Source organism: Taudactylus pleione, unplaced genomic scaffold, assembly GCF_031769625.1.
Source record: "Taudactylus pleione unplaced genomic scaffold, aTauple2 ptg000628l, whole genome shotgun sequence".
Lineage (NCBI taxonomy): Eukaryota > Metazoa > Chordata > Amphibia > Anura > Myobatrachidae > Taudactylus > Taudactylus pleione.
Genome location: NW_028285030.1, coordinates 648,448 through 720,536, shown reverse-complemented (window position 1 = coordinate 720,536; position 72,089 = coordinate 648,448). Strand labels below are relative to the sequence as shown.

At 43.8% G+C, this 72,089-nt stretch overlaps 2 protein-coding genes across 5 annotated transcripts; one reads left to right on the top strand and one right to left on the bottom strand.

Moving 5' to 3' along the window:
• The first annotated feature begins 12,509 nt into the window (after positions 1-12,509).
• UCP1 (uncoupling protein 1) lies at positions 12,510-20,694 on the top strand. 2 transcript variants are annotated; one of them, XM_088454711.1, is made up of 6 exons: positions 12,510-12,635; positions 16,107-16,314; positions 16,405-16,602; positions 17,411-17,512; positions 18,849-19,029; positions 20,583-20,694. In XM_088454711.1, the coding sequence occupies exons 1-6, from the start codon at positions 12,510-12,512 to the stop codon at positions 20,692-20,694; spliced, it is 927 nt and encodes a 308-aa protein (XP_088310837.1). The 2 variants fall into 2 exon arrangements, with proteins under 2 accessions (XP_088310837.1, XP_088310838.1); XM_088454712.1 differs by lacking the exon at positions 20,583-20,694 and having other exon boundaries at positions 16,107-16,320; positions 16,408-16,602; positions 18,849-19,033.
• A 2,267-nt stretch (positions 20,695-22,961) lies between these two features.
• On the bottom strand, positions 22,962-38,712 carry ELMOD2 (ELMO domain containing 2). 3 transcript variants are annotated; one of them, XM_088454720.1, is made up of 9 exons: positions 38,637-38,712; positions 37,822-37,958; positions 37,608-37,636; positions 36,346-36,443; positions 33,716-33,845; positions 32,336-32,469; positions 27,230-27,298; positions 24,764-24,897; positions 22,962-24,655 (listed from the first exon to the last, which is right to left on the bottom strand). In XM_088454720.1, exons 1-9 carry the CDS (start codon positions 38,702-38,704, stop codon positions 24,516-24,518), a joined length of 939 nt encoding a protein of 312 aa, XP_088310846.1. In that variant the 5' UTR covers positions 38,705-38,712; the 3' UTR covers positions 22,962-24,515. The 3 variants fall into 3 exon arrangements, with proteins under 3 accessions (XP_088310846.1, XP_088310847.1, XP_088310845.1); XM_088454721.1 differs by having other exon boundaries at positions 38,509-38,693; XM_088454719.1 differs by having other exon boundaries at positions 38,587-38,686.
• Between the last annotated feature and the right edge of the window lie 33,377 nt (positions 38,713-72,089).

The following is a 72,089-nucleotide window of genomic DNA, read 5'->3' as shown; positions in this document are numbered from 1 at the left end:
CATTTTTGTTGTGAGCAATGAACCTAGCAGTATATTTTTGAAGTGTTGGAGGAAACCGGGGTACCCGGAGGAAACCCACACAAGCACAGGGAGAGTATACAAACTCCACACAGTTAGGGCCGTAGTGGGAATCAAAACCACAACCTCTTTGCTGTGAGGCAGTAATGCTAATAATAATAATAATAGCAAAGATTATAATAATAATAATAATAATAATAATAATATTCATAATAATAATAATAATAATAATAATGATAATAAATAGGTGATAAACAAGTGGTAATTAGACCAAATATTGGTTCAGAAGCAGTCAAACAATATATATCTAAAATAGAACATTAAATTAATGGCTACCTCAATAAGCTTGATCTAAAAAGATAAGTATATTTTATGTAGCTGGTTAATACGCCAATTTGTGGTGGACTATAAGCAGCCTGTTTAACTACTATCAGGATCCCAACACAATTACTCTTAGCAACATATTCTCAATTAACCCAGCAAGAAATATATGCTCAGGGCTGAATTCACAGAAGGTCATATTGCATTTGGTAGTTATTGCATAGACATCACATTTATCATGTATATTGTGCTGAGTGAGAAAAAGAGAAATATCACACTGAATAGTTGCAAACAAGAAATTGAGTATTGCAGGCAGCAGTGTTAGTATTAATACTTGCAAATTTTACCAAAATATATTGTTACTAATGTTATATAGAAATAACTTGCAACAAGCATTTAAGCATAGGTATGCCCATAGGTGGAGCTAGTCACGCCCTTTGGGTGGAGCATGACATGCCCTCTCAATGGCACCCGCATTCTACTACCAGCTATATTCTCACTCAACTATTTTTCAAAAGTATGCGAGTATGAGCTGGGTGCAGATGCAGGCATTCATAATCGATCGTCTTAGCACCTTTATATGAGTCTGGTGACCAATACTGTAACTTGTTCTTGTCACCTGTCTATAGTGAAGGCAGCCAGTTTGTGTATTACAGCAATATTCAGCGTAACAGTCTTATGCTTAAGTGTTACTATGGTTCCTTGTGCATTGATTGGCTCAAATTTCCTTTTTGTTGGACCACAAGCAGTCTACGTCTGTTGTGTAGTTGACGAGGGATACTATTTAATGTTGAATGTGTAACTTTTACTTTTTTATTACCAATATCTCAACATGAATTTTTGTGATCTGATTTTATGTTATATACAAATTAATATTTGCCAGTGCAATGTAAATATGTGGTCATTAAGCTACAGCTCATATTGCAGTATTTCAAACAGAATATTAACAGTACTGTACATTACAACTGATACATATTTATTGTTACACCTTCTTGTTACAATTACTATATACGTTTAGGTCATTCATTACAATTTTGTTAGCACAATCTTGGGTAGATGTACTAAGCCTTGGAGAGAGAAAGTGGAAAGAGATATAGGGGTCTTTTACTAAGCCTTGGATGGAAATAAAGTGAACAGAGATAAAGTACTAGCCAATCAGCTCCTAAAGCTGGGTATACACTGAGCGATGTGTACCCAACAGGCAGACATATCGGGTCCTGGGTACACATCAGAACGAGTTAATGAATGGTAGAACGATCCCTCGTTACGTCTTTCATTACCTGCAACAGGGCCACATGCGATATTGTCCGGTTGGACATGCAGCACAGTCAACCGGGCGATGCCACATGGGGCCGTGAGAGTGCACATATTGGGCGTACACACTGACCGGATCAGCCGATATGTTGTTCCAATTTGTCCAGAATCAACATATCGTGCCGACAGCGTCATAGCGTGTGCTTTACTGCCATGTCACAGGCTGTGTTTGAATAATGGTCAGTTAGTACGTTATCTCCGTTCACTTTGAAGGATTTGCTAAGCTCTGGAAAGTGGTAAATTGGAGAGTGATAAACTACCAATCATTCAGCTCCTGTCATTTGTCAAACAGGCTGTGTTTGAAAAATGACAGCTATGAGCTGATTGGTTGGTAGCTTATCACTCCAAGTTATCACTTTCCAGAGCTTAGTACATCTGCCCCAAAGTGTCTCCATCCAAGGCTTAGTAAATAGACCCCATTAGACATACCAACCAATCAGCTCATACCTGCCAGTATATAGGCTCTGTTTGAAAAATGAGTTAGGAGCTGTTTGGTTGGTACTTTATCTCTCTCTACTTTACCTAAGGCTTAGTTAATCTACCCCTCTTAACAAACACCAATGCAGTGATTGGGAAGTAATATGTTTTCCTTTTATCTATTCAATACATAACAATCTGTGCAATATCAAACAAGTCTTGCAGTCTCTGTTTCACTACCGTGGGGGAGGGGGTTGTCTACATCTGTTTACAGACCCCTTCACCCATTTTTTGCAATTCATGTAGTACTACTCAAGAGGTCAAGGTTTATTTTTCTTACATCCTCTATGCAAAACTTCTTTAATCTTTTGTTGCCTGAAGATCATTCTTTGTCCCAGTGTGCTAAAGAGCTAAAGTTGCTTTGGATCTGAAACTGTCAGCCTCCTAGCATCTAACTGAGTAATCATAGGCAAAGGTTTTTTGCCTGGTTCTGGAGGTACAGATGAACAATTTTCTCTATAGAATATAAGGAGAATTGTGTGTCGGAATGACATTTCCAGTGAACATAGCTTAATCTCAGAAATTAAATGCAGGGTGTGACCTGACCTCTAAACGTTTGCGACATGCTCGCGTTCTTTGCTGCCACTCCCCATTACCTCCCCCAAATTCTCCCTATCTGTCAATCACACTGCGAGTAAAAAGTCACTGCAAGCGACTATAGTAATGCAGCATCATCACAAGGGGGGTGCGCGGGCCGCACCCGTGTGTCACCCGCCGAGGGGTGACACCAAGGTGCAGACTCCCCCTCAGTGACAGGAGGCGGGTGCTGCACTGTAGCATAAAGTACAGCATTCTGCTCCTGGCACAGTGAGGGAGCCAACACGGCACACAGGGTCCGCATCTCCGGCACCCCCCTTCCTCAGTAATGACGGGGGTTCGGGCCTTGAGGCCATGCCACTTCCTGCTAGGCCACACCCCCTTTTCATTGGCACATGCACAGCATCCCTCCCCACAGCGGTGACACCGCAGGGAGGAACACCACTGTGGTAATGTACCTTGACGCATGCGCAGACCACTGATAATCACTCAACTGCGACAACCTCGGTATAGCGTAAAACTGAATCAGGCCCTTAGTCCCTTATGGTGACTGATTTCTACTTGCACCATCATAGGTTATAAGCATGGATTGGCTACAGAAACATGTCATGCAGAGTCATCAATAGCCATTTAAGTGATACGCCCAGGTACCTGAATTTCCTCTCTTATACTGGGTACACACCTGAACAATATATCGTTCGTTTGAGTGATGAACGATATATTGATGGTGCATCGGCAGCTGTGTGCACCCGATATATTTGTGAACGACATCGTTCACAGACATATCCGATCGGCCCTGCAGCACAGCCGATGATGATATATTGTTTCATCTAGCTGTCTGTACGGCTGACCTGCCGACCGTGCGATATGTCAGCCGCAGCAGCCATTGAATATGACGATGGGCAGGCATATTAAATGGCTCTACTGACCCGTTGGCCAAGTGCGTACCCAGCTTTAGTCTCACATTTAACAACTTGGTAACTATTTTTCAAAAGTTAACATACATACACCCATTATATAGTGAGACAAAAAAAAGGGGAAGGGAAAAGAGAGGATAAGGGATATATCTCACCGCACTGGTATATCTACTACTGAAAAATATGTATACAGATAAAATTATTGAAAAAACTATGGGCCTGATTCAGATTTTAAAAAATCTGCCTACAGGCCGCTCGCATTATGCGAGCGGCTTGGCGATGGTCGCGATTATCGTGACCATCGTGACCATCGGGCTTGCGACGAGACCCTTGTGGTAGGTTCTCGGTTCTAATAGAGCAGGAAGTTCACTACTGACATCACGAATGATGTCAGTAGGGCTGCCCACAAACGGCAGGCGTTCCTTCGGGAACTCCTCCGTTTGTCCAACCACCTCCCCTTCCCGCCTACAACATGGGGCGAGCTGTCGATCAACATCGACAGCCGCCCCGTTTTGTAGCGAGCCCCGGAGCGAGTGAAGTTCTCACTTGCTCCGGGGCTCGCGCACACGCATTGCGCGCGCCGCCCGTGAGCACTGGCCGACCATCGACCCACTTGAGAGCACTATGCGCTCGCGAGCGGGTCTGAATCAGGCCCTATGTCCACAGGTATTCCTTAATGTAGAAAGAATAAACAGGTAATGGAGTGTGTGGTGGTGCTACTCAGAGTTGGCAACAATGCAAAAAAGAAAATAAAAAAAATTGAACCACAAGACTCTATTAGGGAGCACTCTTATAGCCTATAGCTCTTTTTTATCTTCTTTTTTGCATAACCCATTATACAGTGTTCACATGTTTTTCAATAAGTAAAAATTGGGTAAATCAGGTTGCGCCGGGTGCATATTTAAACGCAAAATTGCCCTTTGGATTAAGACTGGCATTTTGCTGAAATGCAGTGTCTTCCAGCCACACTGAGACCCATCAGAATTCCAGAACTTTCAGATATCAGGTATATAGTGTCTGCTACAAAATATATACATGGGTTTGTGTTAATTGGTGACTACTGTATGATTGCAACAGAATAATGTTTGCCAGAACATTCAAGCTGTCCACACACCTAGCAATTCAATTGCTTAGTACAAATGCTGGACGTGTTTCTATATTGTCCTCATATTGTAACAGATATCGGAGTCTATGTACTAAGCAGTGATAAGAGACAGAGGGCCTGATTCAGAGCCGGATGCTCTGACCAGAGCGCTCGCTCTGAATCAGGGCCCTCCTACCTAAAAATGGAGCGGCCACCCACAGCTTATGCGAGCGGCCAAAAAGATGGTCGCGATGGTCAAGACCATCGCGACCATCGGGCTTGCGACAAGACCCTGCGGTAGGGTCTCGCTTCCGCAAGCCCCGGAGTGCTTTTGGCTCTATCAGAGCCAAAATCACTCCCACTGACATCACTAGTGATGTCAGTGGGGCCGGACCCAGACGGTAGGCGTTCCCATGGGGACGCCTCCGTCTGGCAGCCACGCCCCCGGCACGCCCACCAAAGGGGGCGTGCTGTCACTCAACATCGACAGCACGCCCCCTTTGGTGCGAGACCCAGAGCGACAGCTTGGCTGTCGCTATCTGGGTCTCACGCATGCGCACTAGGGCACCATCGACCCGCTTGCGAGCGCTCAGCACTCGCGAGCGGGTCTGAATCAGGCCCAGAGTGAAAAGTGAAAAGTCTGTGATAAGGTGCCAGCCAATCAGTTCCCAACTGTAATTTTTCAAACACAGCCTGTGAGATGACAGGTGGGAGCTGATTGGCTGGCACCTTATCACTTACTTATCACTTTTCACTCTGTCTCTTATCACTGCTTAGTACATAGACCCCTTGGTCATAAGGAGGTTGGTCAGAAGGAGCAGACTGTTATAGCCACAAGGCTACCTATCAGTCAGGGGCAGGCAATAGTTTAATCCCCACCTACATGACGAGTATGACTTTCTTTGAACTAAATTGACCAAATTGATTGCAGAAATTGCAGAATCAGTGGGCAGCTTAAAGGGGGCTAGAAAACAAATCTATAATTACAACTTATGTAGAAAGGTACATTTGGTGAAAACTGGAAAGTCAGAGAGATAGATTTATCTCTCTATAGAAACAATATGGACTGATGATATTACATATACAGTATGCTTCATATCACTTATAGTAAAAATATATGCTATGACTGTACAGGTGTCATTTACTACACATATAGATAGGTCTTGAAAATGAATGCGCTGAATGACTCTCATGCAATAAAGTGTTAGGTCTGGTCTGGCGAAAAGAACTCTCTATGAAGAATTATTATAATAATGCAAATCTGAGCTGTTGTGGTGATGTTAAGAAACTTTTGACAGAAGTACAGAAAACAAGGTGTTTTCCTTCAAGTTATCAGTGATTGCACATTCAAAGGAGTGATCTCTGTACTAGGCAGGTTACTGATTAACAAATAGTTTTTTTTGGCCTATGTGCCCATCACACACCCCTGCACTACATCCAGCAGAAAGACAGCACCATTGTCTGAAGGAGCAGGTCAGCAAATCACTGGAGAAAACACACAAGCCCCTGGTTTCATTGGCTGCAGAAGACGAGCCTCTGTTGACAGCAGCTGAGTCACTGAACATTTGTCAGAACATTGGCCTCTGTGAACTGCTTGTTAAGGGTAAACAGTGCAGGAAATGTTGCTAAGAAGATAACTATTAGAGCAGGGTGCTTATCAAAGCACACTACTTATATAATTAATAGCCCTTTCCCTATACATCATAATAGATTAGATACAGATAATTAATGTAGACACTATGAAATAAATTGAAATAAATAGAGTTGTATGAAAATAGGTCAGAAAATAGATTCAAAGCCATGTAGGAAGAAGGGCACAACATTGATGCCTACCTGCATTTCGTGCCCCTTACTTGTGTCTGAACCTGCATCTTGTGCCCATTACTTGGATCTGAACCTACATCTTGTGCTCCTTACTTGTGTCTGAACCTACAACTTGTGCCCCTTACTTGTGTCTGAACCTTCATCTTGTGCCCCATATTTATGTCTGAACCTACATTTTGTGCCCCTTACTTGTGTCTGAACCTACATTTTGTGCCCCGTACTTGGATATGAACCTATATCTTGTGCCCCTTACTTGGATCTGAACCTACATCTTGTGCTCCTTACTTGTGTCTGAACCTACATTTTGTGCCCCTTGCTTGGATCTGAACCTACATCTTGTGCCCCTTACTTGGATCGGAACCTATATCTTGTGCCCCTTGGATCTGAACCTACATTTTGTGCCCCTTGCTTGGATCTGAACCTACATCTTGTGCCCCTTACTTGGATCTGAACCTACATCTTGTGCCCCTTACTTGGATCAGAGCTACATTTTGTGCCCCTTACTTGGATCTGAACCTACATCTTGTGGCCCTTACTTGGATCTGAACCTACATCTTGTGCTCCTTACTTGTGTCTGAACCTACATCTTATGCTCCTTACTTGGATCTGAACCTACATTTTGTGCCCCTTGCTTGGATCTGAACCTACATCTTGTGGCCCTTACTTGGATCTGAACCTATATCTTGTGCTCCTTACTTGGATCTGAACCTACATCTTGTGCCCTTTACTTGGAAATGAACCTATATCTTGTGCCCCTTACTTGGATCTGAACCTACATTTTGTGCCCCTTACTTGGATCTGAACTTACATCTTGTGCTCCTTACTTGTGTCTGAATATACATTTTGTGCCCCTTACTTGTGCCTGAATATACATTTTGTACCCCTTGCTTGGATCTGAACTTACATCTTGTGCCCCTTACTTGGATCTGAACCTACATTTGTGCCCCTTACTTGGATCTGAACCTACATTTTGTGCCCCTTACTTGGATATGAACCTACATCTTGTGCCCTTTACTTGGATCTGAAACTATATCATGTGCCCCTTACTTGTGGCTGAACCTACATTTTGTACCCCTTACTTGGATCTGAACCTACATTTTGTGCCCCTTACTTGGATCTGAACCTACATTTTGTGCCCCTTACTTGGATATGAACCTACATCTTGTGCCCTTTACTTGGATCTGAAACTATATCATGTGCCCCTTACTTGTGGCTGAACCTACATTTTGTACCCTTACTTGGATCTGAACCTACATTTTGTGCCCCTTACTTGGATCTGAACCTACATCTTGTGCCCCTTACTTGGATCTGAACCTACATTTTGTGCCCCTTACTTGGATCTGAACCTACAGCTTTTGCCCCTTACTTGGATCTGAACCTACATTTTGTGCCCCTTACTTGGATCTGAACCTACATTTTGTGCCCCTTACTTGGATCTGAGCCTACATTTTGTGCCCCTTGCTTGGATCTGAGCCTACATCTTGTGCCCCTTACTTGGATCTGAACCTACATCTTGTGCCCCTTACTTGGATCTGAACCTACATTTTGTACCCCTTACTTGGATCTGAACCTACATCTTGTGCCCCTTACTTGGATCTGAACCTACATCTTGTGCCCCTTACTTGGATCTGAACCTACATCTTGTGCCCCTTACTTCGATCTGAACCTACATCCTGTGCATCTTACTTGGATCTGAACCTACATCTTGTGCCCCTTACTTGGATCTGAACCTACAACCTGTGTATCTTACTTGGATCTGAACCTACAACCTGTGTATCTTACTTGGATCTGAACCTACATCTTGTGCCCCTTACATGGATCTGAACCTACATCTTGTGCCCCTTACTTGGATCTGAACCTACATCCTGTGCATCTTACTTGGATCTGAACCTACATCTTGTGCCCCTTACTTGGATCTGAACCTACATCTTGTGCCCCTTACTTTGGGTCTCTACCTACAGCATGTACCATATTTTATTGGTTCACACAATTTGTAAGTAAAAAATATATATATTTCAGGATCAAAACATTTTAATTGTATAAACTTTTACTTAGCTCAAGATAAAGAGATAATTGCCATTAGAATCTGGATGTACTGTAAAATAGTATCATTTCTGACTCATCACAGTACTTTTTTCTGAAATACAGACCCCCCGCATAGTACAATACACTAGTGAGTATCACACATCACTGCTTCAACCCATAAAAATATCCTCTACCACTAGTCCACTGCCTGTGCAGAATAGTCAATTAATTCCAGGTAACAACAATTGCTAAGTGGTATGTGTGGGAATAGAGAATTTTGTATTGGGTGGTAGCAGTCATGTTGGAGAGTGTATCAGGTGCAGAGAGAGGAATTCATTTAAATAAATTAAAATACATTGAGAATTCAAAGTTAATCACAGCTAATCTGTGAGATCTGTGACAAAAAAAGACTTTCTTCTACAACAAACTGAACGCAAGGAATCGGTTACCTTGAGCAAGTCTGTCGTGCTTCTGTAATCCCCCAGGTGACATTCAGTGCTGATGATTTGATGCTACTCAGATACCTGAGAAACATAAAGGGGCAAAGGGCCTGATTCAGAGCCGGACGCTATTTGCGCTCGCTCGTTCAGAAAAAGGGGCCGGCTATTTAAATTGAGCGCTCGCTCTTTGCGGTCTGTTGACGCCTCTATGTCTGAGCGAGCGAACGAAACAAGCGCTCGCTATTTTGTAAAGACGCCCCCTGGCCGCTCGCATCATACGTCATCTCCGCTATTTATTAGATTAATCGAGTACATCGAAAGGCGTCTGAACTGCTCGCAGTGCTTGTGGTTGGATTTTCCTACCGCAATCATGCGAACAGTTCAGGCTAAGAAACAACCAAGTGACGTGGTCGATGACGCTGCTTTGTTAATTATGCACACCCTTAAAACGCCCATTTTGACCGTTTGGCACGCCTGCGTTCGGATCTCCACTCCCCGTTTTCAAGCACCTTCCCCTGTTACCACCCACAAACACCTCATCCTGTCACTCAAATTAGCAGGCAGTCGCTATTTTGCGAACACACGTTTTCGGACCGCACTGACTGGTTGGCGCATGCGCATTACGACCCATACGCATGCGCAGATGTGCGAACATCGCTCGGAGCGAACGAGCTGCCGCTTACGAGCGGCTCTGAATCAGGCCCAAGGTTTCTACTAAAGCGACTGTGCCACTGAGAGAACAGAAGCTATTTCAGGGGAACCAGGAACAGCTTCTGTATCCCTTGAAACAGGGCTGGGTTTTAGCAGGGTTATGCAAAGTTAATAACCCAAAAATGCCAGTGACAACACACAAAATACAAAGGAAATAACATTTTGAGGAAGCTTTTACAGCTGCTAATCAGCCCATTGCACTTTTATAAAATTGCATTTGAAATTGAAGCAATTGAATATCGTAAAGTTAAAAATTGTTACCCTTATAAAAAAAATCTTAAAAATATCAAAAATATTGTCCTTTAAAAATAGCATTCATAACGTTCTAGGGTGTGACTTGGAGTTGACACACGTGCATTTGCCGGTTGTAATTATGTGTGTCACGTAAAATTTGTCAAACTGTGCTTGTGCCAGTATTTAGTTACGTGCTTGAAGACAAGCTGAAGCCCCCTGCAACTCAAGAGATGGATCAGGGGGGTTTATATGAAAATGCAGTACTGTATATAGGGCCTGATTCAGCAATGCACACCGATAATCTTGAATCTGCGTGTGGGCAGGACCCATTCTGAGAGTGTGCTAAATGGGTCCTGCGTAGTCGCACACAGCTGGCCGGAGGCCCGTCACCGTCCACCATCGAGACTATCCACCACCGATGGGCGCGATGGTGATCCCAGCCTGCGACTTCGTTGCAGTGCTGGGATCCCAAATGCAGCAGGGGGTGTCATACATCTCCTGCTGCATTTCTATAATAGCAAGGACGTAAATGCAAAGCTGCCTGCGTGCACTACACACTACAGTATATGCCTGTGTGCAGCTTTGCAATTGCGATCCTTGCTGAATCAGGCCCATAGTAAGGGAGTAGAGCTATAATTCAAGGTTTAAGCAGTTGAGCAATTATCGGTGGTCTGCACTGCGCATGCATTGTTTCATTACAGTTGTTGTTTGCAATGAGGAATTAGTCGCACAATGACTGACAAACAGAGACCATTTGTGGGCACCAAATGGTGGGAGGACTCAAACACAGATGTGTCTCAACCATTTTGGGGTGTGTCTCTGTATGCAACTGCGAGACCGTATGTAGTTAAAATGGCTCCGGCATCTCCGTTTCGGGGGCCATTCTGCACGACCATGGGATTCCCCAGAAGTCCAATAATCAACTGATCTGCGACCGATGCTGCATCTTTGTACGCAGCTGCTAGGATGTGTGAAGCCGTTGGTGGGCGTCTCAATACAAATCCGGGCAACTGCGGCATTTGTATATTTTCGCACAGCCGCTGTGTACAAACTTGTTGCTGCGGCGATGGCATTACCGTACATCCCTGAATCAGGTCCTAAGCACGTTCCCCTGAGCTGTACACAGGACACGTAGAAAGGCCACTAAAGCACAGGGAGAATATACAAACCCCACACAGTAGGAACTGAATGCTAACCATTACACCGACTGTGCTTATATCTGTATTGAGAGCGATTGTAGCAAGAATAATGTGGTTATGTTTTTTTATGTTTTAGGAAAAAGGAGGCTTTATATTGCATTAAATGTCTCCATAATTCCTCTCCTACCTTCAGACATTAGTGCAACTGCTGAAATAAAGACATATTATATCCCAGAACATACTCATCTGCTCCCCCTGCTGATTGTCTGATACATTGCTGATATATATGCTCCCTGATGATAGATAGATAGATAGATAGATAGATAGATAGACAGATAGATAGATAGATAGATAGATAGATAGATAGATAGATAGATAGATAGATAGATAGATAGATAGATAGATAGATAGATAGGATTTATTGATTTACTTCTCCGGTAAATGCAATTTTGATACTAGTTTTGTTGTAGTTTATATCACAGGCTAAAGTTATGCAACACAGAATACAGTTTCTTTTTACAAAAAGGAGAGGTCAAACTAATCAACTGCATGTTAGATGTCCCTTACAGAATGAAATAGACTCACACTGCCTTTCCTACATGCTCTGCTGTACATAATGCATAAACTTTGTCTCAGAATATTGCTTGCAGGGCAGGGCCTGGACAAGGGGCAGGTGCACTCTGCACCTCTTACAGGTAAAACCTCCTTCTGAGCATCTCACCTAGATATGACATCATAGCTGGATAACTATATATAACAAGTCCTTGTTAATGGATAGGCACAGAGGGAATCTCTCAGCAAGAGCAGCCTTTCTCTGCAAAGTAAACTGTAAGTACCAGCATTACATTACAGCCCATACATTACTATATGCAAAGGGGAAGATGTACTAAGCTCTGGAAAGTGATAAACTACTAGCCAATCAGCTGCTAACTGTCATTTTTCAAACACCTGTAACATGACAGTTAGGAGCTGAGTGGCTGGTAGTTTATCACTTTCCAATTTATCACTTATCAGAGCTTTGTACATCTCCCCCTTTAAATGTATTATCTACATTTTCAACCATTACAAACTTGTCACCCTGTCCAGCACATAACTGATTTCTTATTCAGCCTTCAGGAGCTGCCAATGAAAATGTGTGATTTTGCTAATTGTACGGAAAGTGATAATATTGCAATTAAATGGTGGTTTAATAGAGCTTGTTATAAAGCAAACTATTAATGCATAATTGACTAATAATTAGTGTTCAGTAAATACTTCTAGTTAAATTGAAGGTAACATATATGTCTGATGGAATACATGGAGGCACTTACAGATATTATTCTTGGAAAGTTATATTTTGTTACTGCTATATTAGTATTCTGCCATGTGTGTATGACCAGGAGAGGTTTATCGCCAACCTTTATAACACTCTTAAATATTATACATCTATATTTCTGTTTCCAGAAAGTTTCAAATTACTTTTATAAAAATGGTTGGACTGAGACCCTCTGATATTCCCCCTACACCGGCTGTCAAGTTCATTGGTGCTGGTACGGCTGCATGCATAGCAGACCTCTTTACATTCCCCTTGGACACAGCAAAAGTCAGACTGCAGGTAAGAGCATCACACATTTTGTAATAGGGTCGTTGCTCGCAGGGTTGTCTTAACAGCAGTGTGTGGGCCCTGGGCAAAGCAATGCACTGGGGCTCCTACCCACCCATTCACGGGAAAAAAATTAAAATGGTCAATAAAATTAAGCCCTCTTGCATGCCCATCAGACCTCCCACAAATGCAGAGAGACTCTGTCTGAAGCCAGCGGATGAAGTGAAACTGGGACTGAGGTGAGTACTCGTCACTGGGGGGATGGGATGGGGGAGGTTAGATCAGAATACAGTGCACCGGCGGCCGGCTTAAAAAAATATCACAAATTTACCAACTGGCCGCGGCTGCAGGGGGGCTTCAGGCCCTTGGGCAACTGCCCAACAAGCCCAATGGAAGAGATGGTCGATTACTCGAACTCTCAAAAGATTCTGGGTCCAAGAGCCCATGGCTAGTATCACCACATTGTTTGTGTTGATCTACTAGGGCAGTGGTTCCCGAACTGGGTGCCGGAGGGCACTTGCAGGGGTGCCATAGGTTGGTGGTCTAGTACCAGATTAAATTACTTATGGTCAATGCGATAGGCAAAAGCAGTGCTGGTGGCTGCCAGTCACATAACTGAACCTAAAGATGACCACACAATTTACTTAATTTACTTATCATTTTTGCTGAGTTTCTCAATAAGGAACTTTTGGCCTAGGTGTGCCGGAGCAAACAATTTTCATACTCTAGGGTGCCAAGAAGTTTGGGAACTACTGTGCCAGGGTGATAATTACATCCAGCACACACAACATTGCAAGTGTATAGAATAAGATAAGTGAAACTGCCATATGTGTAGTCAGGGTGGATAAATCCCAGAAGCACCTATGAAATTACTGCTGATGCCTCATTTTATTGGGTAATTTCTGTGCATGACAATTGATGCCTATTTTCTCTGACTTCTTTACAAAATCTATTAGCTCCTAGATTTCAATGACTAGCTCCTGAAGTCTGCATTATTTTGTGGTTTACTAATCCTCCAGCTAATAAACAATTCTTAGGGCCTCATTTACAGTTAAAAGGGCCAATTCAGAATTGGTAACAAAGAAAAAAAAGGCAAGTAACGTTGCACTTGGACAAATCATGTTGCAATATAAGGGGTGCAAATACACTTATTTGATTTATATTTTGCATGCAGTTTAAACACTGGCTGCTTTTGCATACAGCTTTATTTTTAAACTACAATTTGGATTTGATATGAACACTCCCCTCTCAGATATAAATCTTCACCTGTAAAATCTGCCCCACCTGCAGTACAATATGTCTTTACCAAGGTGCATAGGGCCTGATTCAGAGCCGCTCGTAAGCGGCCGCTCGTTCGTTCCTACCGATTTTCGCACAACTGCGCATGCGTACGGATTTTAATACGGTGGTAACAGGGGAAGGTGCTTGAAAACGGGGAGTGGAGATCCGAACGCAGGCGTGCTTAAAGGTCAAAACGGGCGTTTTAAGGGTGTGCATAATTAATACAGCAGCGTCATTGACCACGTCACTGGGTTATTTTATAGCCAGAACTGCTCGCAAGATTGTGGTAGCAAAAACCAACCACAAGAATAGCGAGCAGTTCATATGCTGGTCGATGTACTCGATTAATCTAATAAATAGTGGACATGACGTAGGATGCGAGCGGCCAGGGGGCGTATTTTTTAAAAAAACTACCGCAAGTTTTGTTCGCTCGTTCAGACATAGAGGCGTGAACAGACCGCAAAGAGCGAACGGTTCATTTGAATAGCCACCCCTATTTTCTGGACGAACGACCGCAAATAACGTCCGGCTCTGAATCAGGCCCATAGTTACTTCCTTTTTTTTTTGCTTTGCTACCAACTCAAAATCAGCCCCAAAGTGTACAGATTGCACCTAGAGGTGCAAATGTCATTCTTTTTTACATGCAGGGAAAACACTGTCTGCTTTTACATGTAACTCACAAATAATATGCAGCTTTATTGTAATACTGTGATTTAGATCTGAGTTAGGTTGTGCTTAGGTTACTACAGACTTACCTATTCTCCCGGAAGGTGCAGGAGACTCCTGACTTTTCAGGTAGTCCCCTACACCCCCCAGAAGAGTGGGTGGATCTCCCGCATTCTGCCCACTTCCTAGTGAAGTGGGCAAGATGGGGAGATAATACCGGGAATTCGGGTTCCGCAGGGAGGGGGCGGAGCAAGAATGATGCAAATTGTGATATTTTATCCTCTCCCCATAGATTTACCACAATGGAAACGGGACCTAATGACGTAAAAAACTCAGCCCCACCCCCAAAGTGGTCATTTGCATCTCCTCTGCAGGCTTCTCTCAGGGAGAATTACAAAGTAGGAAAGCATGGGTTACTATGCACACATTTTTGACAAGCCCCCCTGATAGCGTCACGATTTTTTTGAGGTACAAAATAACACCTTCTAGCATATAACAAAGACGTCATCCACTAAGCCAGTTGCTTACCAATAATATTCATTGGGCAGCTTGCCAAGATATGCCATCTGCTAATCCAGGATCCTCCTAATGATGGGCATACACGGCCAGATAAAATGCCTGTCAGACCGATAGACATTTTATCTGGCAGCCTGCCAGCCGCAGATGTCGCCGGCATACACTGTGAGATTTCTCTCACAGTGTATCAGCCCGACATCCGCGCTCCGCCCCCGGGGGAGGAGACACTTCCCTGTTCCTTCCGTAGGAAGGACCACAGGAAATGTCTGTCTCTCGGCCGCGGCTGGGCATACACTGCCCGATGCGGCCGACAGTTTACCGGGTAAACTGGACAATCCGGCATGCCCGACCGAGCAATATTTAACCCTCGGTCGCCCGCACACACGCTACAATTATCGGGGCGATCCGCCGATATCAGGCAGATCGCCCCGATAATTGTAGCGTGTATGGCCAGCATAAGACATATACTATGTCAGATACCCCGCACATGGAGTACACTGTGCAAGGGGATCCCCAAATGCTGTCAGGGTCATATCTGATCCAGGTACTGACCACTTTGCCACCACTGCCTCCCACCTTATTAGAGGAGTCTGGTGATTAGTGTAGTCATCGGTCACGTGTCACTGCTGAGTGAATGCTGGCCCACAGCTGGGACTCACCCGGTAGTGACAGGCAAAATCCGTGCACCAATTACACCACTGTTTGCAAATTAGAAATTTAATCTGTTCAGGTTGCTATTGTAAATATTGATTTATTTTACACTTTATTCACAAATTATGGAGAAAACCCTGGCAATTCATTTAACTATTCTGAAACCAATCTATATATGTAACATAGCTACAGTATCAGTTATTTATGGTGTTGTGTAATACAAATCATGTAAACTCTGTACATTATGTCCCAATTTCCCTTAATATGCCTATAAATTACTACGATTACTACACACACCTTACTTTATCCCTTTAGATTTTATATCAGAGTAAAACCCATCATTTTGAGCGTGCTCTTTTTGCATTTCAGATACAAGGAGAGTCAGCAGTGACTGGGGCCGTGAATGGAATACGTTACAAGGGTGTGTTTGGTACCATAAGCACTATTATAAAGACGGAGGGACCAAAGAGCCTGTACAATGGATTAGTGGCAGGACTGCAGAGACAGATGAGTTTTGCCTCCATTAGAATTGGGCTATATGACACAGTGAAACTCTTCTACACCAATGGAAAAGAGAGTAAGTGTACCTAATTATGTACACATGTTTATGGATTACTTATATTCCGACTAGGACACTTGAAATCATTGTATATTGCTGTTTGCACAGAAGCTGGGATCGGCAGCAGAATACTTGCTGGATGTACGACAGGGGCACTGGCAGTCACAGTGGCTCAGCCCACCGATGTGGTAAAAGTCAGATTTCAAGCACAGGTCAATCTTCGTGGGGTGAAGAAAAGATACAGTGGTACATTGGCTGCTTACAAGACCATTGCCAAGGAAGAAGGGATGAAAGGACTTTGGAAAGGTATATAGAATGTACAGTACAGTAATGCACTTGTGTAAAAGATCCACGTGTACCAAGAGAGTATAGTTTATCAGAGCTAAACTAGTTCAATACATACATTATGAATTTATTGTGATATGTTGCTGAAGTACTCAGTGAGTACATATTATTATTACTGTTCATTTGTATATCACCACCACCATATTACACAGCACTTTACAGAGAATAAGGATTTACATCTGTCCATGTCTATTCAAGCTTACGGTCTAATTTTATATCCACACAAACATACAGCATACGTGCCTACTCACCCGGAATGGACAGGAGGCTCTCGAAAATTGGGTGGCGCTCTCTCGACCAGCCGCATATCCCCCAATATTCGCGCTGAATCGTGTCATCATGGCAGAGGGGGCCATGATGATGCGATCACGTGGTCACGCCCCTCAGTGTCATGTCCCCCGCCACGTCCCCCCAGCTATGCCGACCTGGCTGCCCCCTCCCAAAGGGGGAAGCCAGAATGTTACCAAATATGTCATACAATAGTGCCATCAGGCATCAGCAGCAAGTTAACCTACCAGTACGTTTTAGACTGCAGGAATAAACACTAGCACCCAGAGGAAACCCATGCAAATACAGGAAAAACATACAAACTCCACACAGATAGGGCCCTGCTAGGAAACTGACCCATAGCCCAGCGATGTGAGCAGACAAAGCTTACCATAGTGTCAGATTGCTGCAATGATAAAATACAGATATAGAGTTATCAGAAATTTGTATTTGACGGAAGCAAACACAAAGTAACACTTTGAATTCACTTTTTGGCTTACAGGAACATTTCCAAATGTGACAAGAAATGCAATTGTCAACTGTACTGAACTGGTAACCTATGACCTAATAAAGGAAGCGATACTACAGTACAGACTGCTGACAGGTAACTACAATTCTGCCCAAAAAAAGAGTATTCATGGAAAGATAGTTTTCTCTATGGTGTTTTTACATAAGTGACAGCATTGTTTATGGCTGAAATTGTACATGTCGTGTAAGCACAATGGAGGCTGACATTTTGTGTACTGAGCCAATACATAACTTATCAATACACTAATGGAGCGTACACACTAGACAATATGCTCCCTGAGCGATATCGTCTAGTACAGGGATGGGGAACCTCAGGCCCAGGGGCCATATGAGGCCCTCAGAGTCATTTGGTCTGGCCCTCGGAGCTTTTCTCTCCTAGCCTCATCTGGATAGCAGGGTGCCTATAATGGCACCCTGCGGCCAGAATCTATGCAGTAGTGCTGCCTGGAGCATCCTTAGGACGCTTCAGACTATCACACCGCTGCCCTTACAGCTCCCCGGAGCATCCTCAGGATGCTCCAGGCATTGCTGTAATCACTGGCAACTGTTGCCCCGTCCCCATGTGACATCACACGGAGGGGGTGTGGCCTGCACCAGGCCCGCAAATAATGTTATATATATCAAAACGGCCCTCGGCAGAATAAAGGTTCCCCACCCCTGGTCTAGTGTGTCCCCGGCAGGGTGTGCTCAATGTCATTCATGACATTGAGCACACCCGGTATCGTTCAGCGCCGGGCTCTCTCCCCCATTCCCCAACATGCAGCAACCTGACGACATTGTCAGGTTGGCCTGCATGTTTACCCGATGAACGATAATGACGAACGATCCGCGGGAACGTGCATCGTCGTTTTCGTCCATCGTTTTGGTCTTAAAAATGGACGATAAAGTGGACGACTGAACTATATCGTTATCGTTCAGTCGTCCACTTTAATTGCCCAGTATGTAAGCACCATAAGAATTAGTGACATGATTCAGACTTAGATCATAAGTGTAACAAATTACTGCTATTACTACTCCAGTCATTGCCATCAATCGATCTCCAAATATATTTAGAAAATACTAATTTTGACAAATTAGGGACATTCATTTATTAAAACCTTGCTAGCGCTTAGAAGGAAATTTTTTTATTTTGCTTATTTGGATATGGCTTTTTATCTTGCTGTAGGTGCATCACCTCTGCAACGTAAGGCTTGTGGTTGTTTTGAGAAACATTGAGATTGTAATTTGTCTTATTTTTTTCTGCGTCCATCATATTATTTATGTGTAAATAAACTAATTATTCCTTTATATCTCAGCACTAATATTACACTTCTAATATTTGAATACCAGTGTTTTTAGTGTTTACGCTTTTTGCAGCATTATTACTTTATAAATAACTTAATAGTTCCTTATTTCCGATCAATGCCTTGCAGATAACCTTCCATGCCATTTTGTATCTGCGTTTGGGGCTGGCTTTTGCACCACTGTTATTGCTTCGCCTGTGGATGTGGTAAAAACAAGATATATGAACTCTCCTCCTGGACAATACAAGTCAGCTATTAACTGTGCGTGGACTATGCTCACTAAGGAGGGACCAACGGCCTTTTACAAAGGGTAATTACACAGGACATATTTAAAAAACACTCATACTGTGGTTATTGGGGATGATCCATATGCAGTTTTCAGCAGAATCTTAGAGGCCCATTCATTATTAGCACTTGATGGCCCCACTCAGATTAAGGGGGGGTATCCAATTAGCCGCTGTAAATTACCACGTCTAATTACATCGCCCGGGGCTATCCAATTAGCCCAAAGTCAGCAGTTATCAAGGATTTTGTTATGCCTGCCTCTGGGAGGTGAAACCAAATCCCTGATAACAAGGTGTTTTTCTCCCGATCACAGCAGAGAAAATACATAGGTCCGTGACTTTTCGCAGATCCTATGTATTTACGGGAGAAAAACAGAAAATTTTCGAGCGTAATAAATGGGGTTTAATTGGATTACATGAAAAAACCCTGTTTTTACAGACGAAAATTCTTCGGAGCTAATTGGATATCTCCCTATGTATCCAGCTCCCTGCGAGTTGCAACAGTAAATATCAATGCACTTGAGCTATTCAGACTTAGGCCCTCATTCAGAGCCGTACGCTCTGAGCAGAGCGCACGCTCTGAATGAGGGCCGGGCTCCATTTTCATGGAGCGTCCTCCTGGACGCTCGTATAGCTGTGGGTCACCACCCACAGGCTATACGAGCGTGCTTTGTGATGGCCGCGATGGTCGAGACCATCGCGACCATCGAAATTGCGAGCCGGAGCCTCTATCAGAGCCAAAATCACTCCCACTGACATCACTAGTGATGTCAGTGGGCCGGCTTCTGATGGGAGGCGTTCCCGTGGGAACGCCCCCGTCAGGGAGGCACGCCCCCGGCACGCCCACCAAATGGGGCGTGCTGTCAATCAACATTGACAGCACGCCCCCTTTGATCGGACACAACGAGCGAAGGACTTTCCTTCGCTCGTCGCGTCTGGCGCATGCGCACGACGGAGCTCCCTCCGTCGTGCGCATGCTCAGTGCATAACATCAACCCACTTGCGAGCGGACAGCCGCTCGCGAGTGGGTCTGAATCAGGCCCTTAGTGCTAGAATAGCTGCTCTGAAAAGCAGCTACTGTCACCACTAACTAGTGTTTCCGCATGAATAATGGGCCCATTCTCCTAGATGTTTTTCTATCTAAAATGTTTACACTAAGTTGCATTCACTCCCGCATTGTGAGTGTGATGGACACTGTGTTTTTATTTTTATTGCTCCAGAGTCCAGCCAAAAATAGATTATTAATCAAAATGTTAATAAACGCAGGCAGATGACTAGCGGTTGTTTGACTCCACGGACAGGCCCGGATACTGTCCAAACTGGACATGTGGCTAGCAATGAGCAGCAGGATCAGACCGTACAGTGCCAGCTGTAATCTGTCATTGACCATACTTCCATAAGCTGGGTCGAAATAGCAAAAATATCAGCATAAATATATTTCTGGTCTGTTATTCTGGGGAAAAAAAAAACTTTGAATCAAAATTTACAATTATTTTATTAAGTCACACATTCTCATTTCAATGAAAAGAACTGTTAAAATTGTGTAAATTTGTTTTGTCTCATTTGTTTTTCTTTACAGATTTGTTCCCTCGTTCTTGCGGTTGGGATCATGGAATGTTGTAATGTTTGTTTCTTATGAACAACTGAAAAGAGCTATGATGATGTCTAAGCAGAGAGTGGAGTACGCATGATACCTCCCAGCTGGAAAATGTATTATTTATCATAGAAAACCTGGATCATAGATCACTTTCTGCGATTCACTGGGATGGGAGTCCACTCATAGACTGTGTGTCCATTGTACTCACATATATTGAAGGAATAGCATGTAACTAGTAAATCAGCTTGTTGTCCAAGAGACAAATAACCTTGCCTTTAAATGGATATGAAAGTCAGTACTCACTTATTGGGTAAATGCCTTCACAGTGCCTACTATGGGGCTGATGCAGGTACATACAAGTACTATATGTTTTGTGGATGTTCTTGTGGTTTTACACACTGTGCAAGCGCCAGAGCTGGGTGTTCGCATCTACAGGCGATTCAGAATCATAAGCAACACAGCCACGTCTCAGCTTCTGGCTGAATAGGGGGTGGTAACAGGGCGTTCACACGAAGGCTAAGTGTACTGTGCGCATGTCGTGTGTACACACACCAATTGTAAAGTGCAAGGGAATATGCTGGTGATATACGCAGGCTATGCTGATTTGTGAGTATGCAGAGATCTGTCTGAATTAAGATGCATCTCTTGCACCAAGTATAGGGCTGGTGCAAGTGCGCGCTGATAATGAGGACGGCTACTTAACCATTGGCATGGACAGGGGCGGTGCAGTCACATAGGTGTACATGTCTGCATACAGGCTAAGATCCGCATTTAGTTCAGTGCATACAATGCAGATGTAACTCTGAATCGTCCCTATGTTAGCTACTCTGTGCTCTACAAAATCTTGTGATGTTAGAATACTAATCCAGGGACTGGACGTAGAAGAGTCTGAGCATTATTATTTATTCCATATATATTAATTAGCTAAGTATTATTTATTTTTTTTAGTCTTAGGTAGTTCATCATTTCAGAAATGATGAGATTAAATCATTACAGATTTTATATATATATATATATATATATATATATATATATATATATATATACACACACACATATATATATATATACACATACACATATATATATATATATATATATATATATACACACACACAAACACACACATCTCTGTGACACACATAGTATGAAAAAGAGAGAGAGTGTCTGTCTGTTTTTGTATGTTTGTTATTAGTTTACAGATTATTAGTTACAGGACTATCCAATAGGCAAACTGCAGTCTATACAAAATTCTCACTTTACAGACCGATTGCAGCTTGCTGAATTATCATGCCTACTGTACATCTTCCAGGTTGAAATGTAAACTGAAAATTTAAATTATAAAATCTGGATGGGAAAAAAAGTGAAAAATAAATAAAAGTGATAAATAACAGTGTGCTTGAATAATATACCACAGATTTTAGCTGTATGATGGGTTCACATATTGCAAAATTTGTACACATTGGAGTTCACTCCCTAACTGGGAACTTTTCTGATCCGGATATCTATATTGTTTTAATGACCATTTATCCAGGGACTGTGTATGTATATTTATCTTGAGACTTGCATTAATACTATTTATTCTGTCCATTATATGAATCTTTGGATATTGTATATATTTAAAATACAAGTTTTACCTTATTTTAATTGTCTCTCAGGTGCTAATATTTTCATATTTGTAATCAGATTTAATATTGTGCAGTTCTGACCAGTAGAGTGCTGCCCCCCACATTCCGTTGGTCTTAACACAAACAAAATGTCTTTGCATAGAATTACATGTGTTGTCTGCACATACACGTGTCCTCACTCGTCTTTGCTGCAGTTGCGCTACACAGCGTCTGGTCCCGGGAGACACTGCTAGGGCCGGGCGTCCTTTTCTGCTGAAAATGCATCTACGTCACATTGTGATTAGATTAGGAAGCATCAGGAGACTGTGCTGATTCATTTAATATGAGACACTTGTAAATGTGTGCGACTGAGTCTCTCAATCAGAATGCAAATGCTATGATGCAGCCATAGATTTTTTTTTCCACACAAAGTTCCGTTTTCAGTCTCAGAGGCACACAGACATCAAAAAGTGTCACATATCAAATTAATCAGCAGCGTCTCCTGGTGCGTCCTAGTAGCATCGAATTGTGACTAAGACACATTTTCGCCCCCCCCCCCCCCCCCCAAAAAAAAGTAGCACAGGACCTGGCGGCTCACTCACACCAGGCATATCACGCTGCATGGTGTATTGAGGCTAGAGGAGCAAGGACACATTTGTACAAAGACTATTGCCTTTATTGCACCTGAACTGAGGAACCAAACTGCCCTGTACTTTGGCACTGCCCCAGTGCAGTAATATACTAGAGCACTCAGTTGCCAGGTCACTCCCACCAATTGTTTATTTATTTTGCTGTTATACATTGAATATACATTGAAAAATTCATTTGTATTACATCTTGTTGAATCCATGGTGCAATGTACATATGTTACAGCATTTTCTTTACTATAGTACTGGCATATATTACAGTATGTACACATGCACATAATGTGCAGAATTCTCATACGATAGAGGCTAAGGAGGATATATATAAAAGCTGACAGTTATAGAAAGGTCTTATTAGGCTAAATTAGGCTCATGGTCCACAATTTAAACCAACCTCTTGCAACCTAGTTCAGAAAAAAATTGTTTTGGGAAAAAGACACACAAACACTTATACCCCTTTCAGACATATCGAGAATCCCGGGAATTGTCATTTGCTCCCATATATTACCAGATTTTCTTTCGAACCAGCCAAATTGGACAGGTAAAAGAATAGTGTTTAACTATTTCTCTAGCATGGTTGTTGAACTGTACTTCTCAACAGCTGTGAAGCCAACAATATATTTAGTGTACAGGTTGCCCAAGTCAATTTAAGTAAATAAAACCTACAGCTTGCAATGAAACACATTAGACAACCATAAAATACACAGCCACAAGAAGTTTGAAATATACATAAGTAGTGGATGGTTCAGAATCCAGTGCCAGCAGTGGACGTCACTCCAAAAACAGGACAATACATCTTAACTCGAACTAAAGACATAAACCAATAATGTCTATTAAACACATTAAAATACTTTTAATATATTGATAAAATTTTTCTCTTATAAGTGCTTAACAAAGATGGTCCCTGCTTTTAGCAGCATAATAACTATTAAACGATTGCACAGAAGTAGATTTTTGTGCCCGTGAAGGGAAACATAGTGTACGATAATTTTCTCCAAAGTGCTGTTAGCGCATGTTCATACAGAAAATACTGTACAAAACTACTTTGTTCATTAAAATATTCCAAACAGCAACAGTAGGCCTAGATTACAACGGTACATAAAGGACGGTGGCACACATAGATATTGCTGTAGTACACAATGTATGCATTTTGCAGTACACTGGTACATAGAGATGGAGCAGAGTTTATTGTAGTAAACAGTACACTATCACTAAGGATTACGTGGAGAAACAATACCATGATGTGATACATCTCCCCCTAAGAAAACTATAAAAAGTAAGGCATATAACATGTAATTGAAAAAAAAAAGTGTGCAGTTCACTTCAATAAGCTTTACTCTATCTATAATTATGCCAGAGATACAAACATTGTAGTGGAATCTAAGGAGAATAACATATGGACTAAATGAGAGCCGATACATTGGTCAATACTGAAATGGCGGGAAAATCCATTTGGGGTGACTAACCTAGGCCTTTTTTTCTGTACAAATCGACACAAAACTTGATTGTCCATTAGCTTTGTAAAACAAATAAACATTTAACAAAACATTACATAAAAAATGTTGGAGTGGGTGGGTGGGGGCGGGTGTTACATGGTGTATTTTGTTAAATAAGACAAGGTACCCAATGTGTAGTATGCATAACTTATGGACGGTTCAATATTGCTAAAGGGTTAGTACAACGTCAGGATCACTGAGCTGATGCTTGATCTGGTCATGAAACTTTTCTCTGTATTGGTTGAAATGCATAATACTCTCAGGTTCTTCTTTAAACCAAAACTTGTCAAATTCATACAGAAGATAGCCTGCAACAAAATTAGGCAGGAAGATTAGGCTTAATCTCTTAAAAAGTCAATTTGTAGCAGTCACACTTGTTCTTCTGCACTGTATGCTTCGTTCCATGAAATACTTACAAAAAAACTGATGGAAACACTTAATTTCGGGTAACCTGGGAGCCATGTTATAGAAATGAGACTTCAGAGCACCGCTTTTGAGTAAACTGTAAGCCATTTCTGTCATATTGATCCCAACTATAGCGTATGAATACCTGGAAAGAGATGAAATCGATGAGACACCACAGCTGAGAGACACAGGTACAGGTCCCTTCATTTATGACAGTTTAGGTGACACATTGGAAGCAAATGTTACTACAGTAAACTGCGCTGGCACCTTTATTAAAATGGTCATCTGATTGTCCAATTTGGCTTTAACATAAAATGTCCCCAAGACGGTCATATGCAAGCGCAGAATAATGAAATGCACCCAAACATATAACAAAGGTTTGTTATTTTGTTTCACTAATCTATGTGTTTCTAATAGCACAAAGCATTAGAGACAAACAACTCTCTGACCCACATATATATGTTTATTTAGGGCAATTTAGTCATAGGTCCATACATCCAATTGTTTTGATTTAGGGCAATTTAGTCATAGGTCCATACATCCAACTGTTTTTACTTTTTTCTATACCTGTTTGTTCGTGGTGAGTTTATCGATCAATAAAAAGTAAAATTTTAACTTGTATTTTATAATGGGTCCCACAGTGAAGTACTTTTCTGCCCGTTTACCTGTTGCTATAGTGTTTACTCCAGGGAGCACCTATTATTATTGTTATTAATGGTTGTAAAATTCGTACTTTGGGATCACATATATTAAGAAACATCCATTCCTGTACCCAATCTAGCTGCACACACAGAGAGAAAGGAGGAAAGATGGTCCAGTTTACCTTCTCTTTCTGTGTGTGCAGCCAGATTTGGCCATCTTGTACGTGAGTGGAGAAGCTGAAATACTGCATATAAGGCCAATATATTCTATGCATCCTTTCATTCAATTTGTTACTATGCTTTTTAAGTGCTTTTTTCATAAGCAGAAGCGCTGGGAAATTCGGAGAAGAAAGACCAGGTAAAAACATAAGGAAGGGTCTATTACTTTAAAGAGAAATGTACTAAATAACTTTCAGGAGAAAAGAGGCAAAGGTCATTTATAAACTGCTAAATATACGGGTACAAAACACGACCACTTTCAAAGCCTGTGAATGGTCCCCTTCAAATTGTAACCTAAAATGCCCGAGGTATAAAGAGTGGAAATGTGCACTCCAGCCTCCTGCCATTTAAACTTTAGTTTTTTTGGTATGTGCAGATGAAATACTGTTTAGTTTAAGTCTGAATCCGCAGAAAAGTATCGCGGGTGACGTCATTTTGCCAGGCGGAAACTTTTTCGCCATATTCAATTGCAAAGACTTTTCGCGTACACGGAAAGTCAATGCAATGTAATAGGCGGACAAGTTTGGCCTATGAATAGCAGGCGGAAAAAAGTGCAGAATTGCGGTTTTGGGGTGCAAAGGTGGGAAAACCAAACTGCACCCTTGGGACAGGTCACCAAAGGTTAACTGCATTAAAAAAAATTCCTTAAAAAAATTGAGGAACAGCCCAAAAATGACAATGAAAAAGGGGGCGAAAAAAAAAAACAAAGTAGGGGTGCAAACTTAACTACAAAATAAGCTTTTGGGGGGTCTGTAAGTATGGGGGAGGTGTTTTTTTGTTTGCAGGTGCTTGCTGAAGGTGCGTTTTTCACTTTTTTTAAACTTCACTTTTGCGATTTTTAACCGTGCTTGCACCCAATTTCATATACCCAAATTTGCTGGGACTAGTTATTTTCACCCAAAAAAACCCAAAAAACTGCTAAACGCTATTCTTCACAACTTTTCAAAGACACTAATTAGCAGTTATTTACAGCATTTAAGTACCCCAAATAGCTTCAGTAGGGCTATTCGGGGGCAACTACATTGATCCCCAATGTTAGTGCATCTTTGGTCAGGCTGATTTCCCCAAATCTGACAGCACTTTGCCTGTTTGCGTTTCGCCGGGTCCCGTTTTCGCGAATTGGAATTGGATAGGGTGAAAAGTGAATTTGCCAAAAACATGCGATGTAGGTGAAAAATACATTCCGCTGACGACGGCGAAATTATCACGGCTAATTGAATACGGGCCAAGTCTTAAATTAAGCATTAATCAGGATAAATCAGGTCACTTTATCACGCATTACTTTTGTGCATTTAATTACACTGGTCAAAAAGGGCCTACAAATGCTCACTACTGTATAAACAGCAACTGGAAGCTGCAAAAGACCGCCACTGACAGCAAAGGCCTGGACTCCACCACCTCACAGTTCTTAAAAGAAAGTTGTTTTACAAAAATAAAAAGTTGCAGAACTTCGGCACTTAATGACTAGTATTCATAAGGCATGGGTCCTTAGTGAACTGGTATTCGTGAGAATTAAGCCCATATCATGGCTTCCTCCACTGTTTTTAGGTAACAGATGCACTATTAGGAACATTTTCCTGTAATGAGTGTATAGTAATTGCTTTTTAACAGTCTTACCCGATTTTTGGATGATTGGAATGAGACAGAATAAAGCAAGATTCTTCTGTATAATGCCTACTAAAATACCTAGAAGAAAGAAAACATTAGTGCACCAGTAACGTTGACAAAGGCTATTAGTTATTGGCCTTCTATTATAATAGAAAAGAGCTATTGTTACTGTGAACTAGAGGTAAGTACATACACGATTATGGATGTACATGTTATTGATACACAGAAGCTGCATCTTCATTTCCATAGGAGCTGTGATTTCCTACAGCCTGGATAGCTCCTGCATTACCTACCTGTTGCTCAGTGCTGACTGGAGCCTGCTCTGAATTACCTTGTATATTTAGCTAAACCTTTTATATATTTTAGTCAACTTACGTGTTGTAATAGTTTGCATGTACTTTATGCACTGCGCAGCAATGATGTGTAGTTTAACATGTGTGTTTGCATAGATCATTTGTTTCTAAATTAAATTTGGTTTGAGATGCATGCCAGTCTACAGGCTGTGTTTGAGAAATGACAGTTAGGAGCGTTAGTTGGTACTTTATCACACCTCACTGCTTAGTGCATCTCCTCCATGGCATATATTAAGGTTGGGAACCTTTATCATAGTAGGCAGAACTGGAGAACAGATCCACTCCCTTATTCACAGTATTAAATGTGTTTCTGTGATTCCTGGAGTAACAATGCTGTGAAGTTAACAGATTTGGATTACTGCGTTTATTTAGCTAAATTTTGTATATATATTAGTCAACTTACATGCTGTAATAGTTTGCATGTCCTTATACACTGTGCAGCAACGATGTGTAGCTTAACGTGTGTTTTCACAGATCATTTATTTTGAGATGCATGCGAGTTACATTGGTTGGCACCCCAACAGCCAGAATCCCGAAGCCTGAAGATAGGTAGCCTAACCTTAACCGTCCTTTCCCCCAGCCTAACCATAACCCTCCCCCCCCCCGCAGCCTGACCCTAACCTCCCCCTAACCCTAATGCTTACTGTTGGGATGACGGTGGTCAGGATTCCGGCGCCTGTATTCTGAACACTGGCATCCCAACCACCGGGATGTTGACTACATCCTCATAGGAGATTACTGTGATATATATTATGTCAATATTATTAAACATACTGATGAGCAATAGCAGCTTGTGTATTATTTTAGACATAATGGAGATTACTATCTGTGTAGTGGTACTTAGTGCTAAAGCATAAACACTGGTGTATTTACTGGCTAGTTATTAGTATAGCATAGAAACTAGAGTAATACATCACAAAATGCAGGACAGTGTGCGTATATACATAGTACGGTACGGAGTTTAACATGTATATGTATCTTGCCAAACAATATATTCATAAAGGGAAGATGGATGCTAAGAAACACACACACTAAGGTAGGTATTTACGAATAAAATAGATCTCAAATAAAGATATATAGTACTACATTTGATGATGATGATGATGATGATGATATATTAAACCATGTATTAAACATTATTTATTACATGGCCTATTAATGAGCTATTAATTATAAATAGCTATTATATTGTCATTTGTATATTTGTTTCAATCAGTGCCGTAACAGAGAGAAAATGAGAGTTATGGTAAAACTTACCTTTGTTAACTCTCTTTCTTCGAAGTCCACAGAGAGACCTTGGGGTATAGGTGGTGGTTGAGGACTGGGCACCACACAATTAAAGCTTTCAGCTCCCGGGATGCACTGGTCCAACCCCCTATACCCCACCCCCGAGCCAGAGGCACCTCAGTTCGTGACAAACCAAAGGCCGGAGCAGGAGAGGAGAGAAAGAAGACTGATACACACAAGAATCACACTCTCACGTATAAAGGAGTCTGGAAACCGGTGAACATAGCCTATTTGAAGCCAGGTACGTCGGGGGTTGGTGCCCTGTGTACCCTATGGACTTCGAAGAAAGAGTTAACAAAGGTAAGTTTTACCATAACTCATTTCTTCATCAGGGTCCATCGGGGTCCACAGGGAGACCTTGGGGATGTAGTCCAAAGGGTAAAGCCTGATATTGGAAGTGTTGCTGTAGTATAACAAACCAACGATATTGCTGAGAGGATGTTATAGGTACATGTAGGTAAGCAACCTGAATATCCAGAGATACCATAAAGTCCCCAGGCTCCATAGCTAGGATGATAGAGCGTATGGTTTACATCCTGAACCTGGGTACCCTGAGGAATTTGTTCAGGGATTTGATGTTGAGGATAGGCCGATGAGACCCATTCAGCTTCTGAGCCAGAAATAGAGTAAAATAATAACCGGTCCCATGCTGAGATAGCAGGACTGGCACAATTACCCCTGCTTGCATCAAGGACTGTATGGCTTTCTGGATTTGTAGGGCCTTGCTTGGGTCTGAAGGAGGGCCCGTGTAGAAAAACTGGTGGGGTGGCAGTCGAAGAAATGATAGGGCGTACCTGTGAAAGACCACTTCTCTTACCCAAGCATCCGTGGTGGTTTGACACCAGCACTGGGCAAACTGAAGAAGTCGGCCTCCCACTCTGGGGTCCCCCAGAGGGAGGCCCGTCTCATCAGGCCATGGGCTTGTCCTAGGAATTTGAAGCAGGGCATCTTGTGGTCCAAGCGTGGTAGGTCCTGGACTTGGCGGCCTAGTGGAAGCCGGCAGCCTAGGAACGGACTGACCTTTAGGCTTTCTTTGAGGACGAAAGGACCTAAAGATGTAGTCCGAGGCTTTGTAGTAGTAGTCACTGAAGACAGAAATGCAGTTCTTGATGCCGCCAATGTGGTTATAATTTTGTCAAGGTCTGGGCCAAACAAGATGTCCCCGTTGTAGGGTAACACTTTTAGGCCTGTCTTGGAATCCGCATCTACCTTCCATGAGCGTAGACACAGGGTACGGCGGGCAGCCACCAACGTGGCAGAGACTCTGGAGGTTAGGAGACTGGCATCCAATGTTGCTTCTCCAATATAGGACGCTGCATCTCGTATGTGAGCAACGAAAGACATCTGATCCCTAGAAGCATCTGAGGGAAAAGAGTCTTCAAGGGTGTCACCCTAGCTCTCTTTAGCTTTAGCCACCCATGGTCGGACGGGCAATAGTCCCTGAAAGAGAGTATATCGATAGAAGGCAAAATTCAACCTTACTATGCGTAGGGTCCTTCAAAGAGGATACTGTAGGGATAGGCAACATGTAAATTCACCGCAGGGGTAGTCTCCAATTTTGAACAATGAGCCGCAGGAAATGGATAACAGGAGGTCAGACGTTTTTTGGGCTGAAACCTATCACCAGGCGTCTGCCAGGCTGCAGCCATGTATTCAGCTAGATGATCCGATAGAGGGAATTCTGCTAAAGGCACTTTCTGTCGTTTAAACAGTGGGTGCTTTGATTTAGGGGCCAGGTCGTCATCTTCTATGAGTAAGATGGATCTAACAGCTCGCATCAAGGCAGGAATATTAATTTTAGACTGACTCTTCCTCCACCGGAGGGGAGTTAGTGCTAGAGAGATCAGCATAATCACTTCAGACTCTGAGAGTTGAGTGGACTGTGAGGATAACACAGGACGCTAAGAAGTTTAACTGGATAGGGGCTTCTCACCTTGCAACATAGTTTGAAAGGCTGTAGAGGTATCCACCAGACTCCGTACTGTGCTAGAGAGTATGTCTACCCAAGGAGGGGGCACAGGAGGTACCTGTATAGCCTGAACCCCAGGGAGGGAATTACGGCGTGTTGTGGTAATCCCATTGGGGGAATTACAGCCGGTACCGCTAGGCGGTCCGCAATAGTAGCCAGCACCTGAGAAAAGGAAGCCCAGGGGGGCTCTTGTGCAGGAGCCTGGTGGAGTATAACACGTAACACACAACCCATCTTGAATCAAATCCTCCTCACTTAAGCCTGCAGCACATAATTTGCATGATAGCAGTATGGGTGCAGATGCCTGCTTGGTACTCTTGCCTTTGCTAGACATAGCTGTAGAGTAGTATAGCACACAATATGGCACTGGGTATTATGCAACCACTGGGTATGTAGAATACAAGTAGGAATGCAATATTCTGATCCTGTCTTATGCTTGGGCAAGCTGCAGAAGCGCACAGCACAAATATGGCACAGTGCAGTAACCAACTGTATGCGACAACCCTCACAAATACATTTGTTGCAGAGATGTGAGGCACAGGAAAAACCCCTGACTACACCTGTATGTTATGGCAAGGTAAGAAAAAAAAAAAGAGACAAATATATACTGACAGAAATACAATATAACTGCAGAATGGCACTGCAATCAACTACACAGATTCTGTGCTCAGTGACTCAACATCTGGTAGTCTATAGCACTACATAACCTGACTCCAGGGAGAGGTATGTAGGGGGATAGGACCCTGCGTTTCCCTGAGAGAACTGTGGCTGAGCCTGGAGAAAATGGCCGCCGAAGACCTCTGAGGGGGCGTGGTCGGAGGAGGAGAGCAGTTCAGGGAAGCGAGACCTCAGAGGAATGGCATCCTGAGCTGTGGTGAGAGGCCGCTTTAATGGGGAAAGCTGACCTTCCCATGCTGATTTTCAACCACTGGGATGCTGGATTCCCGCTCCAGATGTACCCTGGTGGTCTAGTGGATCACTGTGGACAAAGCCTGTGTTCACTCTCAGCGCCTCCGGTCTGTCCCCTGAGATCGGAGGCAAGACTGCAAATCCACGGGTCACCGCGAGTGATGACCCGCCTTACCTGTGCCCTTGTGTCCAGGCTGCAGTCTGGAGTACCTGGCATTGCGGTGCCCGGAGGGGTTGCGGATTGGCAGCGCAGAGGTCCTGTGGACAGTCTGCTGCTGGTCGCTCAGCAATAAACGTACTATAAATAAATAAAGTCATAAAATTAAAGCTATTTGGGCTGCCTAAGCAGTCCACTGCATAATGGTGACCTGACTCCAGCCGGGCACGGATGAAACTGAGGTGGCTCGGGGGCGGGGTATAGGGGGTTGGACCAGTGCATCTTGAGAGCTGAAAGCTTTAACTGTGTGGTGCCCGGTCCTCAACCACCACCTACACCCCAAGGTCTCCCTATGGAGCCCTATGGACCCTGAAGAAGAAAAAGTGCACCCTCTTTACAGTGACTATTTTAAGGCAACATTAGCGTTATTATAAACTTACAGTAAATTTGCCAGTCCAAGAATGCCCATGCCACGGAAATCTGTTTTGGGATCATCACCTTGAAAGCCGATATCCCCCCACTGCTTAGTGATTCTAGACTTCAACTTCTGATGTGGCATAAGCAAGTCCCAAAGCTGAAAATAAGGAAATATTTCTATCAGAACTCTTGGTGCAGTCCATCCTGGGTATTACCATCTGGTGATTTGGATAGCAAACTCGCTGTCAAATTGCCATGATTTGCCCCTACTAACAAGTTACCACAAAAGTCATCCTCCATTACAATCCCCCCATCCAGTGAAGTGCAGTCAGGTGAGGCAGAGCCTTTCCTGTCATACACTTTTTACTCCAGAGTTTTGACTATAAAAATGATAATAAAAAAAAGGAAATATTATAAATATTCTTCTTTGTATTATTCTAATCATTTTTCTAGTCAAAACTCTGTAGTAAAAAGTGTATGGCAGGTGAGGCACTGCCTCCCATGTCTACCTTTTCCACACATCAGTGATCAAAACACACCAAATTACAGCACTATATACTGCTGCACCTTTGTATAATGCCAACATGAACCCTCGGGTTTATATATGTAAATCTGGCTCGGATACTAACCAGTGCCTCCCCAGCTATTTACCTCACCGCACGTCACAGCCCCCCATCATCTTAAGTGCGTATCTGCACCTGCCCTGTACCAGGTGCAGTACATGCGCCACCTAGCAGGTGTGTCGGCATATTTCTGCAGGTCTGCATCACATCAGCATGCCTTTCCTGTACTCAGCCTATGTTAGATCAACCCTTCCCTCCTCCATTCCACCTCTCCTGGCACAGAGGAGCCTAAGAGACAGAAACGTACAAGTCTGTATATGTGCATATGTGTGCGCCCACTTTCATGGTATGTGCACAGCAAATTCACACACGATATGCTAATCATACTGGTGTACGCACCACTCTACAACAACAGCTATATCATTTATGATGTTCCAGTACACTTCACTTATTTAAAAAATACTATCACAGGGGTTAAAGAACGAATCGGGCACATTACCTACAGCATAAACAAAATCCTTTAACGGCACTTGAAAAATTGACAAACACAATGATGTAGAGGAGAGATGTACAGTATTACTGGCATAAATCTCTGCCCAAATATCTCTGAAAACAGCAATGGATTCCACCATAATAAGCTTCTACTCTATGCTGAAAATTAGGAGACTAGTGTTTGCACACAGAGTAAACAGCTTTTCATTTAATACTGCGAGTTTTCTAGAAGACACATTACATGAATATGGGACCAATGCAAATACCCTTGTGACTAAAAGTCTGTAATAGTTTGGTAAAAATTGCTTATAGCGATTCAAGCACATAGACCTAGGAGTTGTCATTCACCTCTAGTAGCTGCTGCTCATGCTGGGGATTGTCAGAGTCATACGGCTGTTTTCTTACATCCTCCACCTCTAAATACAGTCTTTTATATCCGGAGATCTGTAATAAGCATGTCCTCAGGTTTATCTGAAAACTGAAAGACAGTTCAGTACATTTCATTAACAAAAAACTCCTTTTTCTTTAACCCATATTACAGAGAATACACATTATTTGTAGTGTCCAAAAACTACTGGTCAGAGAAGTACAATAAGTACAATGGCTACATCATGACTGTGGGGCCAATTGCTAGTTAGGGCTGCCAAAAAGCAGGTGATCACTTAATTACTTTACATCAGGGTTTCCAAAAGTCAGTCCTAAAGGCACCCTAACTGTCCAGGTTTTAAGGATATCCATGCTTGTTCACAGATGTAAAATCAAACTGACTGAGGTACAAATTAAGGGCCTGATTCAGAGCTGCTCGTAAGCGGCCGCTCGTTCACTCCGAGCGATGTTTGCCCAACTGCGCATGCGTACGGATCGTTATACGCATGCGCGAACCAGTCAGTGCGCCCGAAATTCATGTGCTCACAAAATAGCGAATGCCTGATAATTTGAGTGACAGGAGGAGGCGTATGAGGGTGGTAACAGGGGAAGGTGCTTGAAAACGGGGAGTGGAGATCCGATCACAGGCGTGCTTAAAGGTCAAAACGGGCGTTTTATGGGTGTGCATAAGTAAAACAGCAGCGTCATTGACCACGTCACTGGGTTATTTTATAGCCAGAACTGCTCGCAAAATTGTGGTAGCAAAAACCAACCACAAGAATAGCGAGCAGCTCATACCCTGTTCGATGTACTCGATTAATCTAATAAATAGCGGACATGACGTAGGATGCGAGGGGCCAGGGGGCGTAGTTTCCCAAAAAACGACCGCAAGTTTTGTTCGCTCGTTCAGACCTAGAGGCGTGAACAGACCGCAAAGAGCGAACGGTTCATTTGAATAGCCACCCCTATTTTCTGGACGAGCGAGCGCTAATTGCGTCCGGCTCTGAATCAGGCCCTAAGTCACCTGTTCTTAAATATGGATATGCTTAAAACGTGGACTGTTAGGATGCCTTGAGGACCGAGTTTGGGAATCACTGCTTTACATATTGTACTCGCACCACCAATAGTAGAGCAACAACTTTGTGAACCTGAGAGCTTGTGCATAAAGTCACTCTCAATCTACCTTCCTGAACTGAATGAGTGGTAAGGTTCATCTATAGACATCATGGGAGCGATTCAATTGTTTCCGCCAGCGGCTGGTAGAGCCAGATGCCCAACGGAGCAATTTAATTGGTGCTCCGTTATGGTGTGAACAGCTGTCGGCGTTTCTGCTCGCCCCCTCCTGAGGATGCGAGCAGAAATGTTCAATAAATCCTGGTTTTGGGCACCCTAACCTTGACTTTAGACAGGGTTAGCTGTTTTACGCAACTAATTAGTCGCGAAGAGCACAATAATGGGTGCCCAAAACAATTGAATTACAACATTGGGCACCCCCCATTAATTACCTCAATGTAAAAAACAATTGAATCGCCCCCATGAATTACATATATTGCGGTTACAACAACTTAAACTTCTTGTCCTCTACGGCAGTCTAGGTCAGCAATATGCGAGACAGTCTCATGCTGGAATGTATAATGTGACTAAACATAAGCATGTAAACACTTTGAGCATCTGACAGATTTAGTGTTTGGATTACCATGTAAACTGGACTGCTCAGATCATCAGGAAGCACTTAAAGATTGGTGTTTGAACAAAGGATTATCCAACCATAGTTTTATACCAGAAGAAATTACTAAAGGAAGTGACTTTAAAAACAAAATGTGTCAGCTGCAACCATTAAATGATTAAGCATTAATTTCATGGACTATGGACCTCATTCAGAGCCGGTCGCACAGAGCGTGCGGTCGGTCTGAATGAGGGGAGGACGTCTTGAATTTTCAAGACGTGCTCCTTTGTGGTGGTAAGGCTGTGGGTTAACACCCACAGCCTTACGACCGCCTAAGGTGATGGTCGCGATGGTCAAGACCATCGCGACCATCGGGGCTTACGACGAGACCCTAGGGTAGGGTCTCCCTTGTCATAAGCCCCGGAGAGCTTTCGGCTCTGTCTGAGCCGGAAGCTCTCCACTGACGTTCCCAGTGGGGCCGCCCCCAAACGGTAGGCGTTCCCATGGGAACGCCCCCGTTTGGGCTGCCACCCCCCCGGCCCGCCTTCCAAACGACATCAACATCGACAGCTCGCCCCCTTTGGATCGAGACCCGCTACGACTGGCGCTGTCGGTCGTAGCGGGTCTCACGCATGCGCACAATGGCGCCGTCGTGCGCATGCTCTGTGGGGGGCCATCGACCCGGTCCGAGCGCATCGGCGCTAACGACTGGGTCTGAATGACCCCCTATATGTGTAAAACAAGATTAAGAAAGAAATGTCATGTTGTGGTTTAAAAGACACACTCAAACTATCAGAAAGATCAACATATATCATTAGGAATATAATTTATTTGTGGTTGAGTATACATATGAGGTATAGTGCGAACCGCACAGCCAAAAACTGTTTTTACCTTGCCACCACATAATGTACACAGTATATAGGAGATATTTAAGCTATATACAAACCTTTTATATTTCTCCACATTTATTTTCTTTTGCCGTATGATATCAGATACATGTTTGTCAATTTCATCTTCAAAAATATTTATTGCAGATCGCAGTACCTGTTAGAATTCACACATTAATTTCTTATATTGGTACAGCATGGATTAAGCACTTATTATTGTACATAGTGATTCAGTCTGTGCAGTGCAAATGTTTTAGTTCAGTCATACACCTTATATGTAGAACACAAATGGTTAGGTGTGTGTGTGTATATATATATATATATATATATATATATATATATATATATATATATATATATACACACACACACACAGGCTTACCATACTATCCCTTTAAACCGGGACACTCATGAATTACACAGGTTCTGTGGCTGATTAAAACCAGGTGAAATCCAGGCTTGTAGACAGCCAGCCACAGAACCTGTGTAATTCTTAAGTGTCCCGGTTTAAAGGGATAGTATGGCAAGCCTATACATACATACATACATACATACATGCTAGCGATCCATCACGGCTACACAAGGGAGCAATTTCATCTCACCACAGCTCCCTGCACCTCATAACATCCTACTCTATGTCACCACATTCCCCTGCCTCTCACCACAGCATCCTATATTTCACCACAGGCCCCTGCTTCTAACTCCTGCCACTGGTTCTTACCACAGCCCCCGCATCTCACCAGTGTCGTCACAAGCCCCCCTACAACTGCCCTGCAGCTGGCTGGGGCCTGACTACTGCGATGTGCTGGGAAGGGCAGGATCATGGATGAGAGATTTGTATTGCAGCTACCGTAAGCATTATCAGCAGCAGCATGTCCAGATGGAAAAATAATAATAATAATAATAATAATAATAATAATAATAATAATAATGAGACCATCACGGAGACAACTATTAAAGAGGAGGGTTTTTTTTCTTTTTTTAAATTGTATTTCAAGTAATTTATGCTTTCAATGACACTGTAATACGTTACCACAGTGGTGGTGAAGAGGAATATAAATGCTTATCTACCTGAAAATGTAAAAAAAAAAAACAATTCACAGTCTATAATAATATAATCTAACACACATTATATCAGTATTTATCATACTGGTGTAAAATAATTGTTTCAAAAACATGATTTAATTCAGAATGCGGCATTAATGATTAAAATAACACATGAAATGTATGTGTCCCAGTGGAAGTTATTTAAACATAAATGCTTTATTTTAGGATGACAGTGTTTATCCAAACAAGTAAGCCAGATGGATATGGCCCTTACCTTACTTTTTGAGTGTTTCAAGGAGTATTCTATAATAAAAAAAACAAAAAACAAATGTTGGTTGCATTCCCACTTTATAGTAGTAGTGCATTTGTGAAAAGTATTTTCTGGGAACTGTATTTTGAAAGAAATTACACTTAAAATGTCTAAAGTGTAGCACAGCCTTAGCCTTAACTTACTGCTGCACTCTGCTAAACAGTTTGACACATTATACCTATTTTATGCGTCCTGCGGGCACCATCCTTGGATCCATTGCAAATTCTCTGCAACTCACACTTGCCATCTATTTGTCTAAGAAACCACTTCAACCAAAATCTAAAGTAGTTGCTGTAGAGATACTGCCAGACGTAACTACAATAGAAAATGAAAATACAATCCTTATAAGAGCTTGCAGACATACATTTAGAGACCAATTTATTATTAATTGCGATTGGCCCACGAAATGTAAGGATCTGACAAGCAGCAAGTTGTCAGGCATTAATGACATTATTAATTAATCCACAACAGTGCTAACTGTTACAATTCTGAAATTCAACAGTTACCAACTGTAACAAAGATAAACAAGTCCTGGATATTGTAACAAAGAAGACACAACTGTTAATGAACAAAATTCACAAATAACAAAACTATCCCCTAATGAAACCATTATTACACTATGCAGCCATGGATATGTCATACGTTGCTGCTGAAGGATTATCACTGTGACACTGCTTTTGGGACTGCTAACATCCACCCATAGGAACATTTCGTATCCAGTTCGTCTCTGGGGAATTTAAAACCACGCATATGAGTATCTGGAACCAAGACATATTGGAGCTTCAGCCTCACAGGTCTGCCAGGAAAACATTCAATGGTTGCCCACAGGACATGTACTATCGTATGTATATCGCCAACCTCTCACCTTATCGTGGAGCACATGTTATAACCAACAACGTGTAACTTTCGCTACGGCAAAAATATAATGGATAGAAATACACACACGAGAGCTGTCAGGCACGTCACACTGAAAAGCAGCAAACTCAGCACTACCATTCCACGGAGCCAGCTGCTGGAGCCATATTGTCGGAGCCTGCACCAGTGCATCCAAGAGTATACATGTCTCCGGTAAAATGGCCACTACATTAAACTCCCTAATAGCTCATTGGAGACAGCAGCCTTCTGGTAAGAGCGTGCTCTGGAGCTGTATGACGTCTGTTATCAGCGACTCCAAGATGGACAAGTTTCTCCTTTTGGTGGCATGGAACCGCACTTCCGCCCACACTCACGTCACTTCCAAGTACTTTTACTGGATGGTATCTATACACTGCCGCTAATAATCGTGGTAGTAATTCCTCTACTGCGAGAATGCCTCCAGAATATGCCTAGATGCCTAGATGTAAAGAGGTTAATGTCTTCTGAAGATTGGCGTTAGCAAATGGGGGCAAATTCTGAAAAATATTCTTTTAGGAGTTTGATACATAAGGGTCAGACATAGGGCCTGAATCAGCGCTGCTCGCGATTGCAACCGGATACGCAGATCAGCCGATTGTTGCGTACTGCGCATGTGTATGCACCTCATTGCATGTGTGCCATGGTCGCACTGCGATTACGGACACAGACAGTAATCCATCGCAGAGTGAGTGACAGGCAGTGAGTGGGGGTGGTTGCAGAAACGCATTGATGCCTGTCTGTTTGAATGCCATTGCATGGGTGTGCTTAAATTAGCCACTGCGTTTTCCTACGCAGCTTGAGTACTCAATGCGTGTGACAAGATTTGCAATTTCTGAGACAGGTCCTACTGTAATTCTGCGTGACAGGCCGATATTACCGATGTATATGAAAGACTGCGAGGTATTACGCATGTGAGAAAGCAGTAGTGGGCGTCTATGCTGGCTGAGCTGTTTCTGATGTTACAGATGTATACACAGAACTGTGAGGTATTACGGATGTCAAGAAGCAGCAGTGGGTGTCTATGCTGGCTGAGCTGTGGCCGATATTACCGCTGCATACGAAGGACTGCGAGGTATTACGGATGTCAGAAAGCAGTAGTGGGCGTCTCTATGCTGGCTGAGCGGTGCGGACATTAGCATATTTTCGCAGCTGCATTGCTTACGATTACACAGTTGCAATCCGTGCTGAATCATGCCCATAGTCCCCATTGAAAATAATGGGGTCTGCGGTCTGCAGCACTTTTTAGTAAACTGCAGGATAGTTTTGTGAAATTTCCTGCATTAGACGATCTGTATAATAAGCTACAAAGTGTGTGTCTGTTTGTCCTTTATGCACAGCCAGAGTTTTGGACCTAGGGCCTGATTCAGAGCTGAACGCTCTGACCAGAGCGCTCGCTCTGAATCAGGGCCCTCCTACCTTTTTTTGGAGCGACCTCATGGACGCTCGCATAGCTGTGGGTTGCCACCCACAGTTATAGCGAGCGTCCATGATGATGGTCGCGATGGTCTTGACCATCGGGCTTGCGACGGAGACCCTGTGGTAGGGTCTAGCTGCCGCAAGCCCTGGAGTGATTTTGGCTCTATCAGAGCCAAAGTCACTCCCACTGACATCACTAGTGATGTCAGTGGGGCCGGCTTCAGACGGTAGGCGTTCCCATGGGAACGCCTCCGTCTGGCAGGCACGTCCACCAAAGGGGGCGTGCTGTCAATCAACATTGACAGCACGCCCCCTTTGGTGCGAGACCCGGAGCAATGGAGAGCCCGTCGCTCTCCAGGTCTCGCGCATGCGCAGTGGGGGACATCGACCCGCTTGCGAGCGTACTGCCGCTCACGAGCGGGTCTGAATGACCCCCCTAGCTCCACCAAATTTGGCATGATGGTGTAGTTTGACTAGGATTAGGTTTTTGCGTAGGTTTGAACTTTGTCACACAACCCCTAAACATAGGGACACTAAAGCTGGGTAAACACTACACGATATTGATTTGGCCGTTTCCGATGCATCGGAACTACAAATTGTTAATATCGTGCAGTGTGTATGCATTACATTGTGTAGTGCGCGCTCCTGTGAGGAACATGCATTGCTATGCATGGACCCCACAGGCATATAGGGAGGTCGGGCACTGGATTGCCCAGTGCATACTGACCTCCCAATATATCGGCCCATGTGTTGTATCGCAGGGTACACATGTCTTTTAGTGTGTACTCAGCTTTACATTACACAGTTTCCATGGCTGGAATCAGTATGATTTACCGCCGGACCATTGCCCAGCGGTTGGAATCCCGACAGCAGGAGGCTGGCAGAGGAGGAAATCCCGATCGTCGAAGGTAAGTATATACTAACCCTCCTTTAGGGTGCCTAAAGCTAACCCCCCCTTCCCCGCCGCCTAAACCTAAGTCCCCCGGGGGGGTGCCTAACCCTCCCTCCCCGTAGACTAACCTCCCGGGGGGGTGCCTAACCCTAAGTCCCCCCCGGGAGCCCTAACCCTCCCCCCCCCCGCGGCTGTCCGCACCGGCGCCTGGCATCTCTTCGATCGGGATGCCGGGCTCCTGGCATCGGTAAAATGACAGGCGTCTATATTTAGACGCTGGTCATTTATCCCTCGCCGGGATATGACAGTCTGGAAGCTGGCTGTTGGGATTACGTCCACCGGCTTCCCGACTGCATACCCAAGGGCTGGCTGGAAAATTGTCAGTCTGCCAAAAACGTGAAAGCTACAAAAGTATCCTTTCAACCTCACAGGCTGAGCAAGTGTCAAACTTTATGACTCATGCAAGTTCATATTAAATCCAGAGTTAGTCCTTTTTAAAGTGACCATATACAGTGCATCCGGAAAGTATTCACAGCACATCACTTTTTCCACATTTTGTTATGTTACAGCCTTATTCCAAAATTGAATAAATTAATTTTTGTCCTCAAAATTCTACTAACAATACCCCATAATGATAACGTGTAAAAAGTTTTTTTGAGATTTTTGCACATTTAATAAAAACTAAGAAATCACATGTACATAAGTATTCTTTGCTATGAAGCTCAAAATTGAGCTCAGGTGCATCCTTTTTTCACTGATCATCCTTGAGATGTTCCTACAGCTTAATTGGAGTCTGCTTGTGGTAAATTCAGTTGATTGGACATGATTTTGAAAGGCATACACCTGTCTATATAAGGTCCCACACTTGACAGTGCATGTCAGAGCACAAACCAAGCAATAAAGTCCAAGGAATTGTCTGTAGACCTCCGAGACAGGATTGTCTCGAGGCACAAATCTGGAGAAGGGTACAGAAAAATATTTGCTCCTTTGAAGGTCCCAACGAGCACAGTGGCCTCAATCATCCGTAAATGGAAGAAGTTCGGAATCACCAGGACTCTTCCTAGAGTTGGCCAGCCATTTAAACTGAGCGATCGTGGGAGAAGGGCCCTAGTCAGGGATGTGACCAAGAACCCGATGGTCACTCTGTTAGAGCTACAGCATTCCTCTGTGGAGAGAGGAGAACCTTCCAGAAGCACAACCATCTCTGCAGCAATCCACCAATCAGGCCTCTATGGTAGAGTGGCCAGACGGAAGCCACTTTTTAGTAAAAAGCACATGGCAGCCCACCTGGAGTTTGCCAAGATGCACCTGACAAAATTCTCTGGTCTGATGAAACAAAGATTGAACTCTTTGGCATGAATTCCAGGTGTTATGTTTGGAGGAAACAGTGAAGCATGGTGGTGGCAGCATCATGCTGTGGGGATGTCTTTCAGCGGCAGGAACCGGGAGACTAGTCAGTATAGAGGGAAAGATGAATGCAGCAATGTACATAGACACCCTGGATGAAAACCTGCTCCAGAGCGCTCTTGACCTCAGACTGGGCGACCTTTCAGCAGGACAACGAACCTAAGCACACAGCCAAGATATCAAAGGAGTAGCTTCAGGACAACTCTGTGAATGTCCTTGAGTGGCCCAGCCAGAGCCCAGACTTGAATCTGAATGAATATCTCTGGAGAGATCTGAAAATGCCTGTGCACCGACAATTCCCATCCAAACTGATGGAAATTGAGAGGTGCTGCAAAGAGGAATGGGCGATAGGTGTGCCAAGCTTGTGGCATCATATTCAAAAAGACTTGAGGCTGTAATTGCTGCCAAAGGTGCAAAAACAAAGTAATGAACAAAGGTTGTGAATACTTATGTACATGTGATTTCTTAGTTTTTTTTATTAAATTTGCAGAAATCTCTAAAAAACTTTTTACACGTTGTCATTATGGGGTATTGTGTGTAGAATTTTGAGGAGAAAAATTTATTGCATTTTGGAATAAGGTTGTGACATAACAAAATGTGGAAAAAGTGTCGAGCTGTGAATACTTTCCGGATGCACTGTATATTAGTCAACCCTCTGTGTTTGCATACAAGGGCATAACTAGAACTTTCTGTACCACATAGCAAGATCTTAAAAGGGTCCCCCCCAGAGGTAAAAAACAAATACATTTGCCCCCCCACACAGAACCCATTCATGTTATGTCACACAGTAGTACTCCTTACACACATTATACCACACAGTAGTAGTGCCCCTTATATATTATGCTACACAGTAATGCCCTTTACACATTCTACCGCACAGTAGTAGAGCCCCATATAACATTATTCCACGCAATAGTGCCCATTACGCATTATTCCCCCCCCAACAACTCACTTCCCCATGTCCCTAGCCTCCCCCTGTGTACCATCAGCAGCCAGCAAGTGTGGATTTGGTGCCGGGACATCAGCTAATTACAGCTGGCGCACCGATAGGCAGCGGAAAATATGGACAGACCGCTCCGGCGCAATTTGAATCTGGCACTGGTCGCGAGCCAACCGGAGCCTGCAGACCGGCAACCAATCAGGAGCCACCACTGCTGATTGGCTGCCGGTCCGCAAGCTCTGATTGCCTCGCGACCGGTGGTGCTGTCTCCATGTCTGCCTACTGGTGTGCCAGCTGTAATCAGCTCGCGTGCCGGCACAATTCAACGCCGCTGCCATCCAGGCCCTCCACGGCGGCCCTGACTGGACCGACCCACCTTGTGTGCGTGACTCGGTGCGGGGGGAGTGGCGGCTCACAGAGGCAGCTCGAGCACCATAGCAGCCGCACCCCTTGCACCCATGGTAGTTACGCCACCGTTTGCATGCATGTTAACAAACAGTGGGGTCATTTTCAGGATAAATAGAATGGTGTTATAGACGAGGACAATGTAAAATAAAGGCTACAGGCGTATTTCAGGGTCCAGTCTTCAACCCGGGCAATCCCAGGTATCCCAGCTAGTTAAATAACCGACACATAAAATCATGCAGAAACTAGTTTCTACATAATTTTAGAAAAATGGGCTTGATAAATACCTGCTTGCAGTATACACACACTGGCTAGTGAGGTTTATCAAACCCCGCTCCACTCATTTAAATCAGTGTATAACAGTGAGTACGGCTGTACATCACTTATCACCAAATAAACCATCTAGCTGATTAAGCAGTTGGGCTGTCTGTAGTGATTAGGCATTACACAGGTGTGTACATAACTTTGCCATACCACTGTACCTGTGTACATATATTTCCAACAATAGTAATGGGGAATTACAATGTTTTGCTAAGTACACTTATTTAAGTAAATAAGTCATTTTTGCTTTATCACAGTGTAAGGTCCCTATTCATATTCTGATGACCACAATGTGGTTTAGAGTATTCTTATACTTGTGACCACAGTCAGAGACGTATTAAGAGAGGAGGTGGCATGTGTGTGGTCTCCACCTGGGACCCCCTCCTCTCTCTCCGGTGGCTAGCAGCGCTCTCAGCGCAGCAGTAGATTCTGAGCACTAGTTTGTGCCCAGAGTCTACTGCGCACTGGGAAAATGGCGCAAACTGTCAGGAAAATGGCTGCTGCGGTCAATTTCCAGGTGATTTGTATGGAGCTGCTACCATCGATGTGGGACTCCGAAGAGTAAAGTATTAAAATTATGGATGAAGTGTGGGCACCACACACCCTGCACCCATTTTAGATACGCCCCTGACCACAGTGTAATGAAAAGTCCCTATTCATGTTCTGGAGACAATGGTGCATTGTAGAGTTCCTGTTCATGTTTAATTGACCATGTTGAAATGTAGAGTTCCTGTATGTATTCTGGAGACCACAGTGCAAAATTTGGGAACATCTGCTGTAAAGGTTTAAATGCTGCTCGCTGTTGCTATATAGCTGCAATGGAGAACAGTAATTGTTAATTATGGTGTATATGGTTTGTTGAATGTGAGGATAGCTGTTTAAGCAAGATGCCACGCCCAGCCTGATTTTAAAACGGCAAAATGCACACTGCCCTACCTGCCTGTGCCCTGCTGAAACAGCCTGAAAGGTGTACAGGGTGCCGTCCCCACCCGTGGGTCACAGTGGGGAGGGGACTGCGGTGCAGGGCTTGCTGCCAGTAAATAGATGCCGTGCACATGGCATCTATTTCCAGTGAGGGGAGAGCTTAGGGGCAGCCCAGTATGTCCGTTAGTGCTGGGTACGCCCCCAAGAGTGACAAAAAGGGGGCATGTCTTATGGATATGCCCCTTTTCTCATGGCCACGCTCCCTTTTCGGAACTGAAGGCGCGCAATACTGCTCTTTTTACGGTCCGGCTCCTTGCCCAGTGCCATATCTAAAATTAGCACTAATATAAGATTTGTGTTATGTTGATATTAAAATTGAACCTCTATACACACCTTCCTATACCTTCTAATATCCTGCCTATAATAGAAGACAAAGGAAAAAACATCTGCACTCAAAATTGTTCCAAAAGAGACCCTTCAATCAAAGAATACATAAGGGGTGCTGCCAAAAGACAAAGGAATGTGTACCATCCTAACCTCACAAAGGAGGGGAGAAAAAAAGGAATGTCTATGGTATGGTGCACAACAGAAGATATAATAAAAAATAAAAAGCAAATCTTTATTAAATATACATTAAAATGCCCCCACATGGGACATGACCAGCGAAATAGAGGTTAAAAAATAGAGAAAAATAATAGTTATATGAAAAAGTGTAAATGATAGAATTTGGTGATAATAAAAAAGGAGAACCCTTGCTGTGTGACCGTATTCTAATCCTTAAAGTTCAGATATGGGTAATATTCTCTGTATCTGTGTCACTTGCTTAAGTAGAGAATAGCATCCATGATGAACTTAACATATTTATATATATACATACATACACACACATATTCCTCACTCACAGTTTCAGACTGCAATGCAAATGTGTTACCTCCAGCTGTGAAGCTGGGCCATTCTGTCTGGGTGTGAAACTAAAACCTGTTCAGGATTCAGACACATTCAATTGTGTAGATCAATGCCTGGATTATATTACAATTGCCACAACTATACTTGTCTGCATACAGGGATTCCCAATTTGTATGTAAAACACTCACAGTTTCTGGTGCATTGTCTATTCTATTTACTTTTTCGCATGAGGCTGTTCTTCTAGTTGCCCTTGGTAGATTACCAAAAACATTGCCATCTGTTCTTAGCTCGTGAGTTGTAACTTAAAGTGACGCTGGTCGCAAAATGGCGTCTTGCAGATTCTTGTTTCTAAAATGGAGTCTAGCTGCCATGCGCAAGATGGCGTTGCACACGCTTCAATTTTAAACAGATCTTGTCTCAGCCAATTATCCAACTTTGACAGTCCACCCATTGATAGCGAACAACATGCTATCACAATCTGCTATTAGAATTTAATTTAGGCTTACATTTACATATTATTTAGTGTTATTGTGGGATGGCACAAGGTGGTTCTTAATCCATCAATAATGTGTCTCTGGATGGGGACATAAAACTACTATTATACGCACACCGCGGATCTTGGAAGATCATGTGAAAGGTGTGGGAATGCACCAGTCTTATAAAAGCAGTCTTGAAGGGGAATTTAGGGCCTGATTCAGACCCACTCGCAAGCGGCTGTCCGCTCGCAAGTGGGTCGATGTTGTGCACTGCGCATACGTACGACGGCGGGAGCTCCGTCGTGCGCATGCGCCAGACGCGACGAGCTAAGGACTTTCCTTTGCTCGTTGTGTCTGATCAAAGGGGGCGTGCTGTCGATGTTGATAGCACGCCCCCTTTGGTGGGCGTGCTGGGGGCGTGCCTCCCTGACGGGGGCGTTCCCAAGGGAACGCCTACCGTCAGAAGCCGGCCCACTGACATCACTAGTGATGTCAGTGGGAGTGATTTTGGCTCTGATAGAGCCAAAATCACTCCGGGCCTTGCGGTTGAAAAACTCAACCGCAGGCTCCAGCTCGCAGTGGCGACGGTCAAGACCATCGCGGCCATCAACCTACACACTCGTATAGGCTGTGGGTGGTGACCCACAGCTATACGAGCGTCCAGGAGGACGCTCCATAATTATGGAGGACGGCCCTCATTCAGAGCGTGCGCTCTGCTCAGAGCGTACGGCTCTGAATGAGGGCCTTAGACTTTACATTATCTGAGGTGTTTTAAAAATAACATTTCAATAATACATTCTATGCATGGCTAAATATAATACATTAAATGATGGTGTTTCCTAGCTCAGGGTTGTAATGCAGTTCTGTATTTACCTCGGTATTCATACTGGCCACCATCATAATTTCATTCTATTTTTACATTTTCCACACTTCAACACAATAGGAACACACCGGACACATATGCCAATTATTATGATGACAATCAGTATAAGGATTAAGAATTTGCCTATGCTGGCGATCACTTCCTGGACCCATTCCCCTAGACCTGAGAACCATTTCACTGGGTTCAGCCATGACACCCATCCTATCTTTTCCCCTACTTCAGCCACTGAAGCATTATGGTTCTTATGAAATTCCCATTTTAGCTGCAGAATTTCATCCATCCTCTGGTCTATCACCTCCTTAGGGTTGCTGGTATCATTGGTGACATAGGTGCAACATTTTACTCCAAATTGGGTGGCTAACGTTACGCAATACCCTCCAGTAACAGCAGTTAAATAATTCAACACTAGCATGTGTTGCAACAGTTCTTTCTTGTACGCTTGCAATTCTCTCCCTGTATACCTGAATGTGTCATCGTACATCTCGGTGATATTATCTATCAATTTAGCAAGTTCCTGAATATATCTAAAATTTAATGTACCCTGAGCAATCCTGGTGGGATCCAATGCGACTAAAACTTGAAAGCCAGTTGTCTCACTGATTAACTGTGTGGCTTTATGTATGTCACCAGGTATCATATTTCTTTTGCCTCTGTGTTCATATTGCGTGTGAAGATATGGTGATGGTGTGTTTTTATGTATACTAAGCATTTCAACATGTGTGAGGGTCATAACTTCTGGAAGTATTCTTCCCAAATAACATAACAATTACAATACTAAATATTGGTCAGACACTCCCCTGATTGGCATTGCACTCCTCCTGACTCCACTCCAACAGCACTGCCATCAGTTCCCATTTCCTCAAACGGTCCTCCATCACAGACACTGAGTATCCCCAAACAGATCATCACGACAAAAACTCTGGAACAAAAAAGAACTAGGATGACCACAGCAGACCACTCCATTGCTGGAAGCACTGATCTACACATTTCTTTAGCTCAGATATCTCACCGTCACCTTTTTAATCCTTCCGGCACAATCTCGCATTCGACAAGTCCACGTTATCGGCCTTGTCTCCGCCTTGTATCTCCACCGGTTGGTTAACCTCCCTATAGTTAGTGGAATGGACCCACGTATCTTCCTCGGCCACCCTTTGAGGATGTATCGTCAGATACGGACCTTTCCACCGATCAGTCAAACAACTCGAGCTAAAAAAAAAATTCGGATCATAACAAATTCTCCAGGTTTGCATGACAGCTTGCATTAAATACGTTAGTTAATAACACTTTAAATTTCTGTTATTCGCATTCATCTTCGTGAGACCCTGCACAGTAACCTCATTATCATATTTTCACATGAGGCTGCCTGTTTAAACAGTATCTCCAAGGGGGGGCAAATAAAGGAAAAGACAGTCTGGAATAATCTTAGTGTTGTTACCCATCACCTTACACATGTTCTTGGAAACGTCACCTGTAAAATAAGTCCCCCCCATAATTTTTAATAATTCTAGGGATATAGGGCTTCATTCAGAGGTGGCCATACGGTCTACGACCGCACGGCCGCCTCAATGTTTGTCCAGTGCGCATGCGCACCAGGGAGCCGGCTCCTTCGTGCGCATGCGCGAGACCCGCTACGACCGACAGGGTCGTAGCAGGTCTCTTTCCAAAGGGGGCGAGCTGTCGATGTTGATTGACAGCTCGCCCCCTTTGGAAAGCGGACCAGGGGGGGTGGCAGCCCAAACGGAGGCTTTCCCATGGGAATGCCTGCCGTTTGGGGGAGGCCCCACTGACATCACTAGTGATGTCAGTGGAGGGCTTCCGGCTCTGACAGAGCCAGAAGCTCTCCGGGGCTTACGACAAGTGAGACCCTACCCTAGGGTCTCGTCGTAAGCCCCGAGACCATCACCCTAGCGGTCGTTAGAGCTGTGGGTGTAAACCCACAGCCTAACGACTGAAACAGAGGCGGCAGGTCAGGATGCAAGCGGCCGCCCAGTTTCTGAGCGACCGCTTGCATCCTCCGACCGCCTCTGAATGAGGGCCCTAGTATCTGCATACAGGTTCCTGCTTAAATCTTGTTATTAATAGCTACTGCTCTAAATAATGCCTGGGCCACTGGGTTGGATAATATTCCGAGTAGTCAACCTTAGCCTGGCATGGCTGCCGTTTATCCTTATCAACCTTGTGTCCTGTGAGTGGGAGACAAAGCACAACAGTTTAATATCATTTAAACATGACCTAAATACAACAATAAATCGTCCACATTCTATACTAGAACAGATCCATTGGCAGGTTGAAAAGATTGTAAACAGTCATATAAGGCCTGGGAGAAGATACTGGGGTTGCCTATGAACCTATGGGAAACCCATGTTCATGTGTGGTGTTCTTTACTTTGCAGTACTTACTTATGTGTCCCACTTGGTTGCAGTTAAAACATGTTTTTGAACGGGTTGGATGAAAGGATTGTTGTGGGAGTTGAGCTAGAGGGAAAGGTGGTGGGTATGGGTAAGGATATGGAGGATAAGGGTATGGTGGGAGGTATGAAGTTTGTGGGTAGTATGAGGCCTGTGGTTGTGTATGATATGTGGGGTAAGGATGTGTTTGCTGTGGTGTGGGATTGGTGAGGACGTGTAACTGTTCAGGTGCAGGTGTGTGTGTGGGTGCAGGTGTGTCTGTTGGCTGTGATGTTATTGTCATTCCCTCCAGAGCTTGGATACTGACAGCCATTAGTTTTTCACTCTGGGTCTCTCTCTCTTCTTGGAGATGCTTTTATCATGTTCGATGGCGGTTTCTATGAGGGTATCTATTGTGAGTCCCCGCCAGCCAGGCTGTGAGGTCTGAACCCGGGTTTTTAAACTCTCCTTCAGACCGTCCACGAGTATCGTGACTATCATTCCCCTGTGGTGAGTGCTATCTTTAATATCCTCTATCCCAGTGTACTGGGTGATAGCCTGCAGAGCCTGGTCGCAATAATCTTCTGCAGATTCACTCTCCTTCTGCTTAATGGTGAAAATTTTGTTCCAGTTAACTACTACTGGAAAATATATACCCAATTGAGTTACAATGCGGGAAATGTTACCTTGGTTTACTTGGTCTGTTAAGGGAACGTCACCATCCAATACACAATCCATGATAAATTTTGTCACGACGGTATTGCGTGGTAGACAGGCCCTTAACACCACACACCAATCTTTATTAGTGGGTTCATGTGAACTACCCAAATTTCTCAAAAATCTTTGACATTTGGCTAATTCCTTTTTGGGATTGGGGAAATCATTTATGATGGAATTTAGTTCTGCTCTTGTCCAAGGACAATGCATTACTACTTCCCTCGTGGGCACTATACCGTTCGCATCTGCATTTCCATTTGGAACAGTTATTGTCCGAATGGGATGCAGACCGGTAGCGCTGCTACCTTTGACCTGGTTACCTGGCTGGGGGTTTAGTCTGCTGCTGCGTATGGTATGAACAACTTCCTCTACGGGTGCAAAGGGCATTAACACTTCCCTTGCTGTTACCGATGGAAATGGCGGCACCACTCGTGATTGTGGTGATGCAGCATCTATCATTTGTACAGCATGGGAAATGGCAGACATTACAATAGGCTCATCATCCACATCATGAACATTTTCTTTACAGTTGCTTAAGAGAGGGTACAAGTTGCTTGTTACATTTTTATGGGTATTTTTGGTAACTGTACTTGCACCTCCATCCACATAAGGTGGAGGGAGGTGAGCGTGAACTGCTGGCAATACTCCCCACGATGCTACCTTGCCGCACGGGCGCGCCATTTTGCTGCTCGTCCGTATTGCAATTCAGCATCGCGGATGTATTTTCTGGCAATGTGCTCACAACGCTAGTTTGCGTCGTTTGCACATTCTTAAGCCACGCATCCCCTTCATGCTGCCACAGTTTTAAACATTCAAAATATTTAACCTTTTTCTCTTGGGAGCGCATCAGACCGATGTGATCCCGGACATTATCTAACACATTTTTATCAAAACCACCAATTCTGGGAAACGGTCTAAGACTCTTCATCGTCATTTTAAACCATACATCACAATACCTTATTGCATAAGTACCGTACTTAGTATGCATAATACGATGAGCCGATCCAATCGGAGCTTTCATTAGCAGCACATCATTGTCTAATATCTCTACTGTTTGCATGGCTCCCATTCTGAGACAAAATCCTATGCTTTTCAATAAAGATTTAAACTGGTGAAAGACAATCAAGATACTTCCACTTACCTGTGGACGATTTAAGTCGGCAGCGCCCACACACCTGGATAAGATTTGAAAAAGGCAACTTCCACACCCGGATAAGATTTAGTAAGGCAACTTCCACACCTATGGAAGTTTATATGTCGGCCACTTCCACGCACCTCTCTACAACAAAGACAACATGTGCACCTGCTACTGTTTATAGAACGGTAAAGCTACTTACCGAGCGGCTAGACTAACCCTTGCACCTAGTCCTTAAGGATCACTGTCCAACAAATACTCACTGTTACACACTTTTTCCTGCACAGAAAAATACACGTTAACCCAGATATTGATAACAATTGAAAAATTTAAACCTCAACGGCTTTATTCAAACACGTGGCAGCACAATCGTAAGTACGTATACGCTATTGTGCGACCAGTCGCATACACAATAAATGCGACTACCACACAACCGTTTGACAACATTTTAGCTACGTATGCAAAAGTGCGGCTTTACTGTGCGCAAAACTGCGACTCAGCTGCATACTCAATACTGCGGCACCCCTTTAAACGCTAGGTTCTATCAACAAAGGAAAACAAACTTTTTCCTTTCTTGTCCCTGGATTCTAGTCAGCTTCCTTTGCTCACATGAAAACGGATAGCGATTTTTGAGCACAAAGCGGTTGCAGGAAAACCCTGCATGTGGCCACTCCACCCTTTGCTGAGACATCGATAGCTGTATGTGCCGTGTGAGTAGGTAAGTGACTTCACTCGATGAGCCCCCATCTGTTGATATTAAAATTGAACCTCTATATATACCTTCTAATATCCTGCCCATACCTTCTAATATCCTGCCTATACCTTCTACGGATGACGATAATTTGCGTATGCAGTCATACAGTAAATAAAGACTTAGACCTGGAATCTGTGGTTCCAAAGCACGAGTATTATTCAAGTAAAAGTACAGTCACTTACACGCAATTGATCCAGACACAATTTAGGTGCAAAGGAATTATACAGATCCAAGTACAGTATACATACACAGCGCTTCCGGTACCAGATGTTAGGCATCAGCAAGAAACCCCTCAGTCAGCATTCAGCAAGAAGACTAAAGACCCAGTGTTTGAGCACACATGTTTATACCCCCCCAGAATAGACAGGACAATAGAGAAGTTTCTTGCTTATGCCATTGGTTCCCATGGGGGAACCATCTGTTACAGAGCGTTTAACAGGCTGGTTCAAATAGACACCCAGCCTCTAACAACTGGGGGTCTCCCCCTTCCCGCCCCCTTTAACATCCTAACAGTTAATACATTTTGTTGCTTGAAGTCTCTGCGGTCCATAACTCGAGGATGCATGATGCGATCTCCCCACCGATTACACCGGAATACTGTGGAAAGAGTATGCATCAGTACGAAACCAAACACGGCTTGTTTAGCATGTATAAAACCTTAGTTACCAAATATCTTTATTTCACAGCGTTTATATTAACTGAACAAACTTAAATCTTATACCTTAATGCTAATGGAACCTTGTAAGTGAAAATGTAATGTGTGAGAGTACGGGGTTTGATATGAAGATGCTAGTTAACTGGGGACAGATGCGTGCGCATTTAGCTACTAAACGGTGTTTTCATACAGGATCTTAAGCATAATGTGTGTATGTGAAATGGTGAAAGATGCAATCGCATGATGCTAATAATTGTGCATTCACTACTGGGCATCATATTAGCAGCTCAATTGTGCGTAATGTGCGGTGTTTATGCATGAGATTCCATCCATGATGGACTTAACATATTTATATATATATATATATATATATATATATATACATATACATACATGCACACACATATCATTCCTCACTCACAGTTTCAGACTGCAATGCAAATGTGTTACCTCCAGCTGTGAAGCTAGAGCCATTCTGTCTGGGTGTGAAACTAAAACCTGTTCAGGATTCAGACACATTCAATTGTGTAGATCAATGCCTGGATTATATTACAATTGCCACAACTATACTTGTCTGCATACAGGGATTCCCAATTTGTATGTAAAACACTCACAGTTTCTGGTGCATTGTCTATTCTATTTACTTTTTTGCATGAGGCTGTTCTTCTAGTTGCCCTTGGTAGATTATCAAAAACATTGCCATCTGTTCTTAGCTCGTGAGTTGTAACTTAAAGTGACACTGGTCGCAAAATGGCGTCTTGCAGATTCTTGTTTCTAAAATGGAGTCTAGCTGCCATTCGCAAGATGGCGTCGCGCATGCTTCAATTTTAAACTGATCTTGTCTCAGCCAATTAACCAGCTTTGACAGTTAATATAGGAGTATATGTTTTATATATGGAAATATACTGTAGGAGTATATGGTACATATATGTTAACATAAGACTATGGACCTGATTCAGACACGGTCACTAGATGCGGCCGCTCACTCCCAGCATATGCAAATTCAGCTAAGTGACGTCAAGGCAGGCGATAGCACGGCAAGGCATAAGCATGTCCACTATGTCTTGGATTGCGATCACTTTGTGTTTATAGACGCCCACCAGCCTGTCTTTAGGCGCCCACTAGTGAACGTCATCTCCAAGTAAGTATATACAATCATCGGTACATCAAGTTGCATCGAATCTGACCGCAGCGCTTGTGGTTTACTGTACCCTACTGCAAGCACTGCGAGCACTTCAGTGTATGATTCAACCAGGTGACGTATACTATGACGCTGCCTGTTAATTATGCATGCCTCTGAAACGGGGTTGATACACTCAGGCACGTCTGCTTACGCAACTCCACTCCCCCGTTACTACTGCCCTGCCCCTGTTACCACCCACAAACGGTCTCTCCTGTCACTCATTCCACTGGGCTGTCTTTGCTGGGCGAGCGAGAGCTTCCCGATCGCTTGGACTAGTTTGCGCACTGCGATGCATAAGCATGCGCAATTGCATAACATCGGCCGTGTACGAGCGAGTGGCCGCTTGCAAGAGGGTCCTTATCATAATAATAGTGTTATGAGTAATGATAGTTGTTGTCAGTGCTGTTCGTAATGATGAAAGTTGTAACTGAATGGGAGTTAAATATGGAATTATAATGGAAAATGGGATATGCATATATACACAAGGAAGATGCTAATATACAGATCTATAACATAGGCAAATAGGGCCTGATTCATTACGGATCGCTATTGCGATCGTGGCTGTGATTACGCACACAGATCTGCTGTGAAAATATGCTAATGAATGCAATTGCAAAGCCATCGGACAGCCAGCATAGAGACGCCCACTACCGTTATCTCATGTCTGTAATACATTGCAGTCCTGCATATACATTGGGAACATCGAGTAACATCAGCCCCTCACACGCATTTACAGCAGGTCTGACCTTACTTAATTGCTAACCTCGTCGCACACAGTAAGTACACAAGCTGCGTATGCCGTCACAGTGGCTAATTTATGCACGCCCATGTAACGTCACTCAAACGAACTGGCAAACCTCCGTTTCTCCAACCACTCCCCCATCACCACCCCCAATCGCTGACCTCCCATCACTCACTCTGCGATGGCTTTGTATCTGCGTGGGTGATTGCAGTGCGTTCGCAATGCTAACTCATGCACGCGCACAGCGATGCATGCACAGTACACGGATGCAATCGGGAAGCCGGCTGACATGTTACCGACAGTCGGCTTCCCGACTGTCATATCCCGGCGAGGGTGAAATGCCCGGATGCCGGGCGCCATGAGTGGACAACCGCGCAGGGGGGGGGGTTAGGTTTAGGGCTCCCGGGGGGACTTAGGGTTAGGCACCCCCCCCGTGAGGTTAGGGATAGGCTAGGGGGAGGGAGGGTTAGGGTTAGGCACTTAGAGGGGGTTTAGGGTTAGGCACCCCTAAGGAAGGTTAGGGTTAGGGGGGTAGGTTAGGTTAGTTAATACTTACCTAGGGACGATCGGGATTTCCAGCACTATCGTGCTGCCGCTGCCGGGTTCTGAGCCAGTGTCGGACTGCCGCTGCCGGGAATCAAACCGCTGGCCATACGGCCGGCGGTATTTCATACCGATTTCGCAGTACGCACCATCGGCTGATCTGCGTACGCTGTTGCAGTTGCGATCTGTAATGAATCATGCCCATAGTTCAGAGTAAAATAAGCTTGATGATGTATTGAACCATCTATAATAAACTGTGTTAGATTGTTATCGAAGATGATATAATAAGTTAAATGAAGCTCTGCATCTATATGCAATCTTTACTAATATAAGCCTTATTGTCCCTGTAATATGTTATGTGTATCTAAGGTTATGGGGTGTATGTAATAGTGTAAAACTTCTATGAACCAAAGCAATGTCGATGATTAAGGATGTACATTTCAGGCAGCAATAATTTAGAAGGCAAAATCAGATTTATTTTGCCTGTTAAATTGTCGCTACTTTACATCTACATCCTTAATCGCAGCAATCACTTTGGTTTGCTAAATTCGTACCCTATTATACATACCCCTATATAGTTACCTGTTTGTACTGTATAAATGTGTAGATTGTATGTAACTTGTTTATGATTATAAGTGTATAAATATATAGTATGTAATGATACATTTGTTTCATATAAAGGGCTTGATTCTGAGTCGGACACAATTTCGATGTTGCACGCTGTTGCTTGATAATTTCCCCTGCACATGCTTTAAGTTGCACTTGTGTTCAGGGCTGGCACCACCATTAGGCATGTGCCTAAGGCCGCAGCCTGCTGCTGAATCTGTTTTACAAAAAAAGGACATTGGGCCTGATTCAGAGCCGTACGCAATTAGCGCTCGCTCGTCCAGAAAATAGGGGTGGCTATTCAAATGAACCGTTCGCTCTTTGCGGTCTGTTCACGCCTCTATGTCTGAACGAGCGAACAAAACTTGCGGTCGTTTTTTGAAGAAATACGCCCCCTGGCCGCTTGCATCCTACGTCATGTCCGCTATTTATTAGATTAATCGAGTACATCGACCAGCATATGAACTGCTCGCTATTCTTGTGGTTGGTTTTTGCTACCACAATTTTGTGAGCAGTTCCGGCTATAAAATAACTCAGTGACGTGGTCAATGACGCTGCTGTATTAATTATGCACACCCATAAAATGCCCGTTTTGACCTTTAAGCACGCCTGCGTTCGGATCTCCACTCCCCGTTTTCAAGCACCTTCCCCTGTTACCACCCACATACGCCTCCTCATGTCACTCAAAATAGCAGGCATTCGCTATTTTGCGAACAAACGATTTTCGGCTGCACTGACTGGTTCGCGCATGCGTATTACGATCCGTATGCATGCGCAGTTGGGCGAACATCGCTCGGAGCGAACGACCGGCCGCTTACGAGTGGCTCTGAATCAGGCCCATAGTGTTGGCCTAGCCTGGTGGCAACTGCGGGGCAGTCATCTCACCACCAGCAATAGCACTGGTCACGCTAATGCTCGGTATCCTCTCCTGGCTCCATCCACCCGTGCTATCTGTCAGCATCACTGAATCGCCTCTAAAGCACCTGCCCCCTGGCGTGCTTTCTCATTCCCTTAGCTCCTCTTAAGGAGCAGGACTGTCTGACTCCAAAGAGTCAGTCACACTTCACTATGCGAACAGATCCTTTGCGCAGCTGCACTGCCGTTTTTTTTCTTTGTGAGCCAGAGCTCTCACTGGAGCTCCTAACGACCTTATAGCCAGTAAGATGGCTGAATAATCCAGGGGAGCTGCTGCGATGCGCAGCTCAGCTCATACATGCCTACCATCCCGCTTTTAGTGGGAGCCTCACGATTTTTAACTCAGGCTCCTGCTGCTCCAAAAACCTTAGCGCTATTCCCGGTGTTCCCACTGACCCCTTTAAAATATAGACTGCACATGCATGAGGGGTGGGGCCTGCAAAGGGAGACGTCACAACGTGTGATGTCAAGGCCGGCCACCCAGGGGTTATGGGTAGCGGTGGACATCTAGCATCATCCATTTACACTGTGCCTCTGCCGCTGCCGGAGACAAAGCTGGCTTTGCGACAGTTGCTCCTTCCTTTTGGTCCTGACAGCGGGCTCCTTAGTGAAAGTCTTCTCTTCCGTGGGCACTTTTCTGGGCAGCCGGCAGCCGATGGGGTTTTCCTCCGGGTCCTTCTGCTCTCCCAGCAGTTCCTGGCAGCGGCAGGTCAGTCCCTACTCCCTATCTATTCATGTAAATGTGTGTGTGTACTGAGTGAGATCTATTAATGTGTGTGGAGGGGATCTATTAATGTGTGTGTGTGGAGGGGATCTATTAATGTGAATGTGACAGGGAGATTGAGTATTAAAGTCAATGTGGCAGAGATGGGGGAGCTAGGGTCAGTTTATAGGAATATATATGCCCATAGGTGGAGTTGGATACGCCTTTTGGGTGGAGCAGACCACGCAACGACACGCCACGCATTCTACAGCCATCTGCAATCTACCTCATACTTGCCTACCCTCCCGATGTGGTCGGGAGCCTCCCGACAATCAGGTGCCGCTTCCGACCTCCCGGGAAGGCAAGCAATCCTCCCGGCCCTGGCAATGTGTCCGCACCCGCCGCGCTTTTAAGTAAAAACCCCAGCAGCAGGGGGGTCGGTGACGCGATTCGCGCTGAATCGCGTCATCTTGGCTCTGCCCCCTCTTCACAATGCTGTGATTAATGGCATTGTGCAGCCGGGGGCGGAGCCACGATGACACAAACGCGGTGTCACGCCCCATGCTCCACCCCCAATGCCGCGTCATGTGCCAGGCCCTGCCCCCTTTGGCCGTTTCACGCCCCCAGCTCTGCAAGCCCGACAGATCCCTCCCGGAAGGAGGGAGCTCAATGTCAGCAAGCATGATCTACCTCAAAGTGGTTTTCAAAAGTAGTCAAGTATGGCTCAGCTTCTCCCAGGCATCATCACTACACTCCTCCTCCTAACGGGTCCAAACACCTTCCGTGGAGGGATCTTTTTTGTTGGTTACTGCTGCAAAGCAGGTAGGGTTCAGAATGGGCTTATCCTCCCGACCTTCTTCCACCTCAGCGGAACTGAACACACGGAACAATGCACCCGCTTTGGTATATTTGCTACCCGGACGGTAAGTGATGACCAAGTTGAAGTGATAAAAAATAATGATCATCTGGACTAATGGTAATTCAAGCAGAGGGCTGTGTTTAGGTATGTAAGATCCTTATGGTCAGTTTAAATCATCACAGGGAATTTTGCCCCCTCCAGATAACAATTTCAATCTTGCAGGGACAGCTTGATGGCTAACAGTTCCTAATCCCCGACAGCATAGTTCTTCTCCGGAGCTGAGAACTCGTGAGAAAAGAAGTCACAAGAGTACAACTTCTCTTCATCGTTTTGCGAGAGCACCGCCCCAACCTGAACTGTAGAAGCATCCACCTTCAAGAGGAAAGTTTGATTACAGTTGGGTTGTCTTAAAATAGGTGCTGAGATGAAACACTGCTTTAGGCAACTAAACGCTTCTTTCGCTTCAGAAGGCCATATGCTGGTATCTTGACCTTCTTGGAAAGAGTGGTGTTGTGAGCCGCAACATACAAATTTCTGATGAAATGGCGGTAAAAGTTACAAAATCCCAGGAAGCATTGTATCACCTTCAACCCCACCGAACGAGGACAATTGACAGTTTTTCTGGGTCCATCTGAAGACTAGAACCCAAAATGATATACCCCAGGAATGCCAACTGCTTTTGCTGAAAGGAGCACTTCTCTAGCTTGCAGAAGAGCTGGTTAGGCCAAAGTCGTGACAGCACCTCACATATATGTTTGCGATGACTCACTACAACTTCAAAAAATATCAGGATGTCATCCAGATACACCACCACGTACTTGTATAACAGGTCTCAGAAGATGTTAATAATCTACTTTTGGAAAATTGCTTAATCCAAAAGGAATGACCAAGTACTCGTAATGACCATCTTGAGTGTTGAAGGCAGTCTTCCACTTGTCCCCAGATCGGATCCTGATTAAGTTGTAAGCCCTATGATGGTCCAACTTAGAAAAAGTCTTTACCCTTTTTATGCGATCAAAGAGTTCTGAGATCAGGGGTAGTGGGAACCGGTCCGTGATGGTGTTTAAACCCCGCTAAACAATGCAAGGTTTTAATCCTCTGTCATTCTTAACAAAGAAAATACCAGCTCCTGCAAGTGATTTGGGCTCTCTTATAAACCCACATTCCAGGTTTTTCTTGATGGATTTGGACAGCCTTTGGAAGCGAGAGAAGGAAGACTCTTCCATGAGGAGGCATTTTCCCAGGTAATAGGTCTATACCGCAGTCCCTCTCTCAATGAGGTGGTAGTGTTTCAGAGGCCTTCTTGCTGAATACATCCTCAAAGGACTTATATGGAGCTGGAAGAGTGTTATCTGGAGAGATGGTCGAACTCTGGAAGACACTATGTGGGGGTCGGATGATCGGCAAGCACATCTGATGGCACTGAGATCCCCATGAGATCCCCATAATTAAAGATGTGGGGTTCACTCCAGTTTAATGTAGGAGCGTGCTAGTGTAACCATGGAAGACCCAGGATGATTGGGCTCTCAACGGATGGGAGTATATAGAAGGAAATTAACTGCCTGTGGAGAGCGCAAATCTGCATGGTAATTTCTGAAGTCCTGGAGCGTATGGTAGCCGTTAGAAGTTTATTCCATGCAATACCGATGATAGAGTGGAGTCTGAAGAGGCACACTAGACATTCCCAACTCCTGGACTTTCTTGACTATGATGTACTGTAGTTGCCATCGGCACCTGAGTCTAAAAAGGCCTTGAGAGTTTCAGAGGTTTTCTCTAGAAGTAGAGTCATCTCGATCAGAGCTGTAACTAGACTTTTTGGTGCCCTGTGCCAGAAAGAGCATTGGCGCCCCCTCATTTTTCAAAAGGACATAATGCACCCAAAAAAGGGCCATGGCTTCATGGGGAAGGGCCAGGGAAGAGATAGGGGAGGCCAGGAGATGCTGGGGATGAAATAAGAGGAATCTACAAGCAAGAATGATAATAAACAGAAATCTGACAGGTCCAAACAGCGCCCTCTGCCCTGTGGTGCCCTGTGTGATGGCACCGGGCGCACTACCCTAGCTACGGCCCTGACCTCGATTGTAAACTGGGAAGAAGCGTTTTCTGGGGTGTGCTGAAACGCACCTAATGTAACCACCCCTCAATCAGTTATGCCTTCTCGTTACGGCTTAGAACAGCCAGTGAGAAGGTGACTGGTTCACACAAACCAGGCACCGTTGTTGGACCGCCTTTCCCTTTCCGCGGTAGGAATATGTAATTTCACGATCTGCATAGGCTCTTCAGGAGGATCAATCTGTGCCGAGTTTAAAGCTGGAGTGATGAGACTGTTCCCTCTCCCAGAGAATCCCATGCTAGGGCCTGTCCGGACAGCAGTGAAATGACCTAAGCACAGGGGCGGCATTGTGTGAAAATATGCAAATGTCAGTTTCCTCTTGGGTTCTTCTGTACAAGGAACTGAGCAAACCTTGCAACACCCAATTTGCATATGTGAGCAATGCTCAACTGCGCTGGTGGATCTGATCTCTACATTGGTCGCAATATTAACTCTTCGAGCAGCTCTGTATAGCAAGGGCTGAGAGGGTCCAGTATGTCCTGGAGTTAAAGGGCCAGTATCCCACTATTGCTCCGAAAACATGAATGATCACCTCTGCAATGATGATAAAGTGCAGTGATAGAGTTTTATCCAGGGGTCTGCTGGATGGAGAGTAATTAAATCCTATATATTATATGCCACAGCCCCACTCCTGCTCTGGAGATAACACTCGTAGTTAGTAGTATTTTGGGTTTGGGAGTGAGTGCTTGAGGTTGGATACACCAAGCTGATTATATGGGGTGAATTTGGGAAAAGGATGAGATTCTATGGTTAATGTACAAAATTGGTTCAGGTGAGAACATTCATGTTTATTTAGCTTCTTCTTTTTGTTCAGGATTTGGTGTCTGGGAGACCTGCTAGCAAGAGTAGGAATGTCTCCATGGCTGCAGTCTATGGAGTATTAATAATTTTTGATTACTGAATAATGGCTAATAGTTCTGATAGGTGATATGGATTCCTTCCTATCTATACACTCTAAAATTGTCGCTGTTTAGCGTTATGAGTCGCACAAGAAATAATTGCTTTAAGACTTTGATTGTGGTTCCAAAGCACAAAAAGTTATTATTCACCATAAAAACAGATAGTTACACGCTGTGATCTAAATACAATTAGCGCAAACAAATTATACAGACACAAGGTACAGTTGTTACGTGCTCTGGACCCAGATCCCGGGATCAAAGATGAAACCTCCGTCAACAGCAAAGCAAGAAGACTGGCATCTAGTTTCAGAGAGCCCACATATATACTCTTACAGAGATAGGCAATACAACAGAACAGTTTGGCATGATTCCATTGGTTCTTCTTCCTGGTTCTTCTGTTACAGTACAGTTCATAGGTCAATTCGTATGGTCACAATCCAGCCTCCAACAGCTCTTTGTGTCCATTTTCCAGCTGCATAATAAATTTAGGCTGGCTGCATTACAGGATACATTTCAATGCCTAACTCTCTATGATCCATAACTTGCAGACACATGTTGCGATTTCTTCCCCGATGGAACCGGAAATCTGCAAAGACACAGTAGTTTAGAATGACACCAAAGAGGGTCTGCATATCATGCACTAAACCTTAGATATCAAATAACATGTATTTTACAACATTACTGATAATAAAACCTTAAATATTAACCTTAATGCTAGGGAAGCTTTTTATGTAAGTGTGCAGTGTGTAAGTATTGGGGTATTGAGAAAGGACGCTAGTTAGCATTGTGCGACTACGTGTTTTGTGGAGTATACCGTGGTACGTGTTTTGCAGGGTTGTTCATATTATATGTTTTAGTTACTGTCTGTATTTATATAATGAGGACTTTTAACATCTTTCTATTGCGTGGGAATCGTACGACGCTAAATAATAGCATCGTCGTATGTACTTATAATGTGTGAGATTCGCTAAAATGGCGCTGGGCGGCCAGTCGCAAAATGGCGTCTTGTTGCCATTCGCAAAATGGCGTTGTGCAGATTTAATTTTAAACAGATTCTGTCTCAGCCAATTATCCAGCTTCGACAGTGAGGACTCAAGACTTGATTCAGACCCGGATGCTAAGAAGTGTTTGCTCGCAGCTGGCCGATTTTCGCATTCTGCACATGCGTATGCATCGCAGTGCGTGAGACCGGGAAGTGTTCACTCGCTGCGCATAGACAGCCCAGCAAAGTAAGTGACAGGAGAAGCCGTTTGTGGGTGGTAACATGGGCAGGCCATTAGAAACGGGGGAGTGGAGGTGCGAACGCAGGCGGGCCAGAGCGTCTTAACGCCGTTTCAGAGGCGTGCATAATTAATAGTTTCATAGTACAGGTCACCTTGTTGTATTTCACACTGAAGTGATCGCAGTGCTTGGGGCATAGTATAGTCAGCCTCAAGCGTTGCATTCGCTTCTGATGGTACCCGATGTACCAGTGGTTGCATACACTTCCTGGAGATGACGTGCGCAAGTGGGTGTCTTAAGACAGGCTGGTGGGCTACTACATACACAAAGCGAACGCACACCAAGACTAGTTGGTGTGCTTATGCCTTGCCATGCAATCGCCTGTCATGCCATCACTTACCCGAATTTGCATACACTGGGAGCGAGCGTACGCATCTAGCGAGCGGGTCTGAATCGAGCCCTCAGTCTGCTGCTACTAAAGAGTGGGTTTTTAGAAGTGGAGTTGTTGCCCATAGCAACCAATCAGATTCTAAATTTATCTAGAATCTTCTAGAACAGTGGTTCTCAAACTCGGTCCTCAGGACCCCACACAGGTCACGTTTTCCAGGTCACCCAGCAGGTGCACAGGTGTAATCACTGACACATTTTAAAAGATCCACAGGTGGTTATAATTATTTCACTCTCTGTGAAGAGACCTGGAAATCATGCACTGTGTGGGGTCCTGAGGACCGAGTTTGAGAACGTGTTCTAGAAGATAATAGCTAAAATCTGTGCTATGGGCAACAACTCCACTTCTAAAAACCCACACTTTAGTAAATATATCCTAAGAGTCCTAAATGAGTAGGCAAAAATAATTCTTGTTTTGGTCCAGATTAAAAAATATGATTCTGGCAAAACATGCCTGGTTGAGACACGTGGTTGGGTGGGATGGTAATATAAAGCAATGCACTTTCCAAATTCAAAATGAGCATAGATGAAAAAAAACAATACAATTTTGTAATTGAACAGACTGCAGTTAATCCATAAGGGTGATGTGGGTCATTCCATGAAATATAGGAAAATTAAATTGTATCAATTGTATCACTGCAGATGCCAAGACATTTTCAACGTCATTTCTTTCTAATGATGAACAGTTTCAGTAACTGTTTCAGTGACTTCATATAATGTAGTTAATGTTGGTGACTGGTTCTACAGTATGTTGAATATGACGGAAATAGTTACCCAGGTGAGATCAAGGACATCAGAGATGATGAATACTTAGTGAGCACAATGGAACAAGCTGGCAGCAACTGGAAATGGCCATCATCACCAGATGAAATATTTTACACATCTTCACAGTTAATCTACATTGATTAATTCACGTGGATTCTAAAGGCTTCAGTAATTTGTATCAGAGACTGGGGATAGAAATATAACGTGAGTAACATTCATATTTAACATGAGTCACGTGTCAAAATTTATTTTAAGTATAGTTTGGTTAACATTCTGTTTTTGGTAGTGTGTCAATCATAAGTTTAGGATCTTATAAGTGTATAGTATGACAATAATATTGTAAAAATAATTAGGAGAGCAGGTTTAAATATGTCTCCTCAGTTCCTATGTCCATTCTGTTGTAACATGAGTCACACACATTATTTTCTGCTGGTAGGTACCCCATATATTATTGTCATATTTTTAAAATGTTGAATTTCAGCTTCATTTTTGTGTGCGGTGCATTTAAACTTCTAAAAATTAACATGAAATGTAACATGAGTCACATGGTATGATCCATATGTATTTATCTGTGCACAGGTTAATTTCACTCCCCTTATAATATTGGCAATTTATATACCCACTCCTTTTAATAATGAGATCCCTAAGAAAGGACCCACTTCTATGGCACTTTTCCTAGATACTCCAGCAACTTGCATGGAAGATTTTATTAATGTGATAGATATAGATTTAAACACATGGAAATAATCCTTATTGGTATAGTATCTGCTATGTTTACTACACTAATCTAAGAAATGGGACTGCTTTAGGATTGCTAAATGTTAAAAATAAAAAACTGGGAAATCATGGAGGCATGGCCATGCCTCTCCCACAAAGAGTAAAAAAATTCAATATGCGGCGCTGCTAGTTCAGCACAGGAGCTCCAGGGCCCCTATGACAGCCCTCAGAGCAACAGCACAGTAAAAACCTTTATACACAGTATGCCACACAGTAGTAGTGCCCATTCTACACAGTATGCCACACAGTAGTAGTAGTGCCCATTATACACAGTATGCCACACAGTAGTAGTGCCCATTATACACAGTAAGCCACACAGTAGTAGTGCCCATTATACACAGTATGCCACACAATAGTAGTGCTCATTAAACACAGTATGCCACACTGTAGTAGTGCCCATTAATCATAGTATGCCACACAGTAGTGCCCATTATACACAGTATGCCACAGAGTATAGCTCCCTATTCACATTAAAGTGCAGATAGGTAAGGGGGTGCCCTACTGTGTGGCATAATGTTATTAAGGAACTTTATGCCACACAGTAGAGACCCCCCTTACCTTTCTGCCACTAAATAACAGACTGGGCCTAATGCCAAGCCACTCTCCAGGGGCTCAGGTTATTGACTACCTAGTATAGGGCATATAAAGTGACCTGGGCCTAATGCCCAAAGTCATTTAAACTTTTGGCACGGGCCCTCTGCCTGCCTAACATGCCCCACAGGCATGAGGCCTGATTGCGCCCACGGGCCTAATGCCTGACACCTGGTGGTCTAGGGAGAAAGGGGAGGCAAATTGCCAGTGGCCAAGACTGCCTACCTGTAAGCTGGGAGAGGCTGCAGTGGGGAGCTTTGTTTAGCTCTTTTAACTATCTGCAGCACTCTCCGGCTCCACATCTCCTCTCTCCTGCTGCTGGTCTGACGCAGCCAATCTTCCCTCTACATCTTCCTTATTCATCTTTTTTCTTCTTCCACTGTTTTCTTTGCTTGACTGCCACTGCGAGACTGGCACCAAATTTAAATTGCCACCCGCTGTCACCACCACCCTCTTGCCTACCAGGACAATTGGCCATTCCAAAGAAGGTATTCGGGACGTTGGGACACGGGTTGCAAATCTGGTACGTTCCCGGGAAAACTGGGACATATAGCAACCCTAGACTGGCTGAAGTCAAAGAATTAAGCTAAGTACACACTGGAGCGATGTCGCTGTTTCATAATGACACTCACCTACATCGCTCAATGTGTATGCATGATTGCACGCTCCCGCTGGTCGCTAGCGACTGTCGCTGGTCATCCATGCGGCACATTAAACTTTGCGATATCGCTAGCAATTTTGTGCCTATCATGCATTGTGTACGGCAAACCAGATGACAAACTATATGTCTGACCGATTTGATGTCACCTTCATGCCACACCCTGGTCCTCCCAATGGCCTCTGTCATTTCTTTTTTTTTTTTTTGAGAAAAATATTTATTAGAGATCCGCACAGAACATCAAAGATAAAACATATACACATAAACACAGTATCATCAAACATATAAATAAAGGCATACAGAAATAGTGTACCATAATATGAATGACTCTGTGGGATCCATTTTAAGAATAAAAACAAATAGAAAATTAACGTATAAAATATGGGGAGAGAATAAAAAGAGATAAAGAAGAAGTGGAGAAATAAAGAGCAAAAGAGAAAGGGGAAAATTAGGTAACTGGGGAACGAGTATTAAAAAAAGACATCCATGGGCCCCAGACCTTGTCCAAATATTTAGAAGAGTGTTGAAGAATACTAGTCATAAATTCCATACGCTGGACCATATAGACCGTATTAATAATTGATTTAAGGGAAGGGGGGGGATAATTGCTTCCAATCAGCTGCCAGTTGACAGGTGCCCACTGAGAAAATGTGTTTACTTTATTTTGGTGAAAGGTGGCAGTCGGGATAGGCAAGGTTAAAAGGAAAAGTTTAGGATCCAGGGGGATCAGGAATTGGAGAATCGAAGAAATCAAATTCCTAATGTCTCCGTCCAGAAACCAGGAAGCTTTGGACAGTCCCACCAGATGTGGAAAAATGTACCCTCTTACAGGCAGCCACGCCAGCATCTATCGGATACATTGGGGAACATCTTGTTCAACCGGGAGGGGTCCAGATACCATCTGTATAGGATTTTGTATGCATGCTCTTTTATCCTCACGCAAATAGAGCTAGAGGCAGCTCTCTCTCTAATCTAAGCCCAATCATCCAGGTTACGGGACTAACCCAGATCCCGTTCCCAGGCTAGCTCATGTGGATCTCGAGCAGGTATTAAGGCTAACGAAAGCATATAAAGACTATGGGCCTGATTCAGACCCGGTTGCAAGCGCTGAGCTCTCGCAACCGGGTCGATGGTGGCCCAGAGCGCATGCGCACGACAGAGCCGGCAATCCGGGTCTCGCACCAAAGGGGGCGTGCTGTCGATGTTGAGTGACAGCATGCCCCATTTGGTGGGCGGGCCGGGGGGTGGCTGCTCAGACAGAGGCATTCCCATGAGAACGCCTACCGTTTGGGGGCGGCCCCACTGACATCACAAGTTGTAGATATTGAAAAAAGTTTTTGGATGGGATATGAAATGTAGATTGAAAATCAGGGAATAGAGGAAAGGAGGTGTCACGGGTCAAATCATTCAGATACCTAAGACCACCTTTTAACCAAGAGAGAAAAGCTGAAGGAGTCATACCAGGGGGAAAATCCGGAGAATTAAACAGGGGGATGACTGGGGTGGGCTAAGGAATGGGAGATGACAAGGAATGGGAGATAATGAGCTGGTCTCATACTTTTTTTGGGTGACGAGCTCGTGGGAGCCAGAGTAGAGAGGCAGGCCCAAAACCTCCGCCTCAATCTGAACCCACACTCATTTGATATATCTGACTCTTATAAGAGACTTATACAGATATAGCAGCACACTATTAAGTGCAGGAATTGGAGACATAATGACTGAGCACTAATTAGTATTTTAAACTCTTTATTTCTTATTCTTTGTTCATATTTTGCTGTGTTTTAACTTTGCCACTTGGTGGTTTATTAAAATAATTAATAAAAGTTATATTTTATGTTTACTATTGCGAGACATTGTACACTCGTATGGGGATTCTGTTTTTTGAGTATGGTATCGATAAATCCCTGTTAGGGATATGATATTGAGACTTATATTGACTGTAATCAGGGTAGTCTTGCGTTTATATTAGTCTTGGTGCGACCTATCATCCCTTACCCTATTCCCCTATAAGTAAACTGAACCCACACTCTACCAGAACCAGAGCCATTCCATAAGATGCATTGAGCAAGTTGCACAGAGAAATAATTATGCTTAAAATTAGGGATACCCAGACCACCATCTCGAAAGTATCTCTGGAGGATTCGGAGATGAATCCGAGGACGCCTATCTGCCCAAATAAAATGTGAGCAGTGGAATTGGAGAAATGTAAAAACGTAGGGGGGGGGGAACATTGCTAGGAAGGGTATGGAAAAGGTAGAGAAGTCTAGGGAGAATGTTCATTTTAGTAGCATTAATTTGACCTATCCAGGATATGAAATGACGGCACCACGAAGCAAAGTCTGACTTAATCTGGGAGAGTACATGAGGGAAATTAACCTTAAAAAAAAGTTGGTGGCAACGCCTAGTTATAAATACACCCAAATATTTAATCTTCTGGAGTCACCAATTAAATGACTTTCCAAAGAGGCTTTATCAGTTTGTGAAATATAATAGTCAAGGACTTCTGTCTTATCAGGATTAATCTTGTAGCCAGAGAAGTGACCATATAATTCAAGTTCATTCAGGGTAGGAGAGGGGTGCCTGCTAAATACGTCTCTAGGTCGCCAAACTGTGGTGAGTCACTAGGAGAGGGAGCCGGGAGATTATATAAGGAGGTGTAAAATTTCCTAAATTCCTGAATAATCTCAATAGGGTCATAAGTGACAGATTTAGTATGTTTAGAGTGAATTTTATCAATCAGGTTAAGGGCTCGTTTCTGTCTCAGCTTTCTAGCCAACATAGAGTCAGCCTTGTCAGCTTTGTCGTAGAAAAGTTGGTGAAGTTTTTTGGAAAGTGGTAGCTGGCCCCGGACAGAATCGATCTGAGTTAGCAAGTCAGTGTTTATGTCTATCAAGAAGTGCAGAGAGTTGTTGTTCAAGAGAGGTCACTTCAACAATCGCACGTTTACGGGTGGTTAAAGCTGAGCTAATGAGTTGGCCACGAATGCTGGCCTTATGGGCCCCCCCCCCACACAATTCCTGGCGCTACGTCTGCCGATGAGTTGATATTAAAATAGTCAGATATGGCCTGCTTGATAGTGGAAAAAGTTGTTGGATTGACTAAACGCGCACCATCTAGATGCCACCTACGGGGATGAGGGTAGTGATGGAGTAGGTCAAGGAGGACAAAAGCTGTTTAATTTTTTAGGTGTCAGGAATCATATAGATTGTGTTGTTTGAGCAGGGAAGATAGAATCATAGCGTCCTTAGAAGGAGGGATATTTGACTTGTGGCCGGGTGGGGGGCGGGGTAGAGATTTATCAAGAGCTGGGTTAAGGGTAATAATAAAGTCTCCCGCTATGATAAGATGTCCCCGCGCAAGCCACTCAATGCAATTAAACAATTTAGAGAAAAAGGCAACCTGTCCCTGATTTGGAGCATAAACCGAAACCAGAGTGACTTCAGTGGAGCGTAGTGTACCAACTACTATAAGAAAGCAGCCCTCAGGGTCTGAGTAGGTAGAAGAGTGCAAGAAAGGGGTCCTGTTGTGAATTAATATAGCAATGCCACGTTTCTTGCAATCTGCTGAGGCGAAAAAGGTTTGGGAGAACTGCGTCCCCTGCAAATGAGTGTGAGTACCTGTAAGGTGGGTTTCCTGAAGAAATATAATATATATATGATATCCACCTTCTCCCTCCTACAAGCCCCAAGGGCTGGCTACAGTATGCTTATATGGTGGCTTGAGGCCATTGACATTGATAGATAAGAGCTTCAAGGCCATGGTACCGAGGGTGAGTCTGCTGCTAAAGAAAAATTATTGACAAGGCTGAAAATGCATAATAAATTCATTCCCACAGACACACAATATAAAGGGGGGAAAAGAGAGAGTAGCCACAAAAGAAAAGGGAGAAGGAAAAAGAGGGGAAGAGCCCATATGGGTGAGAGCCCTTAAACAAAAGGAACCCAGGAGGTGTTCATAATTATAAAAGATATAACTTGTGTAAAAATGTACAAAAAGTACAGGGAGTGTGTGTGTGGGGGGGTGACCATAAGCAATGAGAAAGAGGGAACCCCATAAGTACAAAAATGTAAAAAAACTCCTTACAAGGAAATTATACATTTAAACATTGTGGCAGTATCACCAGAGATGGTGCTGGTGAGCAGCAGATTTTGTGAGGGGCAGGAGAGATCCGCCCACACAGAGTAGAAAAGCATTGTGGGAAGATGCCTAAGGGCTGCCAGATGACCAGAGCCCAGGTGAGGCCAGTCCTGCATGTGGCAAGAAGGACCACCAATCTCAGAGAATGTGAGAGAGTTTCATGCAGGCTAGCTGCTTCTGTAGAGAGAGTTCAAGAAGTGCGCTAGTGCCCTAAGAGAGGGCTAGGTTGTTTGTTATTTTCTATTTTTGTTTCCCTGTTTCCATGCTGGCAATAAAGCACCATTTTCATTTACTTTTACTGGAATGTGTGGACTCTAATTCTGCATCTAATCACTGTATCACTGACACCAAGCTACCGAGTTAATTACCTCAAGTTATTACAACATACACAGAACAACAAACAAGAGTCTAAATAAAACTATCAATATAAATTCAGTATATCAAATAAAACCAGATATAGGCTAAAGAGACAAAGAAAACCAGAGTTAAAGCAATTGTCCACAGTTTGGGAGGACATTTTTCTAGGTAACAATATTAGAAATGAACCTCTATATACCCCTGCCTATACCTTCTGAAAACCTTCCTATAAACCTCTAAACACAACGCTAATTGCGTACGCAGTATGACCCAAAATAAAGACAGGAGTGGAATCTGTGGTTCCAACGCACAAGTATTATTCAGGTAAAAGTACAGTCAGTTACACGCAATCTATACATACATAATTTAGGCGTAAAAAGGAAATAATACAGACCCAAGTACAGTATACATACGCTTGCACCTCCGGACCCAGAAATAGACCTCAGACTAGAGACCCCTAGTACATACAACCTTCAGCATGGACTGGCAAACCAGTATTTGGACACATGTATTTATTCCCCCCCAGACTGAAACAGGACAAAGGGAAAACTTCCTGCTGATCTCATTGGTTCCCAGAGGAGAAGCATATGTTACGGCACATTTAACAGGTTGTTTCAAATAGACTTTCCCTGCCTCCGACAACAGGGGTCTTTCTAGTAACGCCTCCTGTAACATTCCATCAGCTAAACATTTTGTTGCTTGTAAGTCCTGCGATCCGTAACTTGAGTTTGCATGATGCGATCTCTCCACCGATAACACCGGGATGCTGTAAAAAGCGTACACATCAGAACGAAACCAAACACACCTTGCTTATCATGTATAATACCTTAGTTATCAAAACCCTCTATTTCTTAGCATTTAAAGTAACTTAACCATCTTGAATCATACAATTTGATGCTAATGGAACCTTGTGTGCGAATATGTAGTGTGTGGGTATTCGGGGTTTGGTATAAGGACGCTAGTTATTAATGGGTGAGATTTAAGTGCATAATCTCTCATACACAAAGTGAACATCCAGCAGTGTGGATGGCTGAGGGTTGTAGTTCTACAAAGGAAAACAAAACCTCTTTTGTTCTCACAGACTCTTGTGTGAAATGCAAATGTATTACCACCTCAAGCTGTGGAGTTTGGGGCCATCCTGTCTAGGATTCAGACAAATCCAATTGTGTAGATCAATGCCTGGATTATATTACAATTGCCACAACTATACTTTATCTACATCCAGGGATTCCCAATTTGTATGTAAAAATACCCATTGTCTATTCTTATTTACTTTTACTCAGAAAGCTTGTTTTTCCAGTTGCCCTTGGTAGGTTAACAAAAACATTGCCATCTGTTCTTAGCTCCTGAGTTATAACTTGAATTGACGCTGACCACAAAATGGTGTCTTGCGATCTCATTTCCAAAATGGAGTCTTGCGGCCATTCGCAAGATGGCGTCGCCGCGATTAAATCTTAAACTGAACTTGTCTCAGCCAATTATTCAGCTTCGACATAGGAGAAAAAGGCAATGTAAAACATTGAACCAAATGCAATACAATAAACCACCAGGCAATGAAACCGACTTCCCATCACAGAGCCAGGGACGTCCATGAACAACCAAGGGAAAGGCTCTGGGGGAATGTTTGTCTCATGTAGGAGCAGCATCACGGTCATGACGTCGGATAACTGTAGGCCATTCTGGGGCTGGCAGACGGGAATGCTGAGGCTTGGGTGATGGAGGCTGGGGGTGCGATGCATCAGGTAGAATATCCAATTTTCCTAGCAAATCTTGTCCTTGCTCAAGAGTTTTCACAGAAAATGATGAGTTAGCCGTGAA

What these genes read in the sequence shown, in the direction of transcription:
- ELMOD2 (XM_088454720.1), bottom strand. Translation starts at nt 38,704, where the DNA reads ATGTATACTCTTGGATGCACTGGTGCAGGCTCCGACAATATGGCTCCA. An exon ending in TGAAACACTCAAAAAGTAAG is followed by an intron (nt 36,444 to 37,607) that starts GTAAGGGCCATA and finishes GAATTCTAACAG; the next exon opens with GTACTGCGATCTGCAATAAA. An exon ending in TCCAATCATCCAAAAATCGG is followed by an intron (nt 24,898 to 27,229) that starts GTAAGACTGTTA and finishes ATCTCTTTCCAG; the next exon opens with GTATTCATACGCTATAGTTG.
- UCP1 (XM_088454711.1), top strand. Translation starts at nt 12,510, where the DNA reads ATGGTTGGACTGAGACCCTCTGATATTCCCCCTACACCGGCTGTCAAG. An exon ending in CAGCAAAAGTCAGACTGCAG is followed by an intron (nt 12,636 to 16,106) that starts GTAAGAGCATCA and finishes TTTGCATTTCAG; the next exon opens with ATACAAGGAGAGTCAGCAGT. An exon ending in GATGAAAGGACTTTGGAAAG is followed by an intron (nt 16,603 to 17,410) that starts GTATATAGAATG and finishes TTTGGCTTACAG; the next exon opens with GAACATTTCCAAATGTGACA.